The 72,089-nt window shown below is 37.1% G+C and overlaps 2 protein-coding genes across 2 annotated transcripts; both read right to left on the reverse strand.

The window, feature by feature from the left end:
* Nucleotides 1-22,279: 22,279 nt before the first annotated feature.
* Nucleotides 22,280-39,961, reverse strand: LOC110941886 (formin-like protein 20). Its single transcript, XM_035990055.1, has 13 exons — nt 39,776-39,961; nt 25,457-25,528; nt 25,218-25,316; nt 25,076-25,117; nt 24,868-24,948; nt 24,731-24,781; nt 24,554-24,635; nt 24,376-24,470; nt 24,172-24,243; nt 23,970-24,086; nt 23,383-23,451; nt 23,013-23,079; nt 22,280-22,516 (listed from the first exon to the last, which is right to left on the reverse strand). The coding sequence occupies exons 1-13, from the start codon at nt 39,959-39,961 to the stop codon at nt 22,347-22,349; spliced, it is 1,203 nt and encodes a 400-aa protein (XP_035845948.1). The 3' UTR covers nt 22,280-22,346.
* Nucleotides 39,962-45,208: 5,247 nt separating this feature from the next.
* On the reverse strand, nt 45,209-52,108 carry LOC110941885 (formin-like protein 20). The gene is made up of 12 exons (XM_035990056.1): nt 51,813-52,108; nt 50,700-50,826; nt 50,549-50,620; nt 50,293-50,391; nt 50,018-50,059; nt 49,840-49,920; nt 49,721-49,771; nt 49,560-49,641; nt 49,332-49,426; nt 46,916-46,987; nt 46,715-46,831; nt 45,209-45,394 (listed from the first exon to the last, which is right to left on the reverse strand). The coding sequence occupies exons 1-12, from the start codon at nt 51,935-51,937 to the stop codon at nt 45,209-45,211; spliced, it is 1,149 nt and encodes a 382-aa protein (XP_035845949.1). The 5' UTR covers nt 51,938-52,108.
* Nucleotides 52,109-72,089: the final 19,981 nt, after the last annotated feature.

Here is a 72,089-nt window from a genome sequence, read left to right on the forward strand (position 1 = left end):
GTATAACGTCGTGTATTAAATTATCATATTAGTAGGATATATATATTTTACGTGAGGCAGACATCATATTGTTCTTCGAGAAAGAACCCTGCACCCATGATGTCGTTTAATAAGTTAAGTATTGCACGCGATGAATTGTTGGTAGATCTATCGGGTTGACAATCCCGTCGTGACCGGTCCCCCCGTGTCAATGTCAAGCGACGAATTAATATTTTGTTTATTGTCTAGCTTTGATTATCCCTGCATGGTTAATATATAGTTCGTATCGTCTAGCTAACATACGAGTCTGAAAGTTGACGCAATAATTTAATATACAAAACCAGGGTAATATATATTACAGTTGTCGGATCGATGAACCGGCGGAAGGCCCATGGATTTTAATGAGGAAGTAAAACGGACTTTCTAAAATTTATATGGATGTTTTTTAATAAATACCTAATCAGAAAGTTTTCCTAGAAATAAAATTGGTAGTAAGTGAATACGTGAACTCACCTTCCTTTGTGTTGACACTTGATTTTTAACGTGTTCTACAGGTACCTGAGTTCGGCTTCGGGAAATCATGGCGTATCTTGTGTATGATGATGCTTGTCGTTTCGTTTAAATATGTTGGACATCTTTTAAACTTTCTGGGACGTTTGTAATAAGATCCGCGAGGATCAAAACAACTTAACTTATGTGGTTCTGTCGTGACTTTTAAAAATGTAATGTTTACTATTTATGTTTTAAAATATGTCAAAATGTCCAACAAAAGAGTGCATCGTTCGACAAGGTATAAATGGGCACCAACTTCCGTCACCACTACGTTTTATATTCCGCTGCGACGTTTTTGGGGTGTGACAGAAGTTGGTATCAGAGCCATTGGTTGTTAGCGAACTAGATGTTTTCGCGGAAAAACACTATACTTCAACCGGAGAATTTTGAAATATAAAGTCCAAAATTCTCGAAGCCAGGATTTTTAAATAAACATAGAAAATATTTTATCATGTATGAAAACCATTATGTGTTTTATGTGCATACGTGATTTTCTGTTTATTTGACCTTATTTGTTACTGTTTATGTTGATTACGCACTTACTTGTACGGTTATATGTGTGTCACAGATGTCGCACGAGCACGAGGTCATCGAGATCAAAGACTCAAGTAGCGAGCCAGATTTCGAGACTTCACCTAGACCTACGCTGCCAGAGACACCTATCACGGCTTCACAGATGATTGTTACTACTGAGCTTACCTCATCTTTCCACGTCAACCCTACTGCTTTTGCCAGCCAGGGAGACCCCGGATGCGCTTTCACTAGCAACGGGTGGATAGATGATGATGATGATGTACCTCTCTCAATCCATGAGACGGGACGATCATCTGGCACTGTACCAGTTATCGATGACGTGATCAGGAGTGTTCCTACTGTCGGAGGATCTTCTAGTATCGCACCAGTGGTGGACGCCACTATCGTCACGGCTCGACCCTTAGAACCATCAGTCGTCCCACCTGCTGCTGTGATCGAGCCTGCTACTGAGATCCCTCCGCTTGTTTTGTCTGAGTCTTCTTTGTCTGTTTTAGAGTCACGCACTTCTTCAACACCGCTGTTAGTTTATTATCGTCGTAGGAAGAGGATTAGGCCTGCTGGAGACGGGGTAGATCGATATTGCCATTGTGATCGATAGCTCGCCGCATTACGCAAAGACCTAGCCAAAGGAAAGGCTAAGTACCTCGAGGAACAGATGGACGATCACGAGGAGTTGAAGGTTATAGACAACATCGCGAGAGATGAGATGCATTGGAGGGTTGTGGATTTGGAGAAGCTTGTCCAGGAGATGTTTGAGTCTCTAGGTTTGAGGTGTTGATGTTAGCTGTTTGTTTGTTTGTTTGTTTCGTTGTTTGATGGGTTGTACTATTAGACATTTTTTTATGTTTTATGTTCTTGTGATTGTGGCCTGCGTGCCAGATTCTTTTTTTGGATATTATTTGGGAATTTCATATGAACTTGTTTATGGATGTCGATGTAGGCATACCAAGAATAGTCTTTTGTACTGAAAACGAGTTTAAATAATTTCTATAATAAATACCAATGATATACTTTTGGTTTAAAATTTTTCTCATTAATATGTGGATATTTTACATGCGTTATGTTTGGTCCACTAACATTTAATGATGGAATTATTTTTGGTTATCGTCTTATGTGGATATTATTTTTATGATAATAGAAACGACGAAATGCCGCCAAAAGCAAGACAGGGTACCGGAATACCTACCACACCGGAAGAGTTGGCTCAACTCATAGCCCAACATGTTAATACTGCCATGGACCAACTCAATGCTAATGATGGTCAGGGACGTGGACGTGGTGCTCGTGGGCAAGGTTTTGGTGGGGCACATAATGGAAATCCTCCAGGTAAAATATGATCGGAAAGTTTTCGTAGTTCATGTGTTATATTATCATTGGAATGAATTCTTGATTTTTATTAACATTATTGAACAGTGCACGGATGTACATATAAAACATTCCAGGGCTGTAACCCACGATCATTTACCGGTGCTAAAGGACCCTTAGATATCACCCGGTGGATTGAGAAGATGGAATCTGTCATGGCAATCAGTGGTTGTGCTGCTGATCAACGAGTGAGATATACTTCTTGCTCTTTTCTTGATGAAGCGCTGTCCTGGTGGAACTCGCAAGTTCAAATTTTGGGTGAAGACGCTGCCTACGGTCTGACCTGGAACGAACTTAAAGAGATGCTCCTGAAAGAGTACCGCCCGCGCAGTGAAATTCAGAAAATCGAGACAGACTTCTGGAATCTAACCATGGAAGGTCTGGATGTCAGAGCTTACACTTCTCGTTTTAACGACTTGGCGAGGTTAGTTCCACGAATGGTTACTCCTGAGTATGTAAAGGTAGAAAGGTATATCTGGGGATTGTCGCCACGAATTCGCAGTATGGTTACATCCGCGAAACCTACCACCTATCTAGAGGCTACTACATTGGCAAAATCATTAGCCGATGACGCTGCTCGCAAAGGTAGTCTCGATAAAAAGGAGGAAACCGGGAAGTCATCGGGCAAGGCCAAAGCAGATGCGAAATCTGAACGGTCGGGGCGTTCTTAGACTAAGACAGAAGTTACAAAGAAGCGCAAGTGCGAGAGCTTGAGGAAGGAGACTGAAGAGAAGCGCGACAGAAAACGCAGTTCGAAGGAGGCATATGCAGCAAATTCTAGTGGTACTAGAAAGGATGGCACCAGAGATAGTCGAGGCGGATCTGAGAGAAAGACTCGTGAGGATGGACAGAAGAAATGCAACCGATGGGGACGAACTGGGCATATTACCCGTGAATGCTAAGCCAAGAGTACTGTGGAAGGATCGAGACTTGAAGGATGTTTCCAGTGTGGAGAATAAGGACATTTCAAGAAGGACTGTCCTAAGGCGAGAGGACAGAATGCCAGGGGTAGAGCGTTCGAGCTAAATGCTGGGAAAGCACGTGATGATCCTGTTGTTGTCACTGGTATGTTTATGATCAATAACCATTCCGCGTTTGTATGTTTTGATACTGGAGCTAACTTTGAACCATTCCTGTGTTCACCTACAAGTAAGCTAATTAAGAAGTACTCGATAGAACTAGCAAATGGTAAACTGATAGAGACTAGCGAAGTCGTACGCGACTGTAGTATTCTGTTAGGCGATCATAAATTTAGTATTGATTTACTACCAGTGGAGCTGGGAAGCTTCGATGTAGTTGTAGGGATGGATTGGCTGTCCAAGAATAAAACGGGGATTGTTTGCTCGAAGAAGCAAGTGCGGATACCTCGTCCTGGTGGTGGCAAAATGATAATTATCCATGGAGATCGATCGAGTCGTGTGTCGAGTGTTGTCAGTAGTATGAAGATGCTCAAGTTGTTGCAGAAAGGACATCCTGCGTTCTTAGTTAACGTAATGGATACAAAGGCTGAATGTAGCAAGAATGAGGAGATTCCTATTATTCGTGATTATCCAGAAGTTTTTCCTGAAGACTTACCTGGATTACCCCCTGTGAGACAGATCGAGTTCCGAATCGATCTGGTACCTGGTGCTGCACCAATTGCAAAATCTCCCTATAGCTTGGCACCGTCGGAAATGAAAGAAATGTCGAACCAGCTTCAAGAGCTACTAGACAAAGGTTTCATTCGACCGAGTTATTCGCCTTGGGGTGCGCCTGTTCTGTTCGTGAAGAAGAAGGATGGATCCTTCAGGATGTGTATAGATTACAGGGAGCTGAACAAGTTAACTATCAAGAATCGGTATCCTTTGCTGAGGATTGATGATCTGTTTGACCAGCTTCAGGGATCCAGCTACTACTCGAAGATAGATCTGCGTTCGGGCTATCATCAGTTGAAGGTTGCTGACGAAGACATTCCAAAGACAGCCTTTCGAACACGATACGGCCATTATGAGTTCCTAGTCATGCCCTTTGGTTTAACTAATGCGCCAGCTATGTTCAAGGATCTCATGAACAGGGTATGCAAACCCTACTTGGACAAATTCGTGATAGTATTCATCGACGATATACTTATTTATTCACCAACCAAAGAAGATCATGAGCATCATTTGAGGTTAATTTTGGAGTTGTTGAAGGAAGAGAAGATGTATGCCAAGTTCTCCAAATGTTAGTTTTGGATTCGAGAAGTTCATTTTCTCGGACATGTCATAAATGAGAAAGGTATACATGTAGATCCGTCTAAGATCGAAGCAATAAAGAACTGGGAAGCGCCAAAGACTCCGTCAGAGGTGCGACAATTCTTAGGGCTTGTTGGGTACTACTGGAGGTTCATTGAGAACTTCTCCAGAATAGCGCAGCCATTGACGCTATTAACCCAGAAGGAGAGGAAGTTTGACTGGACGGAGAAGCAGGAGAGAGCTTTTCAGTCATTGAAGGAAAAGCTCTGCAGTGCACCGATTCTTTCCCTTCCTGAGGGAAGTAATGATTTCATTGTTTACTGTGATGCTTCACGTTTGGGTCTTGGATGCGTTTTAATGGAAAGAGACAAAGTGATAGCCTATGCGTCCAGACAATTGAAAGTGCATGAGAAGAATTACACAACACATGATTTGAAGCTTGGAGCTGTTGTGTTTGCTTTAAAGATTTGGAGACACTACTTGTATGGCACGAAGTGTATGATTTACACAGACCATAAGAGCCTCCAGCATATCTTCGATCAGAAGAAGCTCAATATGCGACAATGACGTTGGGTAGAGTTACTCAACAATTATGAATGTGATATCCGTTATCACCCAGGGAAAGCAAACGTTGTTGCAGATGCGCTCAGTAGGAAGGAGCGGGAAAAGCCTCTACGTGTGCGTGCTTTGGGTTTGACCATACAAACGAGTTTAACCGATCGAATTCGTGATGCACAGCGGGAAGCTTTGAAGGATGATGATTTGAGAAGTGAAGGTTTGAAGGGCTTAGAATGTAAACTGATATCGAAAGCAGATGAAGTAATGTACTTCATGAACCGAGTCTGGGTTCCGCTTAAAGGTAACCTCCATGAATTGGTTATGGACGAAGCTCATAAATCCAAGTATTCCATTCACCCAGGTTCTACCAAGATGTATCAGGACATTAAGGAGTTTTACTGGTGGCCGAAGATGAAGAGAGACATTGCGACCTACGTGAGTAAATGTCTGACATGCTCTAGGGTTAAGGCTGAGCACCAGAAGCCGTCTGGGCTTCTGCAGCAACCAGAGATTCCTAAGTGGAAATGGGAACATCTTACGATGGACTTTATCACCAAGTTACCCCGTACGTCGCGTGGACACAATATGATCTGGGTAATTGTGGATCGATTTACAAAGTCTGCTCATTTTCTGGCAATTAAGGAAACAGACAATACGGAGAAGATATCGCAGCTGTACCTTAACGAGATTGTAGCCCGTCATGGAGTACCTGTGTCAATCATTTCGGATAGAGACGGACGATTTGACTCCAGATTTTGGCGATCTCTCCAGAAATCGCTGGGTTCTCGTTTGGATATGAGTACTGCATATCATCCTCAAACGGATGGTTAGAGCGAAAGGACCATTCAGACATTAGAGGATATGCTGAGAGCGTGTGCGATTGATTTCGGTGGAAGTTGGGATACTCATTTGCCTTTGGCAGAGTTTTCTTACAACAATAGTTACCACGCCAACATAAAAGCCGCTCCGATTTGAAGCCATGTATGGAAGGAAGTTTCGATCACCGCTCTGTTGGGCTGAAGTCAGCGAGAAGCATTTGACCGGACCCGAGATTATTCAGGAGACCACAGACAAGGTTGTCAAGATCAAGAATAGGTTGAAGGCTGCCACGGATCGACAGAAGAGTTACGCAGATAACCGAAGGAAACCGCTGGAGTTTCAAGTTGGTGATAGAGTTATGCTAAAGGTATCGCCATGGAAGGGCGTTGTGTGGTTTGGAATGGGGGGAAAGTTGAGCCCGCACTATAAAGGTCCCTTCGAAGTCGTCTCTCGAGTTGGACCAGTCGCGAATAGGCTCAAGTTGCCACAGGAGTTGATTGGAGTCCATGACGTATTTCATGTCTCCAACCTGAAAAAGTGTATGTCTGATGAGACACTAATTATGCCCCCTGGAGAGGTTCGAGTGGACGATAAACTGAGATTTCGGGGACGAAATTCATTAAACAGGGGGAGACTGTGACACCCGGCCTCTCAGGCCGTACCGGGCAATAGTAGACTGTATAGTGAACATGTAACATGACTGTTTGTGACTTACTGTGATGTTAATATATGATATTTGATGTGTTGGTAAATTTAGATGTGTATAAAAACTATGTTGGCAACGATAAAACTAACGCTTATCGCGTAACGTTTAAAATGCGAAACGAACGTCAATAACCACCCAATTAGTGTTAAAATCCTAAAAATAGTTTGTTATGGTTAGAATAATAATTTTAATCATATCCGTGTGGAAAAATAATTTAAAACGCTAAAAAACTCTATTTTTCGAATTTGAGCGCGTACCGCGCAATACTGCGCAAATTAAACAAAATACTGTCAACGTAGCCAGTCTAGGCAACTAGTAATTATTTCGGTAATAATTTTGAGTGATTATTTTTATAGAATGAGAAAAATAATTTAAAACGCACTAAAACGGGGTTAAAACGCTAGATAAAATACCCGGTATTCAGTAAAATACCTGTTTTTAACACAACTTACATAATATGTGTATGTATATATATAATTTCGTGAGAGAGAGAGGGACATGGGCGGCAATGTGGGCAGCCCACAACCTCTTGATTCTTGTGTTATGGACAGATGTCCTCACGTTGATAATGATGATGATGATGATTAAGCTAGAGAACATGCACTCATACATACACAATTCCAAGAACAAATTCAAAAACCTCACTCTCTCTCTCTCTCTCTCCTTCAAGCTCATGGCTGAACAACCCTCCTCACTTCAACATTTCATTTTCAAAACCAAAATATGAAGATAAGAGCTAATCATGGTGATTTTATGCTTGTAAGAAGGTTTGGAAGTGATTTTATGCTTGTAAGAAGGTTTGGAAGTGATTTCAAGCAAGTTTCAAGCAAAACCAAGTCTCATATCACCATCTTCTATCAAAAACCCAACTAAATTCTTGAAGGTATAACATGTTTCAATAAACATTGTTCTTGATTCATATTGATAAGGAAGTTGGTAAAAAGTTTCTCTTGATTCTTGAAATTTAAACATTTACTTGAAAATTTCAAACAAATGAGTTTTGAACAAAATAAAAATGGGTATGTGTGTGTAGGTGTATATGGCCGAAAGTTATGAAGATGTATGTGTTTAGTTATATTTTGCTTTTTGTTTAAAGATCTTTGATTGATTTAAGTTGAATCTTGAAAGATAAGTACATGCATGATGTGTTGAAATAGTATCATATAAGAATGTTTTAAAAATGGTCATGTGATTTATGATGAATATAATGAAAAGTGAACTTTTGGAAGTTCATATATATGTATATGTTTGCCGTATATATATATATATATATATATATATATATATATATATATATATATATATATATATATATATATATATATATATATATATATATATATATATATATATATATATATATATATATATATATATATATATATATATATATATGTATGTATGCATGCATGTTAAAGTTGTTGTGTAAACTTAAAAGTGAAGGATTTAAGTATGAATGAACATGAATGATTAAAGTGATATGTATGATATTTGGAAGAATAGGATATTAGTAAGGTTTTGATGTATTAAGATCATATTTGATGATAAAGTTGTGATATGAGCATATTAGATGCATATACTTAGACATACATGATGATATATGATCTTAAAAAGGTGATTTGAGTGTGATTGAGTAAAAATAGGTTATGAGCAGATTATAAGCACTAAAATGAAGTTATGTTAAGGTGTTTAGTGACTTATAACTTTGTCATAATGTATGCTAGCTTTGCATGTTGTACTTGGTGCATTAAAAGTTGTAAAATACGTGAAATCGCATGATTTATGTGACTTATACAAAAACTGCACTAATCTGATTATAACCACTATTTTAATCAGTAAATAACATGTATTGTGCTAAAATATCAAGTGGTTTCGAGTTGGGATGGTTATGGTAACGTTTAACGCAAAACTATGCGTTAAAACGGTCAAAATCGGCTTTTCGAGTGATTTTTGTTAAACTGAATTAGATCAGTAAATAAACTGATGTTTTTAGTTTAAAAATAAGTATTTTAACTAATTTTAAGTTTACTCGGTGTTTGGTTGGTCATACGTGACTTCCGACGCCCGAAAACGTTACCGAATCGCTGAAATACGCATTTTTAATGAACACTAGTATGGATAAATTTTTAGTGAACCTTATGTGATAAAATGTGTTAAGTAATTTAAACATGTAAATATGATATAGTGGGAAATTTAGACTATGCATGTATGCATGTACGTTTTGTGTGGTAGAAACGGTAAAACTGCGTTAAATATGTAACTTGTTTGTCGAGCATGAAATTTGATACATATGAGATGTTTTATGTATATTTGCTTTAAAAATGACAAAATAGATAAGTTAGTAATATTTTGCATGTTCAGTATTAGATTATGTGAACGTTTATGTATATATATATTACGACGCACAAATCGTAGATATATTGCGTATAAACGGGAGAGTTAACGGATTTACACAATTATGGTCACCAATAAAATCGTTCAAGTCACAAAATCATGAATATATATATATATATATATATGTATATGGACTCATATACATATAATAACATGCCAACCTAGTCAGAAATGACAACTTTTCGAGAAAATCTCAAAGTTATGTGATAATTCTAAGAAATTTCTCAAACTTAGGATTTTTGTGTTATGTATATTGATTTAGAATCGTTCCTATATTAGGACGTGTAGAAAATCAATCTCTGGGCTTGCGATATTAAAATACGCACCCAAAGGTGAGTGTCACTAAACCCCTCTTTTTACTGCTTTGTACATATTTTGGGGGTAGAACATGTTGTTAAAAGGGTTTAATAGTGCTTTCGAAATAAAACATACCTTTTAATATAAAATATATATTTTCGCTGAAAATATATGAGATTTGATAAGTTATACGTTTCGAAGTAAAACGTTTTTGATGAATGAATATTGTATGTACGGTATTTCTTAAGTGATACAAGACCGTACGGTTGGGGACGAATTCTTGACTGGGTCTCATATGATGGAGAATAAGGGGAATTCGTATAACGTCGTGTATTAAATTGTCATATTAGTAGGATATATATAAATTGTACGTGAGGCAGACATCATATTGTTTTTTCGAGAAAGAACCCTGCGCCCATGATGTCGTTTAATCAGTTAAGTATTGCACGCGATGAATTGTTGGTAGATCTATCGGGTTGACAACCCCGTCGTGACCGGTCGCCCCATGTCAATGTCAAGCGACGAATTAATATTTTGTTTACTGTCTAGCTTTGATTATCCCTGCATGGTTAATATATAGTTCGTATCGTCTAGCTAACATACGAGTCTGAAAGTTGACGCAATAATTTAATATACAAAACCTGGGTAATATATATTACAGTTGTCGGATCGATGAACCGGCGGAAGGCCCATGGATTTTAATAAGGAGGTAAAACGGACTTTCTAAAATTTATATGGATGTTTTTAAATAAACACCTAATCAGAAAGTTTTCCTAGAAATAAAATTGGTAGTAAGTGAATACGTGAACTCACCTTCCTTTGTGTTGACACTTGATTTTTAACGTGTTCTACAGGTACCTGAGTTCGGCTTCGGGAAATCATGGCGTATCTTGTGTATGATGATGCTTGTCGTTTCGTTTAAATATGTTGGACATCTTTTAAACTTTCTGGGATGTTTGTAATAAGATCCGCGAGGATCAAAACAACTTAACTTATGTGGTTGTGTCGTGACTTTTAAAAATGTAATGTTTAATATTTATGTTTTAAAATATGTCAAAATGTCCAACAAAAGAGCGCATCGTCCGACAAGGTATAAATGGGCACCAACTTCCGTCACCACTACGTTTTATATTCCGCTGCGACGTTTTTGGGGTGTGACATTCACCTCCACAACTTTGTATGGCACATCATAGTAATCTAGAAATGCTGAAAAAACAAGCAAAGTAGGTATCATATATCCATTTTTCCTTGCTTCTACATACCCTGCTTCCCTTGAAAAGCATACCTAAAACAAACTTGACCTTCGCTTCAATGAACCTTATAACAAAAACAAACACAAGGATTTAATGTATGGTTCTTACATTGCAGAAATTATGAGTTATGAAACACATAAAATCATTCTTAAAACTTTTTCTACCCTAACCCGTGCTTCAATACCTTCAGAAAAGAATCTGCCTTTCATCTAACATAATGCTCCATATGTACTTCAAATAATGCGCTGCTATGCACGCATTTAAAGATGCTAAAATGAATGTATTTCAAGAAACTTGCTAGCATGGAATATAGTCTATTAAATTATGATTTCGTGATCAGAGACATGGTAAGTCGTAACATAATTTCAAGCTTAGAGGGAATTCATCACAACTATAACCAATGAACCAAACTGTGTTCACTTTATCATCATTCAATTTCATTTTTTATGCACTAATGTTCATACTTCATTGTTTTAAAAAAACATGTCTTCAAAACTACCATTGGGGGTGTTAGGGATCCTAATCATAACTGCTTCTGTTTATGGTGCTTTAATACAGATATATTATGAACCAAACTGTGTTCACTTTATCATGCTTTTAACTACAACCATATTAAATCCACATATGAAGTTCAATAACCATAAGTCCATAAGAACTTAATAAAACACAGATTAAAAACATAAACAATAGCTATACTCACATATATTAACACCAAATCATCATTCTCCTCCAACACCAAATTCACAAGATACATCATACTCCTCCAACACCAAATTCGCACAGATACATCATACTCAGCCAACACAACTGCAACATTTCTTCAAAGCAAAAACACAAACAACATTCACAAAAACCTCGTCTCAAAAATGTATAAAAAAACTTAAATACAATAAACTGTTTAATGAAAATGTGATTTAAAATGTTAAATCGTTTTATTGTTATATTTTACACATGTATATATAAATCAAATTTAATTAAGAACAATTAACAAGTTAAAACAATTTGTTTTTACTAAAAAAAGCTACAAAAATCTATAATTAATCATAATCATAACATCATATAATCAGGTTAAATTAAATAAAACTAAAATGAGAATCGCAAGTAAATGATACCTTAAACTGAGATCTAAGATCTGTAACCCTAAAAATTAATACTCCATAGATCTCAGAGAAAATCAGCAACAACTAGAGTTTTCTAACAGTCTTCCGCAAGCAGATCTGAAAATACAAAGATTATTAAAGTAGATTCGAAAAATCTCAGCCGAAATCTGAAAAATCACAGACGAAATAAAGGAAATCAATGAAGATTATACCGATTAACTGTTCTATGGTGATAAACAGAATACATTCGGCCACATAATCCGACGGCGACGGTGAAAAGATGATCTCCGGCAAAGAGGCGGCGGTTGGAAGATTGAAAACAGACTCAGAAAAACCAAATAGAAACTTTTCACAAATACCAAAACTACCCTTCCACCTTTTTAAGGCTTGCAAAATTTAAATCTAATCTTAGCTGTTGATTAAGTTAATCCAAGGGTGTTCCCTAGTTCCCCACTTTTTTGGTGCTCCCCAATGAACCCCACACTATATATATATATATATAGGGGAAGGTTCAAATGAAAACCACTTTTTATTGTGAAAACTCGAAAACTAATTAAAAAAAGCCAAAAAAACATACAAAATTTTTTTTTTATTTGCAAACCAAAATTCGCAGGTTTTTTTATATAAAAAAAAATTTCAAACCAGCGATTATTATTACACATGTGCACTACACAATTTTTTTTTTAAAGTTTTTTATATATATAAAAACCAGCGATTTTTATAAAAAAATTGAAAAAAAAAATTGTGTGTTTTTTAGGCTTTTTTTAATTAGTTTTCGAGTTTTCACAATAAAAGTGGTTTTCATTTGAACCATCCCCTATATATATATAGGAATGGGACCAGGAGAGAACGATTTGAAGTGTGAGATGAGAACGATTTTCAGCCATAGGTCTTTGTGATTTGTGGCTAAGATGATGCGGTGACATTTTTGTAAATAATGGAAATCTTATAAGTACCAGGAGGGGTAAAATTGGAAGATCCAAACAAGAGTGCACATGCTAATGACATGCCATTTTCCCCTATTATTTTTAAACGCCAATAACTTTTTTATACGTGATTATTTTACTAAAAAAATTACACCATAAAACTCAACGTTTTTTATCTTTCCAACGAGTATACTATTGATATACTTTTCAAAAAAAAAAATGAAATGGATTTTATAGCGTTTTCCAGAACTGGGTGTTTTATGGCGTTTTAGACTAGTTATTTTTATGGCGTTTTTCTGAACTGTGTTTTTATGGTGTTTTAACTAAGTGTTTTCATGGCGTTTTTCTGAATTGAGTGTTTTATAGCGTTTTAAACTGAGTTTTTCATGGCGTTTTTCTGAACTAAGTGTTTTATGACGTTTTAACTGGGTATTTTCATAGCGTTTTCTGAATTTGGTATTTTTATGGCGTTTTATTTGAACACCCAGTTCATGTGTATGGGTTTTTTTTGACAATATTACCCCTTAGTGTAATTTAGCATCAATGCCACATGTCAACTCCAAAATCGTTCTCACCGTTCTCACACTTTTCACCGTTCTCTCTAAATCCTGACCCTATATATATATATATATATATATATATATATATATATAGGGCCAGGATCATTTCAGAACCATAAATATTTACAGAACTCGTAGAACTCCTAATAAACAATCTTTTTATTTATATATTTTTATGTTTAGGATAATTTTATCATTTATTATGTGTATTTTTACGATTACATACATGTTAAGAGTAATTTTATCATTTTTATATGTAATTTTATAATTACACATATGTAAACTAGTTTTTTTACATATATGTAATTGTTATGACACATATATATTATTTTGGCAATTAAACATATGTAAACTACTTTTAACATGCATGTAATCAAAGAAATACATATAATAGATGATAAAAAATCCTAAATACAAAAACTTATATATAAAATGATTGTTTATTAGGAGTTCTGAAAGTTCTGTAGTTATTTAGAGTTCTAAAATGAACTCATATATATATATATATATATATATATATAGGGCCAGGATTATTGCAGAACCATAAATATTTATAGAACTCGCAGAACTCCTAATAAATAATCTTTTTATTTATATATTTTTATGTTTAGGATAATTTTATCATTTATTCTGTGTATTTTTACGATTACATACATGTTAAGAGTAATTTTATCATTTTTTATATGTAATTTTATAATTACACATATGTAAACTAGTTTTTTTACATATATGTAATTAGTTATGACACATATATATAATTTTGGCAATTAAACATATGTAAACTACTTTTAACATGTATCTAATCAAAGAAATACATATAATAGATGATAAAAAGATCCTATTTACAAAAACTTATATATAAAATGATTGTTTATTAGGAGTTCTGAAAGTTCTGTAGTTATTTAGAGTTCTGAAATGAACTCAACCCTATATATATATATATAGGGAAATGATAGTGTAAAAAGGGCCTAAAGTGTGAGAAGTGTATTATAACCAATGTTTTCATAACCGGACCGGAGGTCAACCCGGTCGCCTTACGGGGTCAAAGGTCGGACCGGTCCGACCGGTTCGACCGGATTTAAGACCCGGATTACGTCACATTAATGAAAAAAACTTAATATTAAAACTTTTAATTAAAAAGTAAGATGCAATTATGGGTCACATTGGTAATAGATGGGTTGGACATATATGGGCCGGATTGGAGAGAGCCCAAACCATGGAGCCTTAAAACAGACAATAACCTAAATCCCTAACAGTTTGCGGCTGTGCATCTCTGTGTATCTCATCTCCCTCTTGGTGACTTTTGCAGTTCTTCTTCTTCAGCCATCATAACAAACCCAATTTATCTTCTTTCATCTCTTTCTTGTTTTTGTTTAATGGTCAACACACGATTTCCAAGTAACATATGGTACTTTTTGGTGACGAACAACCACCATACCAGCCCCATATCTTCCCCTTTTCAGGTGATGAACCACCATACCAGCCGCTCCATCTATTCTCCCTGTTTCAGACGATGACCGGCCCGACTCACTCGTTGTGAACCGCCGGCCCGACCGTCCGGATCCCGGCTTGACCACCGGCCCTTTGTTGAAACGGTCCAAAACTAGGAACCGGCCCGCTACACTCTCCGGGTCCCGGCCGGACCGGTCCGACCGGCCGGGCCGGTGTCCGGGTTTAAAAACATTGATTATAACACTATATATAATACTATATAACATTATATAACAAATATAACACTATACATCTATCATAGACATGTTATCAGACAAACTATAGTGTTATATTTGTTATATAATGATATATAGTGTTATATGGTATTATATGGTGTTACATATTGTTATACGGTGTTTATATGGTGTTATATAGTATTATATATAGTGTTATAATACAATTCTCACACTTTGAGCACTTTTTACAGGATTCTCTACATATATATATATATATATATATATATATATATATATATAGGGGAAGGTTTAAATGAAAAAACACTAGTTAACACGAAAACTCGAAAACTAACTAAAAAAGCCAAAAAAAAACGTACCAATTTTTTTTTGCATAACAATTTTCGCCACTTTTAGTATATAAAAAAAATTTCAAAAAAAAAATTGTAGTGCACATGTGTAATAATACTACACATGTGTAGTACACATACACATGTGTAGTATTACACATGTGTAATACAATTTTTTTTGAAATTTTTTTTATATAAAAAACCTGCTTTTTTATAAAAAAAAATTGAAAAAAAAAATTGGTGTGTTTTTTAGGCTTTTTTTAGTTGGTTTTCGAGTTTTCGCGATAAAAGTGGTTTTCATTTGAACCATCTCATATATATATATATATATATATATATATATATATATATATATATATTATGTCCAAGAACAAGTTCCTGTTTTATGATGGATAGTTCATGGTTTATTTTATCAGGGAACTTGTTAGAATTATATAGTTTTCTACGTAGTCCCTAAAAGTCCACATCTAGAACTATGTATCTTTCAAGTATGTATATATTCATAGATTACTTAAATGGACTTTCGGATGGCTTACATTAATTATTTTGGACTCGATATATATGCATAAATTGGTGTTATGAAATCACTTCCAGACTTGAATAAATTTTACTAAACAATATTTAATAATTTTAAAAAGGTTAAAAGACATCAAGAAGTTATTTCATCAACTTATATATATATACATAAAAGTTGGCAAGGCTAGTGAACCAAAAAATATGCTCATTTAACTTTACATGAGTTTGACAAGTATTTATATAAATATAATAGTTTCAAGATTTATAAATACTATCTTTTATAAATGTTGTATTGGGTAAGAAATATATATATGTAAAGATATGAATATATTATTTTTATATATTCATACAGATTACTTTTATAAATGTTTTATAGATTACTTCGCTAAAAAGACTATATATTTTTATATATTTTTTTATTTACCGCTCGGAAGGGTCAAAATAAGGATTTATTTTATAAACCCGAAACAGGTCACGACTCGGGTCAAAATAATGATTTATTTCATAAACCCGAATAAGATTTTCTCACGAGAATACAAGGACGAGATATGATGTTGCACATCATCTATGTGTTATATATTTATATAAATATATTTTTGGCAAGTAAAAAATGTATCACCAACGGTTTATTGAGTCAAAACATTTGAAAACAACAAGTGTAACAACCCGACTTCCCAAGTAAAGTCAAAGTACAAGTCAAAGTCAAAGTCAGGTCGTTGTTCAGATCTGTCTTATCTTGCTTAATTATTGCTTGTTACTCTCTAGATTCGATAAACAATATATTGGTTAATGCTATTTTAATCTACGATTTATTAGTAAGTGAAGTAACAATGCGATAAACGCAGAAATCACAACTACACGTTATTTTACTACCCGCTATCACATCGCAATCGCATCGCAAACTCAAAACGCAGATTACTTTTATGCTTGTTATGTGTTACGTTATTTGTGTAACTATTGTTTAATGTTATCGCATCGCTTACTCGCAACTCGCTTAAACGCAACGCAACGCTCAACACAGGAAACGAAAGTCGGAAAACTAACTCGCACAAGCCAACTGATCGAATGACCATGCGGTCGAATGATCATTCGATCGGATGACCATCCGATCGACTGGCCATCCGACCCACTCACTGCACCGCCTTTTCTCCCTTTCTCCTATAAATACCCACCTGTCACATCAACTGTTCATTGATGTGACAGCTCTATCCGACCCAACTCGCTCCAGCTCGTTCAAAAGCACTTTTCTCTCGATTTCAAGCGATTCCGTAAGTATTTCACCCTAAATCTTGTACTTCCATCATCAGCACACACTTTCTCATCATCTTCTCCATCAAATCTTACATTTTCATCGTGAAATCACCTGATTTGGACGTTTCGAAGGTGACGTCATCACGGTTTCTTCACGGGAACTGTTGGGTGATCTCATCTCGTCGAGATTGGTTCAGATCTAAAGGATTTCCATACTAGTTTACACGAATCTCAATAAAATGAATCAGTTGAAAGATGTGATTTAAACTTTTCTTCAACATTTTTCACTTTTCATTCAAACCCGATGGAATCTAGACTCATTCAGGCTCTCTACTCATTCTCTAGTGGAGAACCGGTCTGGAAATGGACTTCCATCGGAGAAGACGACCGACTCACGGGTTGAACATGAATCTCCGTCAAGAACAATTAGTCCGATCGAATGGGGTGATTCCCATCCGATCGACTGAGTTGGACTTAGCGTGGTTTCCGTTGTTTGACACGCCGTCATACCGTCTCCGTTAAACCTCAAAAATTTTGAACTTGGGAATTTTTACAAACTTTTCAAAACATCAGATCTCCGATCAAATAGCCATCCGATCGGATGACCATCCGATCGAATGACTATTCGACAGGTGACTCGCCCTTTTCAATAAGTTCAACACTTAAACAATTTTACAAAACTTCAAAGAATATCAGCTTATCAATCGAATAGCCATCCGATCGAATGGCCATCCATCCGGATGACTATCCGATCGAATAACTTGAATTATACTACAACGTAAACTTCAAAAGTTCAAACATTTTACAAACACACTCCTCCAATCGAATGACCAGTCGACCGAATGGTCATCCGTCCGGATGACCATCCGTCCGGATGATCATCCGATCGACTCAGCATCCGATTGACTCACCATCCGATCGCTCATCTCACCTAACACACTGTTTACACGCTGTTCAACGCTTATGCTATCGTTCTATGATCAGGCTAATCTCCCACGCGCTCCCTTCAATCCAAGAACTGTGTTTATTTACTAAACACATACTATGAGTATACTCGAATCCTTTTTCGCTTAACGCACTTTTGGGTGTTGCATACGTTATCTATATCAACTCCCATCAATACACAACGCAAACACTTTTAAAACGCTAACTGCTCTCGCATGTTATACGTGTTTCGATGAATGCTTGTATGTTATGTTTACACAGTGATTGTTGCCTGACACCTTAGCAACGATAGTACTATAGTTTGGACTCAGCACCTGTCGTGGACAGGGGTTGTTAAGGGTTTTACTTCACATGGTCACAGTGATGATAATGCATTCTACACTCGCAGTCATGTCGGTTGCATATGTCATTGTCGATAGCTTACTTGCTTCACATTTCTACGTGTTACATGTTGGTTATGCGTAAATGCTTTCGCTATACTATATGCTATTAAACTTGTGTACTCACCTTTACACTCTGTGTATTGACTTTATTTTAACGTATGTGACAGGTGTTTAGGATGCTATGCTTTGCTTGATGAACGAAGTAGGTGGTCTAGAAACGTCATTCAATAAAATCTGAGTTGTCGGAACAGTCTATCTGTCTTTGAGAACAATATCTGTAATAACTGTTTTTACATTATATGTTGATGGTATGGACGTTAACGGTTAATATATTGTCATTAATAGTCGTTATGGATTCTCTTGGACAATCTGTTTCGCTCAGTGCCGCGTCCCGATGATTCCGCCATCGGTTGGGGTGTGACAACAAGTAATCCCATCGAGACTAACTAGATGGGTGAGCTTAATACATGACCAACTTGAATGCTAGAGGTATTTCAATAAACTTTAAGGTGTCCTTACTTGTTTTAGGGCACGATTAGATCGGGTTATTTCACGTATACAGCTTGGACATTGATTTCTAGCATACGCACAGAACGCAAAAGAGTGAGTTCATAACACACATAGATCATGTGCTCATAGAGTGGAACTTAAGCACCATTAATCACACATACAGACTGAGGAACGAAAGGGGTAGATCTATCGGGTGTTGGCGAGCCCCACTCTTGGTCCATGAGACATGTTAGAGTTCTTTTGTGTCCCAGTCAAGGGTAATCGACACAAAAATTGTCAAGGGTTAGATTGCTTCCTATATCGGCACACATATTAATGTCCTTACAAAACATTAATGATCAACGATTTCATAGACGCTTTACATACCGGGTTTTCAATATGATACATTCAAATGTTGTTGAAGATTCATTTGATACAAGACAAAAATACATGAATTCACCAACATTATTGTTGACTTTTCAAACTTACATGTAATCGGAACCATATCACATCCTGAATCTAATGAAATAGGATGAATTGAGACGGTATTTTGTAAATATGTAATTATCTTGAATAGATTCACCATTTCTTTCTTTTCCGATCGCCTGAGAAAAGAAAGATCTTGTTGTTTCTTCAACAATTTCTGATCTCTAGTGGACCTCTCAGTAGGATTCGAACCCAGATGACGTTCTGACCATCTGTCAGAGAAAAAAGAACGAATGGATCTTGTAGGATTCCCAAGAAATTTCCAGAAGCATATGATTAATCATCTGCTTCTCACGTTCCGTGAATAGCCGGGACTTGTTTCTCGAGAAGAGATGGGAAACATGCTCAATATCATTTGATTGAATAGTTGACCCAGCCCCTTGTTGTTTGAAAAAACCTTCCACTTCAATTGGTATTTTTTCACGAAAAGCAGACATTAGATAACAAATCCAGTGTTTCACTAAGATTTCGAATAGTGGTCCCGAATTCAAGTTGATTCTATTTTGCCTCTTCCTCATAGAAAGACGATCAAAAAATTCCCAACCATGGTCCTTGCGGATCGGATCATCCCTATAATATACAAAGACAAACTCCAGATATTTGAGATCTTTCTCTTTGAATAATATCTCAATTCCAGCAACGGTTTCATTAGATATCTTACAACTAGAATCGCTCTTTTCCGATCTAGTCCCTCCACCACCGCGAACCCCAGTTAGATTCAGGCATGCTACACTTTTAGTTATTGGGAGAACCCAAGTACTCTCTTTCGGATTCAGGAAAGAAGTCTCATAGATCTTTTTTCCTTTTGGAAGATACAGGAGCGAAACAATCAACCTATTGATATTGGAAGACCCAACGGATTCTTCCAATGTATCATTTCTGGGTCCAATGGAATTCATAGGTATAGGAAGAAGCCCTATCAAATAGATATTTTTTCTTTCGACCATATTTCGATTGTTAATACGATATATAAGGACCGCTACTCCAAAGAGTATTACACCCTTGATCGTGAAATATCGATTGCAGCAATTAGTGGACTTTGCACGAGGAAACAAGAAAAGGAACAAGTGTTGGAAGTCGATGTCATCCATTTTGGAGGGTTTGGTTCGTATATCTCGCCCTCGAGCGAGATATAGAATGCAAAGCCTTTACTTATTCAAACTTGTTTTTGAAATCAAGTTTTATGTCAAAACAATATAACAATGTGTTGTCTTTTGCGAACAATTGTGGCTTGTAACTTATTTCAAATCAATGTCATGAATGAACATCGTATTTATTTTACTCGTATAGCTTGTTTACTTACATCGTATGCATAGAGAACTAATAACGATCACACCTCGCGCTTCCGCCTATGAGCGGGTGTAACATGTACTCTAAACATGTGATCACAAGCTTGTCTCTTGCTCCAACTAATTAATTACCTATTAAACACCTCACATATGTTGTACAACAGTATATCACACTTTGCTTTACATCCTCCACCTGATTATCTTCATCTACAATATAATCGAGATCCGCTTCCTCAATATCCTCTTCTTATCCTAGATCACTACTTTCTTTCCTTTCTTTTTTAAATTTCAATGATAGAACTAGATGGAGCAAGTTCACTAATTTTATTCATATTTTCAATTGCAATGATTGAATTAGATGGGCCAACATCTTATACTAATTAGTTCATAAACACATGTGAATGCCAATGTTCAACATATATTTCATCAACCTAACGTGAAGGTTTATGGGAGGGAAGATCAGAGTAAGATGTGTATACGAAAAATGGGAGTTAGGGTATACACAGGGATTGCATACTGGATACAATAAAGAGGGGTTCAATGTGTTGGATAGCGAGATTATAGAAATACCCTTCTCTTTAATGTCCAAGCTAACATCAAATAAACGGAGGGACACAAACGAAAAACTAGGTAAAATGTGCAGGGACTCAACATACGAGAACTTGGAAGTAGGGACAAACAATGATTGTGCCACTAAACCACATGGACGCATATAGATAGTCTGACACGTTCTAAACATTTCTTTTAAAAAAATTAATTATATATTCATCCTAGTTTTTTTTTTTTTTTTTTTTTTTTTTTTTTTTTTTTTGTGATCCAGTTAATTATAATGGTTTGGTTTGGCTATTTGGTTCATAAATTATGATGGGATTGAATAAATAATGAAAACTTAAAATTTATTTCACACTATGTTTGCTTCTTTTTATATGAAATTTGGATTAGAAAACATTTCATCTAGAAAACATTCGTAAAATGATTCGGATTTGTAATTTTTTCCCTATTCAATAACCGAATCGATCTGAATTTGGCAGTGTCCGGATCAATCCGAACAAAGTGAATTCAATTCAGATCGGTTTCGGTTAATAGCCGAATAAACATAATTCAATCGAATCCGGTCAAATTCAACCTGTGTATAAAACAAAGTAAAACTCACAAACTAGATTGCTTTAGGTTCGGCTATTTTTATGCAAGCGGTGCATTGAAGTTGCTCTATCTCTTTTTATGTAACACTGAATTAGAGTAAGTATCTCAAGGACCCCACCATATTATCATTAAACACAAATTAAAACTCGCAAACTAGATAGATTTTGGTCTTATGTAAATCAAAACAAATAAATTCAAAGTAGATTGATTTAGGTCTTTGTGACCGTAGAATTCAAGTTGTGAACCAATTTTCTTACATTCCAAGACGAGAAAGATTAGAAAGATGAGATTATAACAAATGGCTTAGCTGGAATTAGGCTAGCTTCTCTTCGGCCTAAGCTTCACGTTACTACGATTGTTTGGCTCGCAGAAGAGTATTAGACATTAGTTTCACAACTTTGTTAAGTGTAGTTAGAATCTATTAGTAATTAGAGGTTTGTTTTGTTTGTTGGAAGTTACTAACAATCTCTTACAACCTACATAAATAATAGAGTTGGCCTTGTTTGAATGTACAAAATACATAATGTATAAAATTTATGTCCTCTCTCAGTATTAGATTTCCAAAAACTGTCTTTCAAACATTAGTTATGTTCTTATGTACAATAACAATACTTTCCGAACAGTTGTTTGCAGGATTTTGGCAAGCCTCCTTTTCGGCCATCTTTCTGTCAGGTTCAGCCTGTTTAAGATTATCCTCATGGCATTTTCGGAATAGTCTCACAAAGCTGCTAAGAGTTTGAGTAGCTGCCCACCAAAAATATACAGACACAATAAATCAATAATAATTTTAACTAAATATGGCTAATCGTGTGGGGTCAAGCGGGTTGGGTAACAAGTCAAAACATGTTCAGATCAAAACAAAACGAGTAACTTTTTGTAACGGTTGGAAAAGAACAAGTTAGGTCAGATTTTGTTGAAATGAAAACACTTTTTATCATAATTCGTTAATTTCTCGGTGAGTAGTGACTAACTAATGTGTCAAATATGATTGTAAGACTTATATTGTTTCAGTGATAGTATAAACTTTCAAATAAAATGATTTAGGAGGTTCTACTTACTGAAAAAATACACTTTGGATGAATTTTGACCACCTGAACCATTTCGTTTTAAGCAAATTGTTTTTATTTTCCTTTTTCGACCCGTTAGAGATTAAAAAAAAGACTTAAATCGACTCATTCATAAGTAAATGAGTGAACACTTTGACTTTTAATGTTATGCTATACAACTATATGAAAGTTACCTTGTTCGAAAGGGCAACGGGAAGGGTCTTCACCAAAATATAAGGCCAATCTATTAGCACTTTGACCCTGTAACAGAAACAGTTAAATGAAATAACCCGAAAGGCAACTTTCTTACAATAAAGGGCAAGCCATACTTAAAAGGAACTTAATTTTACTCGGTTTCTGTTTTAGGGAACATTATTATCAAAATCAACAGTTAAGAGCCTGTTTTATAACCTTATAATAGAATGAGGGGGCCCGGTTACCCGTTAAGGGTTAAGCTGATTGAAAGTATGTTCCCCAAAATGGAAACGAAATAGAAATTGTATAAACATATTCCTTACATGTCGAATTTGTCCTAAAATAGTAGTAAAATTTATTGAGATTTACCACAATGGTATAGAAATTTGTAGCACTTGTCACTTCCGCCTCAGCGTGGCTGATAAACTCCTTCAATGTCTAACAATGTGAAAAAAATCTTAATTAGTGTTCTAAAATTCCCGATTACGACCGCTTAAGCAGTAAACTAATCAGCAACCTAAACTTACGCATCCGGCAGTTCCAAAACAAACAAAGAATATGCCTTGAAATGAACCACTTAGAAGATTAAAAGCTAGGTCACTTGACCCATTAGCTCTACTGGTCACGTCATTTATGCTTTATCTCAAACGGGTCAAATCAACAAAAAATTAAGCAAAAAAAAAAGAAACAAGTCTAATAAGTAGAACAGGTTAAAGGTGCCGAAAGTCTAATTTTAATGGACACAACCTCCGCAATTATTTTATACAAAGATTTTGATTACTATTGTTATAACATATTATTTGTAACTACATTAACGAGATAATACTTTTCCAAAATTATTAATTGAACAAAAAGTGTTAGTGGGTCAACTGATACGGCCCATTTTGACCCGTTACTACCTATAATTAGGTGGAAACAAAACATCTCACAAGAAACTCCATAGGATGTTTACCTACCTTGCGAAAACCATTAGATACGGGGCCATCATTTGCACATGCTTCTAGTTCATTCTTGACTTTTTTCAGTCCACTTCTAAAAGCTAGCATTTCTTCTGCTAAAGCTTTCAGTTGTATCTGCAAGTTAACACATTAGTAAGTAATCCGCTAAAGGTTTTAAAAATAATCTACGCAAAAAATAGATTAATATAATTACATAAACCTTTGTTGCAGCTTCAAGGCTAACAAGATCCTCCGGGAAATCTAAAAGAGCTGGTGATTTAGCAGCAACAAGCTGTACAAGAAACAAATGTTGTTTTAGTATGAATCAAAAAGTGCGACATGTCAGCTTATTAGCAAGACCGGTTCAACTGTTTATATTCTAGAAAAGAAGTATTGTAAAACTAAGTGCTGGTGCTTGTCGTACCTTGCAAAGATAATGCATTAAAGTCATATTGCTGTTTGATGCTCGTGTTTCTGACAATTTCAAAAGACTATCCAGCTTGAAACCAACTGCCGCACTTGCAAAATTTGAATAATATGAAGAAACTCGTAAATAAATACATATGATCTTTATATTTATAAAGTTCTAGTGATGTTATTACCTCTAGAGGTTCCTTGATTTAATGTACTCCCTAAATATAAGATTCTCTTTATAACTTCCTTGAATTTGACAGATTTCCGGACCTAATAAACCAACAACAGAGCTAAATCAGGTACACATATGAAAATAAAAACTAAAACAAAAATACAGGAGTATAGCATTTATGATAATGGACCACCTCGTCACATGCAGAGTTTACAATGTTTAGACAGTTCCTAAAATTTGCAAGCTGAAAAAAAAGTCGGAATGAGATGATAAAATATAAACAATTAGAACATGCAAGAATTAGCAAGAATTCAATGCATAACCACAAACCTGAGAATTAAATTGAAGCTTAAACATAAAAGTATTTAATTTTGCCTCCATGCGCGGCACCTTCATTAGCTCGAGAAAAAACTGCAATATAATTAAAATCTTGAGTGTTAGAAGGCATGATTATGATAGCCAAAATTGTTAAGTTAGTTTTCATGCAAGTTAATCATAAAGCCAAAAAAAGGTGTTATGATCTTGATACGATACTCACGTGCTCACACTTGCCCAATTGCTCTATGTCACCTTTAAAATTCTGAACAGTCACAATGCAGGATATCGATACGTAAATGGAAGAATTAAGAAAGGTATAGTATCAAGTAAATGTAAATGTATATATTAAGTTATGGTTTCACCTTGAGTTGGTTCATCTCTTCTTTTGTAGGATAGAATTTGAGAATATTTTCTACTTGATCAACATCTAAAAGTGTGTCATCCATAGCCAAAACTGCTGCCTGCAGATGGCAGAGAAAGTTGTTATTAATTTATTATCAAACCTTGTAAAAACTCAATCTAACCACCTAATTATCTAAATTCAGAGTTAAGAAGGTGGTTAGATAAATAGGCTATGTTAGAACATGATATACACACTTACCACTATATAAGCGGGCGGCATTTTAACCTTTGTAAGCATGTTTTCCATGTTAGTGGCCCTCCCCTGATCAATCTAGAATCAAGAACACAATCGACAAAAGGTAAATGCTGAAATGAACAAATAATCGTATACTTCTATTATTTAGCACAATTTAAAGGATGAGGTACTCAATTTACATTACGTTACCAATTGGATCTTTTCCTTATGTGCCTGTCTAGGAGCAGGTTTTTTGAGGACTACGTTAGAGAACATTGTCTTACACTCTGATACATCAAGTTCTGGCGGACTAGAATTCAACAACATATATAACATCAGTAGTTTTAGTATGTGATATATACACCATGCATGCATATGCATATATGGAGAAATAAGACAATAATTTTGATTTCCTAGGTTTAATTATTTTACATATGATTGTATGAATGAAACAACAAAATATAGAAACTAGACAAGAATGATGGCTACGTTTGTCTAAGCAGCCCCTCCCAAAAGCATCCTTGACATCCGCACATGTTGGTGCACTTGTGTCTGTACTTTGTCTGTATTCGGTCTGATATAAACGATGTCCTGATTTGTATTGTAAGTTGACCAAGTCAACCATCCTCCGGTTTGACTTGGACAACAGTTGAAAGATGTTCTGATCGAAGGATAGCCTCGAAGGATACACCTGATCCTTCGAGGTGATCGAAAGATATGGTTCGACCATGGTTCGACCATTAGACCTCGAAGGATGATCCTTCGAGGACCATGCTGATCTTTCGTATGAACTGTGATCGATAGATGATCCTTCGGACCATCTATCAGATCCTTCGATCCAAACCTGCTGAGCTGGGTATATATACCCATGCATGTGTTGAGTTTCGGTAGACAGACACACAGACAGAAAGAGAGAGTATTCTTTGAGAGCATTCTGTCCAAACTCACACACACATCTTAGAGAGTTTATAGAACACTTCTGTAAACATTGAGCTTGTAACCGAACCCTCATTGCATTAATACAAGTTGTGTTAATCGGTGAACTCGTGTGTTTGTTTCTCTACTTGCTACTAACTCGGTTTGCTTGCTAGCTTGGATTCCGCACTTGCTAGTAGGTTTGTATAACAAGGTTTAGGTTCGTACTCCTCCGCGATACAGGGACCTACAAGTGGTATCAGAGCCTCGCTCTTTACCTTGTTTAAAACCGGGTTTGTTCAAGTGTTTGGTGTGTTGAAACACTTGGTTTTGCACCTGTTTTTACTTGTTTTTCTTGCATTTTCTTTGAGTAAAAACGTGTCTAAACTAACCGGGAGTGTTTAAAGTGGGGTTGGGTAACTTGAAAACTTGTTTTTGAGTGATTTGGTGAATTCCGGCAATATTCCGGTTAAAGTTCCGGTCACCGGTTTCTGGGTTAAGTTTTCCATTTTTGGCATATTTTATTTCAAAATCGTGGTTGGTGGGAAAGTTGTCAGCCTGCCATACCCCTTTTGCCGAAAGTTGACTTACCAACCAATCACCTTTTCACCAACCCGTCACATCTGTGTCAGTGTGTCAGTGCTCATTCGAAAGATATCCTTCGACATCGAAAGATATCCTTCGACATCGAAAGACAATCCTTCGATCAGTGACAGCTCGATAGATAAACATCTTTCGAGTAGTCCTTCGAAGTTCGAAACATATCTTTCGATCAGGGAATCTTTTCGAAAGATAGTTGTTTTATCTCGAAAGATAAGGATCTTTCAAGTGTGAATCTTTCGAGATTTTGAGTCTTTCGAAGCCAGTGCTCGAAAGTCAACAGTGATCCTTCGAACACTGTTGATCATTCGAACAAGTGTGATCCTTCGGAAGTTAGCTATTCGAAAGATAAGTGTCCGAAAGATAGGGATTTGACTCGAAAGATAAGGATCTTTCAAAAGGGAATCCTTCGAGTTCTTGAATCTTTCGAGATCATTGTTCGAGAGTCAACAGTAATCCTTCGAGTACTGCTGATCCTTCGAACAAGATTATATCTTTCGATTGAGGTTTGTTTATTGTTAACAAGTTTCTGTGATTTCAGATCTTTCGACCAGGATCTTTCGGTTGTGTTATCTTTCGGATCTTTCTTACTTAGCATTTATTTTGCTTATCTATCATGAATCCGAGTTGGTGGGGAAGTCCGGCTCCAGACAGTGGAAAATACATGAATACCAGTCAATCTCCATCATGGGCCGAATCTCCAGTTTCTACATCCTCACAAGCAAATGCCACTCCAGCTGGTCAATGGGCGTTTGTTTCAAATCAAACTCCGAGTATTCAAAGTCTTCTACTAAGCGAAAGTGAAACCGGAAGTTTAAACAGGCCTCCAAAGTTGATGCATCTTCATGAATATCCGGGATGGGTTGATCGTTTCCATACATACATTCTTGGTCAAAATACAGAGTTGTGGTTGCGGTTCACTACGGAATTCGATCAAACTATTGAGGTTGCTGCTTCTTCGACAGCTACATTTGCCGATCTTCCTGAGGATCAAAAGAAGACGTATGACTTAGAAAAGAAAGCATACGCTATTCTTACTCAAGCACTGAGCAAGGATATTTATCATCAGTTCGTCAGCTTCAAGACTACGAAGAAGCTGTGGGATGCATTGAAGACAAGAGGAGTAGGTAATGAAGCCACACGTCAACTACGACGAGATCTACTGAAGAAAGAATTTGATGGCTTCACATGTATGGATAAGGAGTCCTTGGGAGATATGACAAGCCGTTTCTATCACCTGCTTACTGAGCTGACAAACTTTGAAGTCACAACGACTCCAACAGAGGTGGTAAAGAAGTTTGCCGATGCATTGCCGCCTCAATGGAATAACTTCCAGGAAATCTTGAAGTACAACGGAACGTTGAGAACTACCAATATCAACGATTTCGTGCAGCTTCTGGAGAACAAGGATCAGGAAGAAACGTTGAAGGCAAAGAGAGTTGCAGTGCCTCAGAATCCAGAGATGTATTATGGCACCTCCACTACTTCATCTGCAAAAGCCGGTTCACATGCTCCACTTCAAACGGCGTTTGTCACAAGCACGGATATGTACGGCAATCCAGTGCAAGTTCCTGTAAAGCCGCCTCCAACCACAGATTTGTATGGAAATCCAATACAACCACCTCCTCCTCCTCCTGTTCAACAACCACAATATGCCTGTTATGGAGGAACATCATCTGCTGCAGGTCAACAATCAAAGTCAAATCCAGTACAGCTTGACACTTCAAGTTTTTCTAAAATCAGTGTAGAAGTAGCTAAGGAACACATGGAGCTGCTTAACACTGTAGTGAGCGCGTACTGTGGGTTGATAGAAGGTCAGATTGGAAACATTAATCTGACACAAGAAGATTACAGGCAGATTGATAAGGAAGAGATGGACTTGATGGACATCAAGTGGGCCTTTGCGAGTGCTGTGAGAAGAGCAAAGGATTGGATGGAAAGTACTGGAAGAACCAGCTTGGAAAGTAAGCGAGACACCAAGTATGGGTTCGATAAGCAAGCTGTTAAGTGCTTCAACTGTGGTGAACGGGGCCACTTTAAACGGGAATGTACAAAGCCAGCCCAGCACGGGAATCAAAACCCCTTCAGGAACCAAGGCAACCAGCAGAACAGAAACAATGATCGTACATTGGTGCCTGTCAACAACCAAACAAACCGAGCACTTGCAGTTCAGGTGGATGAAGGTTGTGACTGGTCAATCCAGTTGGGTGGTGATGCTCCTGATGGAACAGCATGTTTTGCTCAGATTGTGAAGGAGCTGGTTCACACCAATGGTGGAGAATCTTCTGCCAGTGGTGATGAATCGTCTGAAGATGAAGACTCCTCTGGATACAGCAGGAGTGTTGATGAAGAATCATCCAACTCTGGTGATGATCATGTGGGTGAGACATCTAATGTTTCGGATGATATTGACATTGATGAACTCTTGGGGGAAGCTGTAGCAGAAACTCAAAGAAGATCTATTCTGGTGGATCAAGCTGCTTACTCTTCGTCTTCTCTCCATTCAGCCTTTATGGCTAATGTCGACGGTTCATCAAGTCAGGTATGTGTCGATGAACCCACTGCTGTTAATTGTGATGAATGTGCTAGGTTGCATGCTAGATGTGCTGATCTTGAGAAAAGTATGTCTGAGTTGCAAGGCAAACATGATGCTTTACAAGCTAGTTTGTTTGACTTGCAAGACAAACATACTACTGTGAATGAGAATTTGAGTGACTTGCAAAGTAAGCATGACGCTTTGCAAGAAAAATATGATGTGACCTTTCTCCACAATCAGAAGTTGACTGTGGATCTCTCTAAATGCACAGAAGCCAACATGTTTTATGAAAACCATGAAAAAGAATTTAAGTCAGTAATTGAAACATTAAAGAAGGATAAAACTGAACTGACTAAAATGGTTTCAAGAAAACAAACTGATATTAATTTGTATATATCTCGCCTTGAGAGTATGCAAAAAGAGATGGCTTGTGTGAAAACCGAAAGTGATGCGATCCAACTCAAGCTAGACAGTTATTTGAGTTCTAGCTATGTGTTAGATCACATCATTGACGTTCAGAAGGAAAAGAGAGATGTCACATGCATTGGCTACAAGAAGTGTCCACCACCAGTGAGACATAATTATGACGCCATGCCTGATGAAGAGGACAGAGTTTTCTTTGAACCTACTGTGCCTCTAGATGTTAAGGAGTTTGCTGCAGGACTCGGATACCAAAAGGAAGTATCCTTAGATTCAGATGTGTCAGCAGATACATTTGTGAGTGCTGAACAGAATCAAGATCCTCCAGTTGTGATTGAGGATGCTGATTCGTCTGATGATGAATCTGACGATACTGTTCCAGCAAAGTCTGATGCGGTAGTCAAAAATGAGGACATACCTCTTGAGAATCACATTCTATGTGATCCCCCTGTTCAACCCGCTAAGACTGTTGCAACTGAGTCCTCATCTGCAGGAGAGCCGGAGAGTGTGAATTTGCTGTACACTCTAGTTGGTGATGATAAAATTTACTCAGACAAAGATTTTCCCATTAAGAATGTTAATCAATCCTTAATCTGCAAAGTCTTTGAGAATTCGACGAGTAAGTTTTTGGGAAAGGCAGGACCTAAAGTTACAGTCACCCAGTGTCCTCCAATCCCAAAGGCTGAAGTTCGAAAGCAATTTGGCAACAAGAAATTGCCAACAGTGCCAACACAGCAAAATCACACCAAACCCAAAGGTAAAGCACCGGCTCCAGTGCAAAAGAAGCCGATGAAGAAGAAGAATGTTAACTTTGTGAAATCGACGGGAACAGACAAAATTGAGAAGTTTGAAAATCAATCTAACTTAGATTTTGTCAAGAAAGCTTTTGTCGAAAAAAGAAATGAACCAAGTAGTTCAAAACCTAGTACCTCGGGTTCACAAAGTTCAACATCATCGGCTAGACGATCACATGATTCTTCGGGGTTTGTAGAACGAAGATCATGTTTTGAGTGTGGAACCATTGGGCACATTATTAGAAACTGCCCATATCTTCATAAGCAGAAAGGAAAGGTTGATGATCCCCGTGGTAAGACTGACCGTAAGCCATCTGTTTCCACAAAACAAGATCCCCGACTTGTAAAAGAAAGGGAAAAGAAACAGAAACGGCAACAGGTCAAGAAAATTGAAAAAGCGATTAAAACCGATGTGGTTCATAAACAATCTGTTGTTGTAAAACCAGAAAATTCTAAAACTTCAAATCATCAAGAAGTTAAAATTTTAAAGAAAAACACTGGTGAAACCAAACAGACTTGGAAACCAAAAACGGTTGTTGAATCAGGGGGACCATCACAATTCACCAACCATCAAAGACAAGAAGTTATTGTCATTGATGAAAATGGAAGACCCAAGACCACAATGGCTTGGGTCCCCATCTCCAACTAATTCATTTGAGTTCATGTGCAGGGTGCTTCAGGAGGAACTATCAGTAGTCATTGGATTGTTGATAGTGGGGCATCCAGGCACATGACAGGCGACATGAAGCTTCTCTACGACGTTAAATCTATTAGAGGAGGTTATGTTGCTTTTGCTGGAGATAAAGGTGGATATATAACGGGTGAAGGAATGATATCTAACGGGATTGTCAGCTTTGACAAGATCAATTTTGTGCAACAACTTGATCACAATCTTCTTAGTGTTTCTCAAATTTGTGACAAGAAATTTTCAGTACACTTTGATGCTAATGGATGTTATGTGCTGAAACCCGGCTTCAAAATTCCAAAAGAATGGATTCTCTTGTCGGCTCCAAGGATAAATGATTTGTACGTCCTTGACATGAGCCAGGCTATTACTACGTCTGCACAAGCAACTTGTTTCGTTTCCAAAGCCACAGAAAAAGACACTATCTCTTGGCACAGACGAATGGGTCACATTCACTTACGTAAAATGAATCATTTGGTTTCAAATGAATTGGTGAATGGTGTTCCCCTCAAAAATTTCCATCTTCAAGACATCTGTGTTTCGTGCCAGAAAGGAAAGCAAACAAAGAAGAAGCACCCTACAAAGAAGATCAACACAGTGGCAGTTCCTCTTGAACGTTTGCACATGGATTTGTTCGGTCCTGTCAAGCACAAGAGTATTCGAGGTGATCAATACTGCCTCGTGGTTACTGATGATTATTCAAGATTTTCTTGGGTTGCGTTCATGGCACACAAGAGTGAAACCTTTGGTATTATCAAAAACTTAATCATTCAGATTGAGAATTTGTATAAGTTGAAGGTTAGGCGGATACGTAGCGACAATGGTACTGAATTTAAGAATCATTCCATGATGGAGTTCTGCACTTCAAAAGGTATTCTTCATGAGTTTAGTGCAGCTTATACTCCTCAACAGAATGGTGTCGCTGAACGTAAGAACCGCACATTGATCGAGACTGCTAGGACAATGTTGGTAGAGTCACAGTTGCCTATTCCATTCTGGACTGAAGCTGTGGCCTCTGCATGTTACACATTGAACAGAGTCCTTACAGTCAAAAGACACAACAAGACCTGCTTTGAGCTTCTTCAAAAACGGAAACCAGATTTGTCCTATCTCGAACCGTTTGGAGCTCCATGCACAATCATCGATCCTAATGGAAAGTTTGGGGCAAGAGCAATTGATGGATACTTTCTTGGGTATGCCACCCCTAACTTACGAGTCTGGAATCTAGAGACTAAAAGGGTCGAGGAATGGTCTGAGGTCAGAGTACAAAGGCACACCTTGCCAGTCAAAAATCCGGGTCAACCTTGGATGTTTGAGTACGATGACTTCTTCAATTCGATCAATGTTGAAGCCGTTGAAGAAAATGCTGCGGCTAGGATGTTTTTCGAGAGTGACAATGCAACAGTTTCACCGGTGGTTCGTCCAATTCTTGTGAATCAAGAACCATCCTCTTCGGTGAACAACAATACTCTCAACAATGAGGATTTTCATGATGCTAACGAATTGAACGAATCTTCAGAGGATGATGAATTTCTAGATGCAGATCAAGAAGCTCCTACAACAGCAGTTCATGGTACTTCAGAGGGTACTCCTCCAGTGGAAACACATAGAACAGCTGAGACTACTGCATCATCCTCTTCGTCAATTCCGGGTCTTGAATTGGTTGTTGATCTTAATCTTAACAACCTGGGTATAAATGTTCCAGTTCCAGACAATCCAGAAACAAGGATTCATAATACCCATCCTCAACAAAACATCATTGGAAATGTGCAAAGTGGCGTACAAACAAGAAACATGTTGCGAAACAACAACAATGCAGGCTTGTATGCAGCTATTCGAGAATCCGGGCAACAAAACGACTGGTCCTTCGCGTGTTATGTCTCACAAGAAGAACCAAGAACGTGGAAAGAAGCCTTGAAAGATAATGCTTGGGTTGAAGCAATGCAGGAAGAACTGCAACAATTCCAGAAGCTGGGTGTCTGGAAACTAGTAGAGAAACCTGCTGGATACAAGAAGATTGGTACCCGTTGGGTTTTCAAATGCAAAAAGGATGACCGCGGAGTTGTTATCCGAAACAAAGCTCGTTTAGTCGTTCAAGGTTTTCGTCAGATTGAAGGGATCGACTACAACGAAGTCTATGCACCAGTGGCACGTCTCGAAGCAATTCGAATCTTTCTAGCCTATGCGTCCTTCAAAGGATTCAAGGTTTATCAGATGGACGTGAAAAGTGCATTTTTACATGGTGTGGTTGAAGAAGAGGTGTACGTCGAACAGCCTCCAGGTTTTGAAGATCCTATCCATCCCGATCGGGTTTGGTTGCTCAACAAAGCTCTTTATGGTCTTCATCAAGCACCACGAGCTTGGTATGCAACCTTATCTCACTATCTGCTGGAGAACGGTTTTCGCAGAGGTCTTATCGACTGTACTCTTTTCATCAAAGAACAAGATGGAGATCTTCTTCTGGTACAGGTATACGTTGATGACATTATTTTTGGTTCTACTAATGATGTCTTGTGTAGGGAATTCGAGCGCATTATGCAGGATAAATTCGAGATGAGTGCTATGGGGGAAATGACCTTCTTCTTGGGCCTACAAGTACAACAAACGGAGTCTGGGATATTCATCCATCAGACTAAATATGTTGGTGACATCTTGAGCCGGTTCCAGATGTCTGATGCAACGCCCATTGGTACCCCATTGCCAACTAATCACGGAATTACTCCAGATCTGAAGGGAGAAGCTGTTAGTCCCTCAAACTATCGCGCTATGATCGGATCTCTCATGTACCTCACAGCATCAAGGCCAGACATAATGTACCCGACGTGCCTGCTTGCCAGATATCAAGTTAACCCGAAGGCCTCACATCTTACTGCTGTCAAAAGGATTTTTCGTTATTTGAAGACGTACCCCGACACTGGTCTGTGGTACCCTAGGGATAATAACTTTGAATTGGTAGCATTCAGTGATTCTGATTTTGGCGGATGTAAAATCGACGGCAAGTCCACAACGGCTGGATGTCAGTTTTTAGGAAATCGCCTAGTCACATGGCAGTGCAAGAAGCAGACGTGTGTAGCTACATCAACATGCGAAGCTGAATACATTGCTGCCTCAAGTTGTTGCTCCCAAGTTCTTTGGATCCAACAACAAATGCGGGACTACGGTTTTGAATTCCTAACTACTCCTATTTACGTTGATAATTCTGCTGCTTTAGATATCACTAGAAATCCTGTGCAGCATTCAAAGACCAAACACATCGAAATCAAATATCACTTCATACGTGATTGCTTTGAGAAAAGGCTAATCGATGTTGTTAAGGTCCACACCGATGACCAACGTGCCGACTTATTTACCAAAGCTTTTGACAAATCAAGATTTGACTTTTTATTATTGGTAAACGGCATTAAGGTCAAGCAAGAGTAAAACCAACATCGGAAAATCATTTTTGTAAATACCTTTGTGTTTTTAAATTTATCTTAGTTTGTTGATTTTAGGGGGAGTAAATCCAAAAATCGGAAAATCCAAAAACATCGAAAAATTCAAAAACACAAAAACAATAGAAAAACAAAAATGAGTTTCCTGGCGAGCAAAAGAGAAAATGATAGTACATCAGTGGTCTATCCAAACCTCTTTAAACCTTAAATGCAAAACGATAAGCAGCTCTATATAAGATGTATCGGTAGGCTCACAATCATTTTAAAGTGTGCAGGGTGATATAAATCTTAATCGATTGAAGATCAGGTGGGAACCATTCATTGGCATATGGTCTTAGTACCGAAATTTCGTTTGATAGATTGCCGAGGTTCTGAGATATTCGGTCTTTATGCTGCTTATCATCTGGGTATCATGGTTGTATCTTTTACCGAAAAATAACGGGGACGCAAGTCTAGATCTTCCATGATACTATACATACGTGTACATATTGCATACTGCATTCGACCTCAATAAGTGATAAACAATCACATGTCCAAATCAAATAAGTGATAAAATATCACATTTATCCGGGTGTCAAGTTCGTCTCTCTGCTGTACGGAAGTACTGACCTGTTCACGGACTTGCACCTGTGCCCTCATGCATACGAAAATCAAGTTCCTCATCAATAAGTGATTATATCACAAAGGGCTTGTTTTCGAATCAAAATAAGTGAGCATCTCACAATTTATACGGTCAAACAGATGATAATCGGTATACTCACCGGTAAGATGAACTCTCGTGCATACCTTGATACGGGAATGTGTCGTGATGTGGATGAACACCGGTCGGTAAGTATAAATCATACCTTAACGTATCCTCTAAACATGATTACATCTGATAAGTTGAGCTTAAGTGGACAACAATACCGATAATTGTTATAGGATGCTTATCTTAATGTTAACTAACTGAACAACAAGAGTGTTTTGGCATGACCGTACACTGATATGATTCTCTTACCCTCGAAACTCGCAAAAAGAATGTTTGTATATATTTATTTATTTACTGCTTAACTTTTATTGTTTTTCTTTTAAACAGTTTCGTCGTTTGGTGCATATCAGCACGACATTAGCGGTGATGTCGTTTGATAACACTCAAAGGATTTTAAATTGTTGTCTTTTAATTTCAAAAATACCAAAAAGATTTTAGGCTTGTTTTAATATAAATTTTATAAAAGCCAAAAAGATTTTATTTCTGCTTTATTTTCGATCGAACGATGTTGGAGCTCAAGTCTTCGTTACCTGAAACCTGACTGAAAACCGAACTGACTAAATCTTCATAAACGGTCAAAATTTGCAGATTTTGAAAGTTAGAATTTAAAATTGATAAATTTATTAAACTTTCAAACTGTCGGACGGTGTTTGATTTTGACATGGTCACTCGTGTGTCATTTGTTTATACTATTCCAAGCAGTTGTTCTCATTACGCGTTTAGATTTCTTGCATGTGCAGATTCTAAAGGCTAGGAGAACATGGTCGATGACAAGCCTTGGAATGAAGACACGACGAGAAGGCGCTCAAAAGATGAAGATGATCGAGTTGCCGCTGGCCATCATCAACACCACAAGGATCTCACTTCATAAAGATAAAGTCTTTTCACGAGCATAACTCAAGGGGGAGCTTATGTTAAGGGGGAGTTTGTCAACACACTTCCTACATGATACGGGTAGTTTGTTGATACACTCTCTACTTTCAAGACGTGAAGACTTTGAAGACCCTCCGACATTGAAGACATGATAGGACATCAGAGTCTTGAAGACTTGAAGACCAAAGACCGTCGAAGTTCAAGACGAGTCTACACTTTTAGAAGAACAAGACAAAGATTAGAGATCAAAGACAAAGCTACAGCCAAGGGGGAGTTTGTTGGTGCACTTGTGTCTGTACTTTGTCTGTATTCGGTCTGATATAAACGATGTCCTGATTTGTATTGTAAGTTGACCAAGTCAACCATCCTCCGGTTTGACTTGGACAACAGTTGAAAGATGTTCTGATCGAAGGATAGCCTCGAAGGATACACCTGATCCTTCGAGGTGATCGAAAGATATGGTTCGACCATGGTTCGACCATTAGACCTCGAAGGATGATCCTTCGAGGACCATGCTGATCTTTCGTATGAACTGTGATCGATAGATGATCCTTCGGACCATCTATCAGATCCTTCGATCCAAACCTGCTGAGCTGGGTATATATACCCATGCATGTGTTGAGTTTCGGTAGACAGACACACAGACAGAAAGAGAGAGTATTCTTTGAGAGCATTCTGTCCAAACTCACACACACATCTTAGAGAGTTTATAGAACACTTCTGTAAACATTGAGCTTGTAACCGAACCCTCATTGCATTAATACAAGTTGTGTTAATCGGTGAACTCGTGTGTTTGTTTCTCTACTTGCTACTAACTCGGTTTGCTTGCTAGCTTGGATTCCGCACTTGCTAGTAGGTTTGTATAACAAGGTTTAGGTTCGTACTCCTCCGCGATACAGGGACCTACAGCACATTTTACCCAGGCCACTAGGTGCTCCTCGAATAGATGCAGCTTCTTTCAAGGGTGTGTTGGAGAAAAGATTCTCAAGTTCTGATACATCAACATCTGGGGGGCTAGAATTCGGCAGCATAACATTGGTAGTTAGAATAAATGATACTATATATATATATATATATATATAGAGGGAGAAGATCATGCGAGAACCACCTCTTATTGTGAGAACCGCGAGAACCAATGTGAACACACCAAAAATGCCTAAAAATAGCTAAAAATTACACAAAAAATTTTTTTTTGAATTTTTTAATATTTTTTATAAAAAAATCGCTACTTTTCGAAGCCAAAAAAAAATTTTTTTTTAATTTTTTTGCTTCTAAAAGTAGCGATTTTAACATAAAAATATTAAAAAATTCAAAAAAAAATTTTTAGATTTTTTTAGGTTTTTTGGGGGTTTAGTTTTTAGCATTTTAGCTTTGGGGGGGGGGGGTTAGGTTTTTGGGGGTGGGGGAGGGGGGTTTAGGTTTTTTTTTTTTTTTTTTTTGGGGGGGGGGGGGGTGGGGGGTGGAGGTTTTTTTGGGGGGGGGGGGGGGTTAGGTTTTTTTAGCTATTTTAGGTTGTGTTCACATTGGTTCTCAAGGTTCTCACAATAAGGGTGGTTCTCGCATGAGCCCCTCCCTATATATATATATATATATATATATATATATATATATATATATATATATATATATATATATATATATATATATATAGGTAGAGGATCCTATAAAAAGTTGGACTTTTGTAAGAAGTGTAAGAAATAATCTTGGAATGACAAGTGTCCCTCTTCTTAATTAATTCAAAAGGGTACATTGGTAATTTACCTTTTCTTATCAGTTAATTGTGTGTAACTGTTTTGGAGTTAATTTAGGAGATTATATCATCAGAATCAATCATTAACTAGTATTATATCATCTTCGTTCATTAATTCAGGTTCAAAAGTATTTTTTTTCTCTGCAATTTTGGAGCAATTTTTTCATTACGAAAATCACAAATGGAAGAAAGCGATACAGGTTCATGTGTGGTGTTTTATTGCATAAAACAATTGTTTGTATGGTTTCGTTTATATACAGATTGCGTTGAGGAAAAATATACAATAAAACTTACTGTGTTTTCATGGATTTCATCTATATTTTTTTTCATGAAAAAACATGAGTTATTTGATAAAGTTTGTTTTATATAATGTTTGGTATGAAACGGGTTCTATTAAGTTGTATGGTGTTATATTCATATAAGGTTGCTTGGGATTCCAGATAAAACACCATGACTTGAATCATGGTGGTGTTTTATCTGGAGACATTGTTCATGGCGTGGTGTTTTAAACATCTGGAGACAAAACACCACGTCATGAACAATGTCTCCAGATAAAACACCACGCCATGAATAATGTCTCCAGATAAAACACCACACCATGAACAATGTCTCCAGATAAAACACCACGCTATGAACAATGTCTCCAGATGTTTAAAACACCATGCCATGAACAGTGTCTCCAGATAAAACACCATACCATGAACAATGTCTACAGATAAAACACCACATCATGAACAATGTCTCCAGATAAAACACTATGCCATGAATCTGATTACAGTTCTTCTTAACGTAAAACACCACGCATTGAATCTTATATAAAACAAAGAGGCTTCCGATTTAGATCTTGGTAATTAATTCCTATAATTAAGGAAAAAGGAGTGAATGTAGGTGTTTTTGGTTGTGTAGAATACAGTTACCATATTTGAAACATTGAAAAAGACACTATTGTCCTTCAATTTTACATAAGGTCCCTCTAATTAAAACACAATTTACATTTTTATACCCTATTGATCTCAACCATTAGATCAAATATCCAATGGTTTAAAACACTTCTTACCCTTCTTACATTTTAGACACTTTTTACAATATCCCTACCCTATATATATATATATATATATATACACTAGTTATTGCAAAAACTCGAAAACTAACTAAAAAAGCTTAAAAAACATTACATTTTTTTTTGCATACCAATTTTCGCTATTTAAATTATATAAAAAGAACTTCTTTTCAAAAAAAAAAAAAAAGTTTTTGTAGTGCACATGTGTAATATTACACATGTGCAGTACAATTTTTTTTTTTTTTGAAAAAAAGTTTTTTTATATAAAAAAAAACCTGCGATTTTTAATAAAAAAATTGTGTGTTTTCTAGGCTCTTTTTTGTTAGTTTTCGAGTTTTCGCGATAAAAGTGGTTTTCATTTGAATCATCCCCTATAGAGCACCGAAAAATAAAAATATGATTTTGTTAAGCAAGATTCGATTATTTTTACAAAAGAATAATAAACAACAAAATATAGAAACCAAACAAGAATGATGGCTACCATTGTCTTTGCAGTTCCTCCCACAAGCTTCCTTTCAGAGCCCTGCTTACCTTGTTCCAATGCAATGGCTTTAAGTTAGATGTTTTCACTGCACGTCCTCCTTGGCCACCACCTAGTGGCCCGGATGGAGGTGGAGGTGAAGGTGGTGGGGGAGGTGCACGCACTCCTCCATGCGGAGGTGCGCGTGCATAACGACTTCCATGTATTGGAGGTGGGGGAGGTGGTGTTCCATTCATTGGTGGAGTAGAGGTAAATTGTTCCGTAGCATGAAATTCAAAATTTGCCAGAAGAATCAATTATCAGACTTTCAATGTCCCTTTTCAAATTTCAGGCACCAACCAATAATTTCAATGTGATCAAGGAAATGCTCATCCACCAATTCATTAACAGAATACCCAAAAAAGGGGAAGTTTAATAGTGAGGTGGGGTAATGTAATTGTGGTTATGATTATGAAACACCATATCTTATTAGATTAAAAATATTATAATATTGTTAACTGTGTTTTGTAAATGCATTTAGTTGTCTAAAAGGTCTGACATGTTCAAAAAAAAAATTAAATGTTATATTATTATATATAATTTTTCTAGTTTTTGTATTGTGGTCCAATTAAATATAATGGTTTTGTATCAGGCATGTTTTTTGTAATCTTGGAGCCCGGCTCGAACAGTGGTAGACCCAGGAAATATTTTGAAGGGGTGCGAACGAGGGGTTTAACCAAATTTTCAAGTGGTGCGATCGAGGGGGTGCGAACGAGGGGTTTAACCAAATTTTCAAGAGGTGTCCGCCCCCCACACCTCTACCTAGGTCCGCCCTTGGGTTTGAGAATCTCATACTATGTAACACCATTATATAAATATTGTTGACTAAGAACGATAAATAGTAACTTTATTTTTATAATAATATATAGTTTTTCGTTTTTCTTTTATTTAATATATTATAATAGTTTATTATTATATTTACTTTTAATAACATATTTTTTATTTTTCCCCTTTTTTAAAACCATATATTTGCTATACCATTTTTTATTAATTCTTTTTTTCTTTTTTTAGAACATATATTAATTTATCGATTAATTTGATACTTTTTTAATAATTTACATTTATAACTTTTTTCTAAAAATTTAAATACGTAGTTGTGTTTGATGTTTTCCCTGACATTCTATTGTAAGTTTTGATAAAAACAAAGTTGTACTCTAAATAAAGTATTTATTTGGTATCTGTTGACCAAGGACGATGAATGGTAACTTTATTTTTATAACAATATATAGTTTTTTATTTTTCTTTTATTTAATATATTATAATAGTTTATTATTATATTTACTTTTAATAACATATTTTTAATTTTTCCCTTTTTTAGAACCATATATTTCCTATACCATTTTTTTAATAATTCTTTTTTTCTTTTTTTAAAACATTTTAATTTATCGATAAATTTGATACTTCTTTAATAATTTACGTTTATAACTTTTTTCTAAAAACTTAAGTACGTAGTTGTGCTTGATTTTTTCCCCGATATTCTGTTATAAGTTTTGTTAGAAACGAAGTTGTACTCTAAATAAAGTATTTATTTGGTATTATAAAACGATACGATGATAAAAACTTAGCCGTCCTAATGTTTTGGCTTTCTAAACAACATGTTTTAAATCACATTTGTTTTACATTATCATTTGCTTGGTCTCGCCGCAACGCACGACCTAAAAAAACTAGCTTTATATTAATCCCCATTATATTTATCTAATAGTTTTCTAAAAAAGGTCCATCATTTTCATTTTAACAAATCAATAGATTTATTACATTTAATAATCAAAAGATTATTAAATGCATCCAAGACATGTGCCGGATTTTATATTTTCTAGGCATCGAGGTGGTTTCCGAAGATCCAGATTTACTTCTCTCACATAAAAAATACGTCTCTAAAATTATTCATAAAGGCGGTCTCTCTAGGTCGAAACCAGTAGACTCTAAGTCAAAACCAAGTCACAGTTGGCTCTTTGGCGATAGTCCTCAATTTGATGATCTGGTCAAATATAGACAAACATTTGAGGCACCACAATGCCTCACTCTTTCTCGACCAGACATCACCTTTGCAGTTAACAAAGTTTGTTAGCTTATGTACTCCGCCACAGAAAATCATTGGTTTGTGGTAAAAAGGAATTTTTGGTATCTTCAAAGCACCTCTTATTTTGGCTTCACTGATGCTTGCCTTTTCTGATGCAGACTGGGCTGGCTCTCTTGATAACTGTCGATCCACAGGGGGGATTTGCCATCTATCTTGGATCTAATCTTGTTTCATGGTATGCTCGAACAACGTATTGTCTCTAGGACAGTATTAAATATTTCCTGTATATATTGTGTGTTCTCCATTATTAGAAATGATTCAGATAATTCCATTCACTTTAAATGTAATTACATGGACTTCGGTAATTCTTATGAGAGTGCAGACACGAAAGTGTTGATTTAGTATGAATAACAAACTGGATAATGTCAGCTTGATAGCAAGACCGATTCAACTTTCTTTTACATTATGAAAAACAAATAACCTGAAGTGTTAGGGCTTGTTGTACCTGTTGTACATGCAATAGTATAGTATTGGCAAGAACCAAGTAACGATCCTCAAAAAACAGTGGCTCCTTAATCGCCTGTCAATATCTAACCGAGATAAAGTAGTAATTTGTAAAGAAACTAACGATCGCAAACAAGAAACAAAAATAAGCACGGATTATGGATTTTGAGAAATCAGATTAGAAAATTATCCATTTAGACATTAACTCATCTTATTTGGATTAACTATTTTTAATTGGTTCTACTTATGAAAAGTGTTTAAAGATTTATAATGAAGATCAAAACAATGTGTGAAGTGCTAGTATGGATTAGAGCCCGTTAAGGTTAAATCCCACAAACATAGAATCAGTATTATAGACATACACTAAAACCTTAATCTATAAAGCAAGTCTTAGTTATTATCACTTATGATTTAGGATTTCTAAGTTGGGTTCTTTTGTATCAACGTCTCGCATATTACAATTTGTACAAGATCAACAAGTAGAAAACCATAATTAGCTTCCTGATCCTTCACATGAATAACTCACAAGTTTTACCAATTATGTTACCGATTTGTCTTCACCGATTAAGGTGTCAAGACTCAGATAATTATAAGTGCCCCTTTATAACCTAAAGATGATGCATGTTGAATCTAACATGAATAACTTCATAGAAAGATCAACAATACCACACAAATAAGATCTAAAACCAACAATAACAGGCAATCATACACATCATCAGATCAAAATAACCAACTTTACTAAAATCACATAATCATAAACAAAAACCAATGTTTAAGTCCAACTAAAACAAGAATCACCCTACCCTAAATGGCTAAAGAAGTTTAGCCTAGCATAGTAATGTAAATGGCTAATTAAGTTTTGCCTAGCATAGTAATGTAAAACAAATCAAACACGGATCTGGATGAATACATGGATGATATAGAAACTGAAAATGAAAGTTAACCACGTCGTACGCGGTTAATGCAAACCGAATGGTTGGATCTTCAATCTCCAAGTCTCTAGACCTCTGGATCTTCTTCTCTACTCCCAAACGTCTTTCTCAACCTCCAAATTGCGCTCCTCCCAAGTTTGGCCGTCACCGTGCTTAAATAGACGAAGTTAGGCAACCTCAGTACAAGCCATACTCTTAAGGTACGGGTCGTACCCATGTCCCGATGGTGCATTGGTGGACTGGTCTTTTAACTTGACGAGCAAGATATGAAATTTTAGGAACATGCTAACTGTATTCAGGCACAATATGGTGTGCATTGTCTCTGCTTTCTCCATGTTCTTAATTTCTTCAATCCCGATCCATGTTTCTTCCATCTTTCTTCATTTCTTCATCAAAACCTACAAATCCAAGGTAAATGTGATTATGTATCGATTCTTATCAGATATGTAATAAAAACAGTCTAAAGTACAGAGAAATGTGCATAGAATATATGTGTTATTTAAGACACATCAATGATTACCTCCAGCAGTTCCTTGATTCACTGTATTCCCCAGATATAAAATCCTCTTCATAACTTCCTTTGATTTGACGTATTTCCGGACCTTATAAACTAAAAACGGAACTAAATCACATACAAATAAAAAGAAGTAACAAAAATGGTGATTTAAAAGATGAGATACTCACTTTAAATTGCGTTACAAAGTGCACCTTTTTTGGGTTTAAATACAGAAGCCATTTTCTTCTCAGCCTCTTTAGAAGCAGCTATTTTGGGGGCTGCATTAGATAAGGTGCATCAAGTTCTTATACATCAAGTTCTGGCGGACTAGAATTCAATAGCACATTAGTAGTTAGAAGAAATGACATTGACTAGCAAGATTCTTACAAAAGAAGAATGAAACCACAAATTATAGAGGCCTAAGAAGAATGATGGCTACCTTTGTCTTTGCAGTTCTTCTCACACGCTACCCAGGCAAACCACCTAGTTGACCAGGTGGAGGTGGAGGGCCAACTAAAGGTCCAAGTGCTCTCCAGGTGCTCCAGGAAGTTGAGCAGGTGTTGGTTCATGACCACCAAATGGTGGTTGTTGTGGTGCTTCATACATTTGCGGAGGTGAAGGAACTACCAAACCATCGCGTTTAGCTTTTTCAATTGTAGAAGCTTCATCAAGTGATTGAAATGCGGGAGGCGGAGCTGGTGGTGATACAGATGTTGTCGTGCTTTCATCCCTTACTGCCAATGGTGGTGAGCATGTTTCCATACTTTTATTCTCTACATGAGCTAATAGTGGTTGTGGAGGTGGTGTTGGTGACACAACATTTCCATCTCCTTCTTCGCTTTCTTTTCTTTTGAGTTCATCTTGTTCAAGGTTCTCCTTATGACATTTTTGAAATTCTCTCACAAAATCGAAAAGTGTCTGAGTAGCTGCACAACCAATAAACGAACATAACGCAAATGGTACCGAGATTGGGTTAGGCTGTAAAACGAGTTCGGGTAAAAAAAAGTGAGCGATTTGGCATGGATTGAAACTAAGGGCGTGTTCGGGTCAACTTGGTGGATTTGCAGTCTTTTATGCAAAGATTTATATAGTAAAGGAGAACTGATGTAACTATTCAATATAAATTTTTATATTTGGTTGTTAATTTATAGTTTTAAAGTATTAATATGCAAAAAATAAAAAGAAAAAAAATAATAGAATTTTGGGTTAAATGAGTTGTCTTCGTGTCAACCCATGAAACTCATGTGACACGATGTTTGAGTTGTTTCATGTTCGGTTCAACCACCCAACCGGTAAACACATCCCATAACACCCCAAATTGAAACAGGCGGGTAGATTGTGTGATTTCATCCCGAAATACTTTTGGTCCAAAAAATTTATACTACTTACTTGGTCAAACATGACTACAAATATCATATTATTTCAATAAAATGATTTAAGAGGTCATATGAGTAAAAAAAAAGACACTTTATACTAATTTGAGCCTTTACTTTTAATCTTTTTTTCTCATTTGACTTGTAAGAGATAAAGTAACACTTGAATTGACTAATTCATACAGGGCCAACCCATCAGTACTTTTACCCTTGTTCGAAATAACTATATGCAAGTTACCTTGTTCGAAAGGGCAACGGGCAGGGTCTTCACCAAAATACAGGGCCAACCCATCAGCACTTTTACCCTAAACAATTAAATGAAATAATCCAAAAGGTTACATTCATACAATATAACGCTACATACTTAGTTTCATTCGATTCCTGCTTTAGGCTACATACTTTCAAAATTAACATTTAAGAGCCAATTTTATGATCTTATAATAGAATAAGGGCCCTGTTACCCGTTAAGGGTTAAGCCGATTGAAAGTATGTCCCCTAAAATGAAATAGATTTTGAATATAAGTATGTTCCTTTTATGTCCAATTTGTCCTAAATCAAGAGTAAAATTTATTGAGATTTACCACGACGGTAAAGAAATTTGTAACACTTGCCACTTCCACTTCAGCATGGCTAATGAACTTGTTCAATGTCTAACAATATGAGAAAACCTTAATCAGAATTTATAAGCCTAAACTTAGAATCAGTGTTCTTAAATTGGACTGCTTATGCATCCCACAAACCAACCACCCAAGCTTTAGCTTCCCACAAAATTTTTTATTAGCAACTAATAATTTAAACAACTTGAATATATATATATATATAGGAGAAGGTTCCATTCAGAAGACAAATAAATGCGAGAAGAGTGAGAAGAAAATAAATAATTTATTTTTTTCAATATAAAAACTTTTAAAATACAAGAAAATTGTTGAAATATTATGTTTATCGTCTATCTAGAATTTCAAAAAGAATACGAAAAAAAAATTGTTTATTTCTACAACCTACAAATGTTCAAGTTATGTGTAGGAATATTACCTACCCATTATCTAACATTATCTAACATGTGTAGGAAAAAACTAAATATTGAAAAACATACGAAAAAACTAATTTAATGTGTTTTTATGTATATAACATACACATATGGTTGTAAAAAGTAAAAAACTTTACAAATATATGACTAATAAAGATTTAATGATTTAGGTTTCTTCTCGCACTAAAAATCTCTTCTAAAATTAACCTCATCCTATACACACACACAAACACACATCGATCGACATTTGACCCCTTAACTCTTGCTTAACGCCTTTAGAACACAGCTTGAAGTTGATAGTTAAAAGTGTCAGGAGTGAAGCAGGTCAATTTTAACTAAAACAATATTTGGTTTTACTCGAAGACTCAGATTATTCTTGTAATAATATTGTTTTTGTAATCATAACTAACAGATTAATTATGTATAAAAAAAATGGACAAAAAGTGATAGGGGAGCAACCGGATGCAGCCCCATCAACATTGACCCGTACTAAAAATATGACCTGCTTCAACCTGAACCCGTTACTATCCACCTCTAAATCTTAGTGAAAACAAAACATCTCTCATGAAATACTATAAGACACTTAAGGTTTACCTACCAAGTGAAAACCTGTAGATACGGGGCCATCATTGGCAGATGCATCTAGTTCTTGCTTGGCTGTTTTCAGTCCACAGGAAACCGCTAGCATTTGTTCTGCTACATTTTTCAAATGTATCTGCAAGTTAATTAAGCCTTTTATGAGCAATCTACGGAAAACATCAATGATAAAAGTTATGCAAAAAAAGTTTAAAAATCAAACCTTTGTTGCAGCTTCTAGGCTAACTAAATCTTCATGGAAATCTAAAAGATCTGGTGATTTGTTGGCAAGAAGCTGTACAAAGGGGAAAATGTAAAACGGGTTATCAATTAAGATACATTTGGATTCAATATTATTTTTGAGTGTGGACCCTAAAATGCTGATTAAGTATGAAAGGGGTGACAATTCTTGACATGAAACGAATACAACACTTGTGTTCAGGTTCACCTGTTTAAACTAGTCAATTAAACACGGTCAACCCATACAGGTCAATCCACCAACCACCCTTTTAGCCCATTCATTACAATCCACCAACCCGTTTTACTCGTTTAGATAAATGGGTTAAAAAGATTGGGTTTGGGTTACACAAAATTAAGCGTGCCAGGGTTAGGGTAGATGGTTCATACAAATAAATATATGGGTCGTTTTCGGGTTCAACGGTTTAATCTGCCAACCCAACATGACTGATATACCTACGACGTAAACCGGAAAATGCCAGTGATACATGCCACATTTTAGGTATCTAGAGTTTTGTTATGATCTCTATATATGGTAACTTAACCACTCAAGAATATTCATTCACTATTTCACTAATTAACATGGTTCTGGTTAACTTCTTCTCCGTCACGTGACCACAAAAAAACAAATAAAACAAACCCCAGCAGTCACCACCGAGTTCAAACCCTAAGCACGGCGGCAATTTCACGTTCAAATAAAGCTTCATTATCAGTACAAGATCCAAGCCACAATGCCTAAATCTTTCTTCGAGACATATTTGCTTCTCACCAGCGCCAGCATCAGATCCGACACCTTGCAATTAGCATACCTTCGTCATTGGGCCGGCTCTTGGGCCGGCCAACCCGTGATGTCGCTCGAGGCCCAAATTTTCAGAGGGCCCGAAAGGTTTTTATAAGCTTTTATATATACTAAAGTATATATTTAATATATGCATTCATTTATTATGCAAAAGGGGTGTTGTTGGTGGAGTGGAAAACCATCTCAATGTAATGTAAAGGTCTCAAGTTCAAATTTTGGCTCCACCGTGAAGTTTTTTTTTTAATGTTATTGGGAAGGCTGCCGCCATGCGCCGCCTTTGACCGGCGCATGTGGGCGCGTCGACCGTCCATTTACCACCGGATTTTCGGGGAATTGGTCGGAATTAAGGGTCGCACCTTTCTGGCAAGTCGGTTTTTTGTTTCAACCAGTTTTTCGGTTCTGCCTCGTTTTAGCTCACGGGTTTTCAGATTTTCTCCAAAGCTGACAAAAACAACTATTTTGATGATGCTACGACACCATCTTAGCCGTCATGCCACTCACCCATCGTATTCCTCAAGCCGCTCCTTGCTGCTACGCCACCACCGCTCTTTTGTTTTTTCTATTGCTGCCGACTTCAATCCATTGTTTATTGGTCTACGGTCCCTCCTATTGTCGCCTACTTCAGTCCGCCGCTCATTGGACTTCGGTCCTACGCCACTTGCAGGACTACGGTCCGTCACTACATTGCTAGTTAGGTAGATTTCTACCCCACCATACGGGATCTATCACTGAAGACTATGGATGGCAAAATTAAACAGAATATGGATAAGTTGGCAAAAGTTCGGATTTCTGAGTTGATCTAAGCATGTTTATCTTATTACTTTTTATGTTTTTGTTTTCCTAGTCTAAGCTTCTAGTTTCATCCCGCTCCGACTGTGTGTGTGTGGGGGGGGGGGGGGGGTATTAGATAGTATTATCATACTATGGTTTATTAGACAAATATTATTAGTGATAGGTTAGGGACTAAACATGTAATATGGTGGTCTATATAAATTCACCTATGTGACCCTAATCTTCAACACAATCAAATACAAACAATATTTACAATTTGTTTTGGTATCGGAGCACAACCACATTAAAACACCGTCGGAAGCTTCTGGTTTCGTCTGCTCTGACTACAGGGGAGTATTAGATAGTATTATCAGATTAGGGTTTATCAGCGTGAGCCGTCCCACTTTAGGTATCTAGGGTTTTGTTATGATCTCTATATATTCTAACTTAACCACTCAATAATATTCATTTAGGGGGTGTTTGTTTTTATGAAAAGCACTTCAGAACCTCTTATGTGTACCCCACGCAGACCACGCGCAGACGTTTAAGTCTGCAGACTGCATAGGTTTGGTCCACCTCTTCCGCTGCAGATGTCTGCAGATGTGGTCCGCAGACTGCAGACGTTTTATCTCTAAAAAAACAAACAGCACCTTAGTATTTCACCAATTAACACTGGTTAACTAGTAGGTTGGTGATTTTGGCAACAGTTTTGGTTTGGGTGCATCGTATGTATGTGACTAGGGCGTCGATCCATTTGGCATTGGCACTGGATATTTGGATGAGTTGGTGTAGTTGTTCTTAACAAGAGCATGTATATAAGATGTGATCATACCTTGCAGAGATAATGCATAAAGGTCAGGCCGCTGTCTGATGCACGTATATCGGTCAGTTTCATAAGGCTATCCAACTTGAAACCAATTGCAGCACCTGCAAATGGGAAATCTGAATATTGTATAGGGCAAACATTCACCCAAAGGCCCGAACCTGTGTTGACCCGTAATCCAACCAGCCCATTTTGCAATCTTTCTTTTTCTTAACATGGGTTTAGTAATGTTATTACCTCTAGCGGTTCCTTGATTTAATGCATTCCCCAAATATAAAATCCGCTTCATGATTTCCTTCAATTTCACAGACTTCCTGACCTAATAAATCAACAACAGAACTATGTTTTGTAAAAATAAAAATAAAAACATTAGATATAAACTAGGACTCTAGGAGCACCTCATCACATGCAGAGTTTACGGTGTTTAGGTTATTCTTCAACTCTGCAAGCTGAAAGAATGGCTGAAGTGAGATGACCATAGAATGAACAAAAATCAAAATATGTAGTAACCACAAACCTGAGAATCAAATTGAAATGTGAACATCAAAGCATTTAACTTTGACTCCATACGCGGCACCTTCATTAGCTCCAGGAAATACTGCAAGATTATTCACTAATAATATAATAAATGGATTTAAAAAAGATAAACAAAATTGACACATCATAAATTTTATTATCTTGATACAGATACTCACCTGTTCGCATTGGCCCAGTTTATCCTGATCACCTTTGTAACTCTGAACAGTCACAACGCATAAGATCAATAGATACATGGAATAATAAACTCATTTACCAAACAAATATATCTAAAATATAAAAGACCATCTGCAATGCATTGTCGATAAAAGTGTCCGTAGGATTACCACGTCAGTTTTTAAAATAAGTAACTCAAATGGTTAGCTGGTTATGTGGATCGGTGAGAATGCGGAAAAAATGCATCATGCATCTAATAAATTACAGGTTAATTCACCTTTAGTATCTCAGTCTCTTCTTTCGTCGGGAATAATTTTAGAAGATTTTCGATTTGATCAACATATAAGACCGTGTCATCCATAGCGAAAACTGCTTCCTGCATATTCAAATCTTTTATTTAAAAATATACCATTTTATAAAAATGGGTGCATCTCCAAGTGAAAGTATAAAATACTTCACTCGATTTATAAAAAATCGGTGCATTTGCAGGTGCAAAATTAAGAAGCCAGTTAGAACATGATATCTACACTTACCACAATAAGAGGAAGAGGTAAATTAACCTCTGTAAGCATGATTTCTATGTTATTTGCTCTCAACTTATCAATCTACAATAATAAGTAGATTTTCATAGTTAGCACGCGTTTTTAATAATAAGTATATTTCTTTTATTACATATTACATTACCAGTTGGACTTTTTCATGCATTGAACTAGAAGTTTTTCTCTTATCTGCCTCTTTAGAATTAGCTATCTTTGGGGGGCTGTTAGAGAAAAGTTGCTGAAGTTCTGATACATCAATTTCTGGTGGCGTCCTAGAATTCAATGTAGGTTATAATATTGTTTTTAGTTAGAATGTATATAAGTTAGGTGGCGTCCAACATTTCTGCAAAAGAAGACTATGTAATGACAGAATTTATAAGCAAGCTTTTATTTTTCTGTGAAAATCACCAAAATGACCATCGTGACCAATGAGTTTGACAAAATACTCTTTAACTTTTAAAAATTTCCAATCAACCAATGTTTTACAAGTGTCCCTTGCCGCAGCCTTGGTTTAAAAAAGCGCCTTTGGTACGTCTAGGAGCAACAAAGCTCAAGCCCCTGCGCTTTTGGTAGCATAACACTTTTTTTTTCAAAAAACGCACATGAGGCGCGTTTTCTTGGCAAAAAACTTAAAACTTACCCTGAGGCATGCTCCTCATGTATTTCCCATATTTTTGTGCTTTTCAGGTTGTACATGCATTGAATTTCCATATTAAAACATATATAACACTTACTTATCTCTAAATATTGTGTAAATGATGTTAAAAACCCATATGAAATATATAAAAATTTATATAATTAGTTGCGCCTCGAGAACAAAATGCGGTGCGTTGAGCACTTAGCGCCACAGTTTTAGGACCTTGTCGCTTTTATGGGCTTCTCATTTTTTTTAAACCAAGGTCGTAGCAGTTCCATTCTCCTATACTAAATGGATTAGCACCTGAGACCACAGCTAGATGACTTAGGCGCTTACCACAGCGCGTCTACCATGGGCGAAGCATTGAAGGGGCCGGGAGGGGCGCCCGACCCCCCGAACTTTTTGCTCAGTAGTGTTATGTATGTACGTTTCGTATAAATTTTTTTAGGTATATACGTTTTCGACCCCCGGTTTTATACAAAAAATAAAATTTAGGTATATACTTTTAGGTCTGGTGACTTCCGACCCCCCGGGAGAAATTTTCAAGCTTCGTCACTGGCGTCTACGCCACCCCTTCTAAGTTTACAAACCAAATTAGTGATGGTGTACAAAGTACAATACCTTTGAGGTTGTCCATGTATTAGCAATTCCTCCCACAAGCTTCCTTCTAATGCCTTATTTACCTTTTCCCAATTCAATGGCTTAAAGCTATATGTTCCTGCCACGGGTCCCCCATCCTTCTCCATAGGTGGTGACGGTGGCGGTGTTGGTGGCGGTCGCGGTGGACTTGGGGGTTCACATCCATCCCTTCCAGCCAATGATGTTGATGCATTATTATTATTATTATTATCATCATTATTATTATTAATATTATTATTATTGTTATTATTATTGTTATTGTTATTATTATTATTATTATTACTATTACTGTTATTATTATTGTTATTTTTGTCGTCGTTGTTGTTGTGAGCTGGTGATGGTGGTGCAGGAGTAGAAGGGGCATCCACTGCTATAACGAACAATCATAATCATCATATATAAAATAAATATATCATATTATATCATATCATATACAACTTGTGCAATAATAATAATACTTAAATAATTAATCACACGGTTTTTTACGCACCAAGAACCCAATCGGAGTTTTCATGGTGGCGATCACGCCGCTTACGGTGAAGGAAGCGTCTGAACAGGGCCATTCAATGAAAATCAATCTACCAATAATTATTCAAATTAGGGTATCAAATTACACCAATTTAATGAACAGATCAAGAAACGTTCAATTCAGACCAAATCGAATCAAAATCAGGGTTTTTATTACAATGATCGAGGTGCGTATAATGATTTAGGTTGGGGGGAATAAGTGACATCGATCAACATTGTTAGGGTTTTACGGGAAATCATAATGATGATTGATACAATCATACATGAATTTTGATGATTTGAGAAAGTAAAAAGGGTTATGGAATGGAATTGATTCTTGGAATTCTGCATTACAATGGAAATCTTAGATTTAGGACTTTTTATTTCTAGCCGTTTGAAATTTTAGTTTCAAAATCTAGCTCCTAAAATAATGCTGGCTCATTGGTCTGTTAAATCAGTTATTAATTTTATTTTATTTCTAAGTAAAAGTAGAAAATAAATATTTATTCATTTAATTACACCGCCACGTATTTATATTTTCTTTCTCGGAAAAATACATTTGTTCCTCGGACGCCATATACTCCAACAAGAAACTAATGCGCTTGACCCAGGATATAGGATATGCTTATGGATCTCAAGAATGACTATAAAGGAAAACACAAAAATCGGTGGGATCTTACACCACACACTTATATGATGCCACACAATCGAGGCCACCACGACGTATTTATATTGCAGATATAACTTTGTTTTAGATATATGTATATAGAGGCTAGATCTTGTGCAAGACACGACTTTTGTACGAAGTGTATGCGATAAGGAGAGGAGGACAAGTGTAATTGGCCGTAAGGGTAATTTAATCTTTTCTCAAGTAAACAACTTCGCCCTTGATTTTCAAATGGCTATAACATTTTCATACGTTAATATTTAAAAAAAATACACCGTATTAACGAACATTTCAATCTAATTCGAGTAGTCTATTGCTATAGTTTTCTTAAAAAACTTACAGGGTTTTAAATAACCATTGGTCCATTAGGTGATTTTTAATATCCAGCACATAACTATGTGATTTTGAATATCTATTACGTGATTACACATTCAACATAAACCATTACGTGATTACACATTCTATATAAATCCATTACTTTATTACACATTCAATATGATTTGTTATAATTGATGTTATTACAATTATGCTTATTACGTGATTACACATTCAATAATAAGAACTTGACTGTTTATACTTTATTATGTGATTAAATTTCTAATACGGCATTATGTGGTTGTTATAGGTTGATTTAACTAATGTTTTGTATATAATATATCCTTAATACGTGATTAGACCTAAAATATTAGGTATTCCATGTTAAAAAGGAAAGGATTGTGAAGGCATTATTCTAGGATCAGATCAATCATCATCCCCCAATCTTAGCCTTGATAATCATCGACAGCCTGTTTTCCAGCTCCAATCATTTAGTGTGTTTCCTTGTTTGAGTCATTGTATATGCATATAAATAGTCTTCTTTGCTTCTTTGTAAAACACACAACAATCAATACAAGTTTTTCTCGAATAAAGTCAACATGGTATCAGAGTAGTGTTTCTGATCTTTGAAAACACTTTGCTCTTCATCTACAATCCATCCCAGCAAATCCAACCTCAAACCAGAAAACACTTTGCTCATCATCTACAATCCATCCCAGCAAATCCAACCTCAAACCAGAAAAACCCAAAAACCAAAATCAAAAAAAAAAAAGCGGAAAAGAAAAAACCTGTTCTACAGCTTCAACTCCGGCAAACAACATTGTTGAAGGCACCATCAACCCGCCGCACCATAGGCTCAAGCTCCGCCGCCGCCGCCACTGAAAAACCTATAGGGTAAATTACACTTTTCGTCCTTTATATTTGTATCAGATTGCAATAGATAGCCTTTAACTTCAATAATTACAGTCACAATCCTTTATTTGAAAAACTCAATACATCTTTCGTCCTTTAGCACTAACTAGGTTAAAATTTTCAGTTAAGTCTACTCACTTAAGGGTAATTTAGTCTTTTTACTTCATTATTTATAATATAAATAAAAAAAATAAGATCAAATATAAATATACCCATTTCTCTTTGACTCTCTCTCACACACACTTTTAGGGCTATAAACGAACCGAACGAACACGAACAAGGCCTTGTTCGTGTTCGTTCGTTAAGAAAATAAATGTGTTCACGAACGGTTCATGAACACTTACCGAACGAGATTTTATGTTCGTGTTCGTTCATTAAGGAAATGAGCGTGTTCGCGAACGGTTCACGAACACAAACGAACACAAATAAATTTGGCGAATGCGACAAAGGATAAAGATAGATGGCCCAGAGAGTAGCACTCGAACTTGAATCCCTTATTGTGGAACAGATGTCGATTGTATTCGTGGATGTAAATAATGAGAAATGAAAGAGAAATGATGCATAAACAAGGTGAAAATGGGTTTCCTAGTTTAATTGTTAAGGAAATAAAATAAATAAAAGTCTTCCTATACTAATAAACGAAAATCTTTTTGTACACGTGTCACTCTCTGGTGCCTCCTCCCTTTTAATAGTAATATTGCATATTAATTTTTATACACAAAATATAATATAATATTAATTAATATAGTTAGAGATAAACGTATAAATCCAAATTTAATTAATAATTATCTATAACAAATATAAATGTATCAAATAATATAATAAGTATAATATTATTTAATATAGTTAGAGATCAAACGTATAATTTCAAATTTAATTAATAGCAAATTACTTTTTAGTCCCTATGTTTTAGTGGTTTTAACCACTTGAATCCAAAATCAAAAAGTTTAACGCCCTAAGTCTCTAACCCCTGTAAAAAATTCAAAAAACTTTTTGTAAGGCCGAGTTCTCTAAGTTCTCACAACTTGTAGAAATTTTCATTTTACCCTAATCATATATATTTGTTAAGATAAAATATATTATTTGGATATAAACAATAATTACTAATAAAGTATCAAATCACATGTACAAGTACTTATAGTATATAACTTAGAAGACTAAAATTACAAGCGGGTTATCTAAATAAAGTACCAAATTATCTTTAAAGCGAACATGTTGATGCATTTTTGTGTCTGTTACTAGTCTTGTACGTTATGTTGTATTTTGTACGGTCTTTTATCAGTTATCGAGTCTGTATTCGCAGTCGTCCAAGTCGGATATCCTCATATCCGCTTGTGTCTGACTTATTTGTCTCCGTTGTTATGTAATGATCGTAAAACTATGCATGTTGCATGATAAGGGTATATCTGTCCATTATGTAAGTGTGTTTGTGCCATTCTGTTTGCTGTCTGTTTGCAGCAAACAGATTAGTTTTTGCAGCCTTCGACGAAACAGGTCTGTTTCGTCGAACACATGTCGACGAAACAGACCTTTGACATGTTGTTTCTGTTTCGTCAAAGTCATCGGCGAATCACATGTGATTCGTCAACTGTTGGGCTGAGGTTTGGGCTTATTTTTGTTTCGTCGGCCCATCTTGTGATTCGTCGATAACCTTAGTCCAGCTGCTATAAATAGGCACATTCTGTCACAGTTAGAAGATAGAGATGAGAGAATACCCTGCAAGTCTGTAAACTGTGTTTGTATCAGTTTGTTCTCATCTAGTTAATCAAACGAGTGTGTTTCTTTGGTTAACCATTGTGTGATACTTTGTTCTATGTTTGATTTGTTTAGTTAAGTGGATTCCGCACACTTAACTTTGTTTGCTATAAACAAGGCTTTGGTAGTGAAAATCGATCCTCCGATTTCGGGACCTACAAGTGGTATCAGAGCAGTGGCTCTTATCCTTGTTTAAAATCAAACATAGTTCGGTTGGTTGTCAAGTGTTTGTGTGTTTTTCACAGAAATTTGTTCTTAAAAACTAAGTATTTTCTGGAAAAAGGGCTTTAAAAAAAGGTGGATGTTGTTTGTTTGTTAAGAGTTTTACCGAAAACCATGCTTGTTTGAGTGTTCTCATGCAAACTGTTGGTTTTTGTTGAAAGTTTTAGACAAAAATTTGTGTTCGGAAATTACAAAGTTCACAGGTTGTTCTTGTGTTCTTCATATCTTCATAAAGTATTCAAAGTGTTCTTGACAAAATCACCTTTTTAATCCAACTGATAAGGTTATCTTACTTTGAAAATTGTGGTAGTATACTCTATTATCCACCATACTTTTAAGTTGGTAAAAAGCATGGTTGAAAGTCGTGTGAGTTGACAGACTGCGTATAAACAAATCACCTACTTTTACCAACCCCTGACAACCTTTTTGACGAATCAGCTCTCGACGAATCGAACAGTCAACGAAACAGAAGTCAACGAAACAGTAAAGCATTTCGCCAAAGGTCTCTTCGACGAAACAGAAAAGTATTTCGCCAAAGATCCCTTCGACGAATCAAAAGCATTTCGCCAAAGGTCCCTTCGACGAATCAAAGTTTGTTTCGCCAAAGGTCCCTTTGACGAATCAGAAATCTGTTTCATCAAACAAAATCTGTTTCGTCATCAGTCGTTTCATCAAAACAACATTCTGTTTCGTAGAAAGTGTTTCGTCGTGAAAGTTGTCATTTTTCAACAGAAGGTTTGCAAGTTCATTATAAAATTGTGTTTTCAAGTGTTTGTTCAGGTATTCTGTTAGTATACATCAAACATGAGTTGCACAAGTCCATGGGACTGGAGTACGGACCCACGACCAGGTCAAAGTTCAAATCAGACATCTATGGCCTCTTACTTTGCAAACTCCATACCTCAACAACAACCGTCCATAAGTGCAAGTCAATGGGCCTTGGTATCAAATCAAAACCAAAGTATTCAAAATCTCTTGTTGAGCGAGAGTGAGACGGGTAGCAACAATCGCCCGCCAAAGCTAAATCATATGAATGATTATCCATCATGGAAGGGACGTTTCCATACCTATGTTCAAGGGCAAAGCACCGAACTTTGGACGTGTTTCATTAATGCGGTCAACCCTGCCCTCGAAACAACAGCATCAACTTCAGCAGGTTATGCTAATATGCTTGAGGATGATAAGAAAGCTTATGACTTGGAGAAAAAGGCGTTTGCCATACTTACACAAGCGCTTCACAAAGAAATCTATCATCAATTTGGGTATTGTAAGACCACGAAAAGCCTATGGGATGCATTGGTGGCGAGAGGAGAAGGGAATGCAGCGTCTAGGAAGACTCGCCATGATCTGTTAAAGAAAGAGTTTGAATCATTTCAGTTCTTGGAAAATGAAACCCTAAATGATATGACTTCACGTTTCTATCATTTGATTAGTGAAATGAGTTCTTACAATGTTAATGCTACCCATCAGGAAATGATTGCACGGTTTGCTGATGCTCTACCTCCTAAGTGGAGTCCATTCATTGAGCTTCTGAAACATACGGGTGCACTGGATGCAGCCAATGCCAGTCTCTATGAATTCATTCAGAAGTTAGAACACAAGAATGAAGAAGAAATTTGGAAGGCTAAAAGAATTGCAGCTGCACCTCCTCAAAATACAGAAATGTATTTGCCTGGTTTTGGTCCTTCAGCTAGTTCTAGTTCCGTTCAACAACCGAAGCTTCAAACGGCGTTTGTATCCAATACAAACTCTTCTCCGTTTCAACAGTTCAATCAAGCACAACCACAGTGGGATCAAAGTGCTTATCTTTCACAAACCATTCCTACACCTCAAGTTACCACTGCTCAACCACAGTTTGATCAAAGCACCTATCTTTCACAGTCAATACCCACACCACAGTCACAACCACAACAACAAGCTCATTATGCCAACAATCCTCCACCCCTCAACCCTAACACGATCAGAGTCGATACTTCAAACCTCTCACAAGTTAGCATTGAAGTAGCAAAGGAGCATATGGAAATCATTAATACAATGGTCAGTGCTTATTGTGGGTTGGTGGCAGGTCAAATTGGAAACATCAATATGACCAATGAAGATTATCAACAGATCGACAAGGATGAGATGGAATTAATGGATATCAAATGGGCTTTTGCTAGTGCAGTTAGAAGGGCGAAAGACTTCATGGCTCGAACTGGAAGAACTTCGTTGGAAGGCAAAAGGGATACGAAGTATGGGTTTGATATAAATGTTGTCACATGTTTCAATTGTGGCGAGAAGGGGCATTTCAAACGTGAGTGCACCAGACCAACAAAACAAGGCAATCATAACCCATTCAGAAACCAGACGAGTACTTCAAATGTGAATGCCCAGCAAGAGAATCGTGACAGGAGGATTGTAGCAGTCAACAACAATCAGAGCCAGTCTGGACCATCAAATCCCAATCGGGCTTTGACTGTTCAAGCTGATGAAGGATGTGACTGGTCTGTACAGTTTGGGGAAGGTGATCAAGGAGGAGGAACACCATGTTATGCAAAGATCATCAATCACATTAAGCATGTTCATAAGGAAGAGTTTTCAGAAAGTGACGACAGTTCTGGTTATTCTGGGAGTTCTGATGAAGAAGGTTCTATTTCTGGGGATAATCACTCTGAATCTGAGTCTGATGTGAAGGGGGAAGCAAGTTCTGATGTTGAAGACTTGTTAAATGAAGCTGAGGAGTTAAAATGTCAGAAATCAGTTCTGATCAAGAAGGCTGCTGCTGCATCTAGGGAAATGGAGAAGTTCTTTTCTGAAGATGGATCTTTTTTCTTTTCAAACTGCCTTTATGGCAAATGTCTCAGCCTCTTCGAGTCAGGTAAATACTGAAACTCCTGCTCCTATTGTTTGTAAATCATGTGCAGATATGAAGCTTGAGTCAGAAAAGCTTCATAGTCATAATCAAAATTTGGTTATTGAACTATCTAAATGCAAAGAGGCAAATATGGCTTTAACTCGGAACGAAAAGGAATTTAAATCCGTAATCGAAACATTAAAGAAAAGCGTGTCCGAAGTGAACAAAGTGGTTTACCATAAACAAGTGAGTATAAATGAGTATATAAATATTGTTGAGAAACCAAAAAGAAACTAGCCATTGCCAAATGCGAGCATGATGCTATCAAGCAAAAATTGGAGAGTTATTCTAACTCCCGATTTGTGCTTGATCACATCATCGATGTTCAACAACTGAAGGGAAATTAGAAAGGCATAGGATATAAGAAATGTCCGCCCCCTTTGAGGCATAATTATACCAAAATGCCTGATGAAGAGGATATGCCACGGTATGAACCCAGTGTGCCTCTTGATTTTGAGGAATTTTCTACTGGCCTAGGGTTCAAACCGGACAGTTCTTCAAACACATCCTCTAAGCAACAAGAAACCTCAACATCCATGAAACAAAGTCCTCCAATTATCGAGGACTATGAGTCATCGGATGATGAATCGGAATTGGATGTTAGTGATCAGGATAAATCACTTGACAAGATGAAAGGAGTAGAAATTCCACTTGAGAATCACATTCTTTGTGATCCTGATGCTCCTGCTGTTCCGTCAATCGTCAAACAAGTGATAGATCCTGTCAAGGTTGACAAGACGTCTGTGTCTACCCTTAAGAGCAGTAATGTGTTGTACACTTTGGTTGGTGATTCAAGAATCTATTCAGACCATGATTTTCCAATTAAAAATGTCAATCCATCTTTGATTGATAAAGTTTTTGAAGATAACACCAACAAGTTCTTGGGAAAAACACTCCCAGGAGTTGTTGTAACTCAATGTGATCCAGTTCCTAAGGCTGAAATTAGAAAACAATTTGGAAATCAAAAACCACCAACAAAACAACAACCTATTGCTTCTAAGGGTAAACAACCAGAAAGGCGAGCTCAAAAGCCTAATGTCTCTCAAATGAAAGGCGAGCTCAAAAGCCTAATGTCTCTCAAATGAAATCTGAAACAAAAGGAGCTCGTTTTCAAAAGAAAGCGAAAGATGTCAAATTCGTGTCATCAAAGGGTACTGATAAGATTGAGACTTTTGAGAACAAATCAAACACCGATTTTGTACAACAAGTCACGATCTTAAAACGTAACAGTGATAACAATTACACTCAACATACAAACGGGTGTGATGAAAAGGCAAGTACCTCAGGCTCCACGGGTTCGACATCTGTTGTTCAATCGAATTCTCCTAAGTTTGTGGAAAGGAGAACATGCTTTAAATGTGGGGAGTTTGGGCATATCATTAAAAATTGCCCAAATGCTCCAAAGGATAAATTTGTTGAAAAGGCACCACCTGAAAAGATTCACCCTCAACGTCGTTCAGTTTCACCAAAACATGATAAACGAGCAGTCAAAGAACAAGAAATGAAACAACAACGTAAGAACATAAAAACTGTTGAAAAAGCCTTAAAATCTGAAGTTAAAACAGTAAAAGGGGAACCAAGTGTTTCACAACCAGTAAAACCAGAAGCTTCAAAAGCTATTTACAACACTCAATCCGGTAGGCAAAAACAAACTTGGAAACCTAAGACGGGTGATAGTTCAGGGGGAGCAGTTGTGTTTGAGAATCATCAAGAAATTGAGATCACGTTTCGTGATGCTCAGGGACGACCCAAGACCACTAAGGCTTGGGTCCCCATCCTCAACTAATCTTTGAACGACATGTGCAGGGTGTTCCAGGAGGAACTATTAATAGTCATTGGATTGTTGATAGTGGAGCATCCAGGCACATGACTGGCGACTTACGGCTTCTATATGACGTGAGAAATATTAGAGGAGGCTATGTCGCATTTGCGGGAGACAAAGGCGGATACATCACTGGAGAGGGAAGTATCTCCAATGGTATTGTGTGCTTCGATAAGATCAATTATGTTCGTCAAATTGATCATAATCTTCTCAGTGTGTCGCAAATCTGCGATAAAAAGTTCACCGTGCATTTTGATGATGCCGGTTGTTATGTGCTTAAACCTGGGTTCAAAATTCCACAAGAATGGATTCTCTTATCGGCTCCGAGAGTTAATGATCTTTATATTCTCGATATGAGCCAAGCGATTACAACATCTGCACAAGTCACTTGCTTTGTCTCGAAAGCCACAGAAAAGGAGTCTATATCTTGGCATAGAAGAATGGGGCACATTCACTTGAGAAAGATGAACCATTTGGTGAAAAACAATCTTGTGAATGGTGTGCCTGTGAGAAGTTTTCATTTACAAGATATCTGTGTCTCGTGTCCAAAAGGGAAGCAAACAAAGAAGTCTCACCCTTTGAAGAAAATCAACACTGTCAGCATGCCTCTCGAACGTCTTCATATGGACCTTTTTGGACCTATGAAGCACAAGACAACATTCGGAGATGCTTATTGTCTAGTGGTTACTGATGACTATTCTAGATTTTCTTGGGTATCTTTCATGGCACACAAGAGTGAAACTCCTGGCATCCTCAAGGATCTTCTTACAATGTTGGAGAATCTCTACTCGTTGAAAGTTAAGAGGATCCGAAGCGACAATGGAACGGAATTCAAGAATCAAGTGATGGATGAGTTCTGTACTTCAAAAGGCATCCTTCATGAATACAGTTCTCGTTACACTCCACAACAAAATGGTGTCGCGGAGAGGAAGAATCGGACGATAATCGAAACTGCAAGAACAATGTTAGTAGAGTCGGAACTCCCTGTTCAGTTCTGGGGGGAGGCTGTGTCGACTGCGTGCTACACATTAAACCGAGTTCTTACAGTAAAGAGACATGACAAAACTTGTTTCGAACTCCTTTAGAAAAGGAAACCGGATCTTTCTTACTTAGAACCTTTTGGTGCTCCATGTACTATGATTGAGCAAGATGGAAAATTTGGGGCTAAAGCTATCGATGGTTTCTTCCTTGGATATGCAACTCCAAATTATCGCGTCTGGAATCTAGCAACGAAAAAGACTGAGCTATGGAGTGAAGTGAAGGTTCAAAGGTACACAAGTCCTGTTAGGGCTCCGGGTGATCCTTGGATGTTCGATTATGATGGACTGTTTGACTCCTTTAATCTGCCGACCTTTGAAGAAGAATCAGCAGCTGCTAGAATGCTTTTTGAAAGTGACAACGCTGCTGACTCGCCACTGGTTAGACCTGTTATTGTTGACCCACAAGGTTCTTCATCGGTTAACAATACGGTACAGAATGAGGTTTTTGAAGATGTTGCTAATTACAATGAGTCTTCGGAAGATGATGAATATCATGATGCAGCAGAAAGATCTTCAGCTCCAGTTGCTCCTGTTCAAGGTGCCTCTGTTGATACACCTCATGTGCAGAATGTAGATACTGCTGAAGGGAATGCATCCACCTCTACACACATTCCTGGTGTGGAGTTGGTTGTTGATCTTAATCTTAACAATTTGGGTATCAATTCACGTGTTTCTAAAAATCCTGAAATGAGGATTCATGATATCCATCCACAGCAGAATATTATTGGAGATGTCCAACGTGGGGTGCAGACGCGTAATCAGATGAGAAACAACCAGAATGCTGGTTTGTATTCAGCCATTAGAGAATCTGGTCTTCAAAATGATTGGTCCTTCGCATGTTACGTTTCACAAGAAGAACCAAAATCGTGGAAAGAAGCTTTAAAGGATAATGCTTGGGTTGAAGCCATGCAGGAGGAACTGCAGCAATTTCAAAAGCTTGGTGTTTGGAAGCTTGTTGAAAGACCGGAGAACTACAAGAAAATTGGCACTCGATGGGTTTTCAAATGCAAGAAGGACGATCGTGGAGTGGTTATACGTAACAAGGCAAGATTGGTCGTTCAGGGATTCCGTCAGATCGAGGGGATTGACTACAATGAAGTTTATGCACCAGTTGCACGTCTGGAAGCTATTCGGATCTTTCTTGCTTATGCTTCATTTAAAGGATTCAAAGTCTACCAGATGGATGTCAAAAGTGCTTTTCTTCATGGGATAGTTCAAGAAGAGGTGTATGTCGAACAGCCTCCAGGTTTCGAAGATCCTGTCCATCCCGATCGGGTTTGGTTGCTCAACAAAGCTCTTTATGGTTTACATCAAGCACCTAGAGCTTGGTACGCAACCCTATCCAACTATCTTCTGGAGAATGGATTTCAACGAGGTCTTATTGATTGCACTCTCTTTATCAAAGAACAAAATGGAGATCTTCTGCTGGTGCAGGTATACGTTGATGATATCATATTTGGTTCTACTAACGATTCTTTGTGCAGGCAATTCGAACGTACTATGCAGGAAAAATTCGAGATGAGCGCTATGGGGGAGATGAGTTTCTTTTTGGGCCTACAAGTTCAGCAAACAGAGTTTGGGATATTCATTCATCAGACTAAATATGTTGGTGACATCTTGAGCCGGTTCCAGATGTCAGATGCAACGCCCATTGGTACCCCACTTCCGCAGAAACACGGGATTACTCCGGATTTGAAGGGTGAAAGCGTCAACTCCTCCTATTATCGTGCCATGATCGGATCTCTCATGTATCTTACTGCTTCGAGGCCTGATATCATGTATCCAACGTGCCTGCTTGCAAGATATCAAGCCAATCCGAAGGCCTCTCATTTGTCAGCTGCTAAAAGGATTTTTCGCTATCTGAAGGGATGCCCAGACACCGGTCTTTGGTACCCTAGGGATGATAGCTTTGATTTGACTGCATACAGTGATTCTGATTTCGGTGGTTGCAAAATTGACGGCAAATCAACAACAGCGGGATGTCAATTCCTAGGAAGTCGCCTAGTTACGTGGCAGTGCAAGAAGCAAACGTGTGTTGCTACATCAACCTGTGAAGCAGAATACATTGCTGCCTCCAGTTGTTGCTCCCAAGTCTTGTAGATAAAACAACAAATGCGCGACTACGGTTTTGAATTCCTATCTACTCCTATTTTTGTTGATAACAATGATGCCTTACAGATCACTAGAAATCCTGTGCAGCACTCCAAGACCAAACACATCGAAATTAAATATCACTTCATACGTGATTGTTTTGACAAAAGATTAATCGATGTTGTTCATATCCCCACCGATCACCAACATGCCGACCTGTTTACAAAAGCATTTGATAAATCACGGTTTGATTATCTACTTTTGGTCAATGGCATCAAGGTGATACCCGAGTAAACCACTTTGGCTAATCGTTTTTGTAAATATTTTCTTTCAAAATTAGAAAAATACAAAAAGATTTTCACTTTCGTAATCTTTTAGCATTTTAGGGGGAGAAATTTCAAGAAAATACAAAAATATTAGAAAAACTGAAAAATCCAAAAAGATGTCTTTATGATTCTGTCTTTTCTTTCGAAAAATTCAAAAATCAAAAAAAATAGAAAACCCAAAAATGAGTTTCTTGAAAAATGGAAGGTGATGATATTCACTGGTGTGGTCAGTCAACATGGTTAAAATCGTTAAACAAATGATAAGTATCTCTTCTAACGATGTATCGGTAGGCTCACAATCAAACTAAAATGTGCAGGATGATACAAACCTAACAGACTTCAAGTCAGGTGGGAACCATTCATTGGCATATGGTCTTGGTACCGAAATTTCGTTTGATAGATTGCCGAGGTTCTGAGATATTCGGTCTTTATGCTGCTTATCATCTGGGTATCATGGTTGTATCTTTTACCGAAAAATAACGGGGACGCAAGTCTAGATCTTCCATGATACCATACATACGTGTACATATTGCATCCGACCTCAATAAGTGATAAACAATCACATGTCCAAACAAATAAGTGATAAAATATCACATTTATCCGGGAGTCAAGTTCGTCTCTCTGCTGTACGAAAGTACTGACCTGTTCACGGACTTGCTTCTGTGCCCTCATGCATCGAAAATCAAGTTCCTCATCAATAAGTGATTCTATCACATAGGGATTGGTTTTCAAATCAAAATAAGTGAGTAACTCACATCTTTATACGGTCAAACAGATGATAATCGGTATACTCACCGGTAAGATGAATTCTCGTGCATACCTTGATACGGGAATGTGTCATGAAGTGGATTCACAACGACTTGTAAGTATAATCTTTACCGTAAAGCGTATCTCCTAAGTGTGATTACGTTTAATAAGCATGAGTTTATGTGGACAACAATACCGATAATCGAGGTAGTATACTTATCAAAAACTTTAAACAGAAATCAAATCATGTTGACTAAGACCGTAAGCTGGTATGATTCCTTATCCTTGAAACTCGCAAAAGTTGCTCTTGTACCGTTGTTTATCTTTTCCAATTGCATTTAGTTTAGTTTTTCGCGTTTTAACCTTGCTTGTAGTGTAGTGTGTAAGTTTGGTTTTGATTATGCCAAAGTTGTTGCTTGGTGTTTATGACCGGAAGCCTGAAACCTACTTCATAAAACGTCCTTGTATTTTTTGAAAACTCAAACTGAATGTCAAAATGGTAAATTGCTAAAACCTGTGTTCAGTATGCAAAATGTTTCATGCCTTGGTGATTTTGAAAAGGAAGTCGGCGAATCAAAACATAATCGACGAAACAGATTACTGTTGACGAAACAAACTCTGGTCAAAATCAACGTGTGAGCTTTGGTCAACCTTTGGTCAACATGTTGGTATTTGACGAAACAGGCTATCTCGTCGAGGTGTTGACGAAACGGAAAGCCCAAGTTCTGTTTCGCCATGGGCTAAATTCACAGGCCCAAGTCAAGGCCCAACTTCTGTTTCGTCAAAGCCCAAATATGATTCGTCAAGATCGGTTTCGCCGAAAAGGAGAGTCGGTGTATATAAGTCAAATCTGTCAGTTTCTTTTTCACTTTTTCAAACCACTCAAGTTATCAACTGTTCATCTTCTCTCCAAACACTCAAAACCCATACTTCCTGTTACCCCATTTCTCGCTAAAATCATCAGATTTTCATCAAAATTTCACAAAACTCAAAGGTGCAAACATGTTCACACTCTCATTTTACATATGTTACACCGTCGGTTTTTCTTTGGAAACCATCGGAGACCTTATGTGACCATGTGTGCTTTGATACTTCATGTTTAATGTTGGTCTTCTTGTTGTTTCTTCATATATATGTTATATCTAGGGTATGGACGCCGTGATTTGCCATGATTTGGGTTGTTATTTTGTGTAGTAAAACAGGGGATTGTTAACCGTATGGGTGTTGAAGTTTTTAAGTGGGTTTTAACCGAAAACAGGATTTTTATCAATCTTAGGATAGGATTTCTAACTTGTTTAGGTTATCCATTGAACTGTTGTTGATTTATGATGATCTACAGTCGATTTAAATCACATATGGCGAAACGCCCAAATTTCAAACCCTAACTCCGGCGAATCAGATAGTCGGCGAATCAGATGTTTGGCGAAACAGAAGGTCGGCAAAATCAGAATAGTCAACGAAACGGAGATGGTCAAACATCCTTCTGTTTCGTCGATGTTATGATTGGCGAAACAGAATGGTCAACGAATCAGAACTGGTCAACCACCAAGTTCGGTTTCGTCAAACTCATCTTTGTTTCGTCGAAGGTTTAATCAACGAATCGCAGTGGTCAACAAATCAGATTTGGTCAACTATCAGATTCTGTTTCGTCGAGCCAACTTCTGTTTCATCGAATGATTTCTGTTTCGCCGTCCATGCCTTAGAAAATTTCACAGTTGGCAATTGTTTACAGTAGACATGTTTTGATAGTCTGTCTGTCAAGTGGATACATGAACTTGTATCCATACATGTCTAAATGCATATGTAAGTGGTTGTTGCTTATTGTGGACGTTGTCAAATTGCAGATGGCACTGAAAGAAGGAAAAAGGAAGCCGGCAACAAAGAAGGAAAACAAAACGGAGGAGGAGATAATGTCCGAGAAACGCCATAATCAGATTGCCTACTTGGATCCGGATGAGAAACTTACTGAATTAAAAGACATCACTAAGTGGATCAGGGAGTCTCGTATAAACTATGCTGTTACGTTCGCAACGCCGGTGTACAAGTCACATGTCAAGGCGTTCTGGGATTCAGCGAACGTTGTTCAAGTTGATGGGAAAGATGTTATCAGTGGACGTGTGGAAAAAGTGGATGTGATCGTATCCCCGGATATTCTAAATGAAGTTCTTCAATTACAAGATAGTCCGGACGCTCCAGATTCTGTTCCGATTGTGTGTACGCGAGGCTGTTTATTACGCATGAAATGCACCGGAGATATCTTTAGCACGCACATTAATAAAGGTGATCTGCCGTTGAGATACAAATTTCTGCTACACGTTCTAATCCAGTGTCTGAGTAATAGACGGGCCGGTTATGACATGGCTGGCAACGATCTAGTGGGTCTTATGGTGGCCTTAGTGCTAAACAAACCGTTTAGCATTTCAAGGTACATCTTTGGGAACATGAAAGAGAACTTGACAAGAACTGGAAAGAACAGGACCATTGGAAACAAGTACTGGATGTATCCACGTTTTCTATAGATGATAATGAATGTCCAACATCCGAGTCTTCCAAAAGCAGACAACGATCTTCTGAAAATAGAGGCTATGAACTTCAATTCGTTAAGAATCATCAAGAATCTAGCTCACAAAAGATACAAGGAGAGCGTTCCTCCAAGAAAGTTATTTAGTGCTCTTGATAACACAGCATACGTTGCTCCTGCAGATAACAAGTGGCGTCATGAAGATAGTCAGTCTGATGATGAAGAGCCTGAGCTGAAAAGGCTGATGAGTGAGAAGTTTGGTCCTGAACCAGATGTGTCTGATAAATCGGATAGTGATGATGATGGTGATGAAGGTGGTGATGGTGGTGATGCTGGTGCATCAAGTGTAGGAACTACTGGTGGCACATCAGCTGGTGGTACATCTGTGGGTGGTACCTCAGCAGGGGGAGTGTCAGCAGGTGACACATCAGCCAGTGGTGATGATGAGGCTGAGTCTGACTCTGATGATGATCTTTTGCTTGAACCGGGATACGAGATGTATCTGGATGAACGCGGTGTAAAAAGATACAGGAAGATCAGACAAGAAGATGATCCGGAATACGTTCCTTCTGATCCTGAAACGGAACGTGCCCGAAAAAGGAAAGCTGAAAAGTCTGCAGAGCATCTGAAGAGGAAGAAAGCTCAGAAATACGTAAGTACCTCCTCACGAGGTTCTGTGCCACAAACTCCTGTTCCAGAACCACCTGTGGTATCTTCACCGTCTACAGCTCAACCTGTATCTCATCAGGCGATTCCACAACGATCCATGGCTGCTTCAATTCGAGCAACCACTGCTCAGCCTAGTGGTGAACGCCAAAGGATCTTCTCGGATATGACTCAGGAAGAGAAGAATAATTTCTTGTTCACTCAATTTGAGGCTGCAGCAGACCGCATTCAAAGACAGATTGATTTCATTCGTATCACGAAGAATGATTAAATCAGTCATCAGGTGGAGATTGATAGGTTGAAATCTGCTGTTGGTGAACAACAAGCTACTATCCAACGCCAACAAGCAGAGATCGATCTTCTTAAAGCTGAAAATGAAAGGTTGAAAGCTGCCGAAGCAGAAAGAGATAGAAGGAGTTCGGTTCTCCAAAAGCTGGCTGAAGACCTGAAAGGTCGATGTGACTACATGAAGGAATGGTATGAGTCACGAAACACAACTATACTTGAAGGTGTGAAAAAGATAACTGGTGGGAATGACTTCCTACGAAAGCGAGTTGCGACTCTGTGGGAACACAGGTGTAAACAACAAGAGATCATGCAGAAGAGGGATGAAGACCCTGAGAATCAAGGAAATCCTTATCCAGCTGCTACAACACAACAGCCCCCAGCTGGTACATCATCTGCTATAATCGTTTATCAGCCATCAGTGATAGGGTCATCTCAAGGAACATCTAGCAGAACAGTTGGTGAAGAACAATTGCTTGAAGCTTTAGCTGGTACACCCTCTGTCCCTAGTTCAGCTGACTTGGCATTACAGGTTGTGCATCCGGTTACCGGAGAATCTCTTGAAGAGGGTGAGATTGTTGAAGATCTCACGCCTCAACAGTTAATCACCTTGAAAGCAATGCGAGACGTTAATGATGATGAAATTGAAAAGATGCCGAGTGAGCCGGAATCTACAAATGTGGAGAACATCGATGAGATTGTCTTCGAGGGTGAAGTGAAGAAGTCGTCGTATGTTAGACAAGATGGTACTGAGTTTGCTTCGTTTGACGAAGATTGGTTGAAAGACAATGTAGAGGATATTGATGAACATCTGAAGAATCGTGATACTTCAGAGAATACCACGGATGCGTTCACTGCGTGGCGCCAACGGTTCTTGTCTAGGGTTTCGAAGCCCGTTCCAGAGTCTACTCAGGTTGACTACTTACAGCTGGAAAAGGCTAAGCCTAGTGGACGAATCTTGTGTTGGATGTTTGTGAAGGAAATACATTGTGTTGCAATCAAGCGGGAGTTTGGGATCCAGTACTTTCGATCTTTACTGAGCATCCTATCTTTTCCAGTTTATGATGTGGCCGCTTTGACAAAGATAGATCTCATAAATCGTTCAAAATATGATGGTGCGACGTTATTTGAACGATTGTTTAGAATGAACAAGAAATCGGGGTGGAAAGACAAGTCTTACAAGCCTCAGTTCCCCAGGCATCAACAGATAAAGTTCACTCTTGATCCGGAAACCAACACCGGGAGATACAAGCTTGTGTACGAGCCGGCGAGAGTGGTAGACAAAATTTCGTTAATGCCGATGAAACAAGATTTTCTTGGTAATATGCGCTTATGGTGCTATGATCCCGACTCTCATGAGGCAGTTATTGTGTTTAACGGTGATAAGGAGAACTTCAGGATGTTGGATCCAATGTGGCTAGTCAATATGTCTGCATCCGACATCACCAAGTTGTACCGGCATGACATCTTTTATGAAGACAAGGACGCACACCAGGCACTAAAGTTTCAGCGCGTCGCCTGCTACTGTTACTACAGGGGAATCCATTCAGGCAGTTCCTGGTCCGAACGTCACTGAAGAAGAAAGATATGAAGACCGAAGACGAGTAATAGACAAGGGGGAGTTTGTTGATGCATTTTTGTGTCTGTTACTAGTCTTGTACGTTATGTTGTATTTTGTACGGTCTTTTATCAGTTATCGAGTCTGTATTCGCAGTCGTCCAAGTCGGATATCCTCCTATCCGCTTGTGTCTGACTTATTTATCTCCGTTGTTATGTAATGATCGTAAAACTATGCATGTTGCATGATAAGGGTATATCTGTCCATTATGTAAGTGTGTTTGTGCCATTCTGTTTGCTGTCTGTTTGCAGCAAACAGATTAGTTTTTGCAGCCTTCGACGAAACAGGTCTGTTTCGTCGAACACATGTCGACGAAACAGACCTTTGACATGTTGTTTCTGTTTCGTCAAAGTCATCGGCGAATCACATGTGATTCGTCAACTGTTGGGCTGAGGTTTGGGCTTATTTCTGTTTCGTCGGCCCATCTTGTGATTCGTCGATAACCTTAGTCCAGCTGCTATAAATAGGCACATTCTGTCACAGTTAGAAGATAGAGATGAGTGAATACCCTGCAAGTCTGTAAACTGTGTTTGTATCAGTTTGTTCTCATCCAGTTAATCAAACGAGTGTGTTTCTTTGGTTAACCATTGTGTGATACTTTGTTCTATGTTTGATTTGCTTAGTTAAGTGGATTCCGCACACTTAACTTTGTTTGCTATAAACAAGGCTTTGGTAGTGAAAATCGATCCTCCGATTTCGGGACCTACAGAACACTAAATGGTTTTTAAAAGACATATATTTTTTTTTCTATTAAGTATATAACATTATATTTACTTAAGCTGTGTAATACACGTGTTCAATATTTTCTTCCAATTTAAAATTTATGTTAATATCAATATGTTTTCATCTTAAAAAATGGTCCAACTTCCTAATAACATTGAGTTTTAAATATTAAACTTACTTTTAATCATATTATGCAACTAAAAACATTATCATCGTGCTAAATAAAGACATTATATAATATTATAAAAATTTTAATTTGAATATTTAAATGTCGACTACTAATTAAAAAAGTTATTGTAGACGCTCAAATTTATAGTTTAAAAAACTTTAGTCCTACTTTTTTAAACGTGTACTTTATTTTTAGTATGATTTTTTTAAATGTAATATTTTATATACAATGATGATATTCGTATCTTGTCTCATGATCCATATATCTAAAATAGTATTTATATCAAAGAATTTTTTATATCAGTAATATACATAGTAGAATTTAATTACAATTCATTTACCATAACCTCATAACTTATAATTATTTTTAAAAATACTTACAATTTTATGATCATTATTTTTTTTATTTTTTAGTGTTACTTCTTTTTAAGACATATAATAAAGTGGATTGTAGTATCTCAAAAGAGAAGTAAAAACTTAGAAAATTATTTTGAATAGCGAAAATATAACTGTTCTTTTGTTTTACTATTTTATCTAAATAAGTCATTTCATTAATAAGGATTATATACAAGTTTATAATTTACATTTTTTCGTCATTTAACCTGTGTAATACACGGGGTTGTAAGCTAGTTTAATAATATAAAAAGTACAAATAAAACATAAGAAAGTACAAAGATCTTCAATTTAAACACAAACATACGAACATAAATGAACGCAAATCAATGAATGTTCACGAACACGTTCACGAACACCTTACCGAACGTTCACGAACACAATCGAACGAACGAGACCTCCGTTCATGTTCGTTCATTTAACTAATCGAACGAAATTTCTTGTTCATGTTCGTTCGTTTATCAAACGAATGAACATAAACGAACTTCCCGCCGAACGGTTCACGAACTATTCGCTGAACGTTCGGTTCGTTTACAGCCCTACACACTTTGAACTCTTCCTCTCTCTCTCTCTAAATAAACCAGTAGC

This window comes from Helianthus annuus, chromosome 5 (assembly GCF_002127325.2).
Source record: "Helianthus annuus cultivar XRQ/B chromosome 5, HanXRQr2.0-SUNRISE, whole genome shotgun sequence".
Classification (NCBI taxonomy): Eukaryota; Viridiplantae; Streptophyta; class Magnoliopsida; order Asterales; family Asteraceae; genus Helianthus; species Helianthus annuus.

Coding starts and splice junctions, on each gene's coding strand:
- LOC110941886 (XM_035990055.1), bottom strand. CDS start 39,961: ATGAATGGAACACCACCTCCCCCACCTCCAATACATGGAAGTCGTTAT. Junction 24,782..24,867: donor AGCTTCAATTTAATTCTCAG/GTTTGTGGTTAT, acceptor CTTTTTTTTCAG/CTTGCAAATTTTAGGAACTG. Junction 22,517..23,012: donor CCGTTGCCCTTTCGAACAAG/GTAACTTTCATA, acceptor TTTGGTGGGCAG/CTACTCAAACTCTTAGCAGC.
- LOC110941885 (XM_035990056.1), bottom strand. CDS start 51,937: ATGGAGAAGGATGGGGGACCCGTGGCAGGAACATATAGCTTTAAGCCA. Junction 46,988..49,331: donor TTATGCATTATCTCTGCAAG/GTATGATCACAT, acceptor CCCTTTGTACAG/CTTCTTGCCAACAAATCACC. Junction 46,832..46,915: donor GCCTAGAAGCTGCAACAAAG/GTTTGATTTTTA, acceptor ATTAACTTGCAG/ATACATTTGAAAAATGTAGC.